Source organism: Nicotiana tabacum, chromosome 19, assembly GCF_000715075.1.
Source record: "Nicotiana tabacum cultivar K326 chromosome 19, ASM71507v2, whole genome shotgun sequence".
NCBI classification, from domain to species: Eukaryota; Viridiplantae; Streptophyta; class Magnoliopsida; order Solanales; family Solanaceae; genus Nicotiana; species Nicotiana tabacum.
The window spans coordinates 72,285,238-72,357,326 of NC_134098.1; the positions used below are offsets into that span (position 1 = coordinate 72,285,238).

The window sequence follows — 72,089 nt, forward strand, 5'->3', positions numbered from 1 at the left end:
TCTATTTTTTTTTTTTTTTATGTTTTTTGTCTTTGTGCTGAAATATATAAAATTATCTAGATTTGGATCTTACTAAAAAGAAATTGTTTTTCTTTTCTGAACATGGAGGAATAATTGAAATTTGGAAAAAATCATTAGAGTATGGGAGTTTCAGAATTAGGACAACTCTTGTTACATGAACAAGTTAGCATCAATCACATGGCCATATTATTCCGCATGGCCATATTTTTGTTCTTTGACAGCAATGACCAAGTTAGCATCACATGTAACAGGCTCCACAATATTAGTTTATCCAATAGCAATTTTGTCTATAAAATTTACATATATACAGTTTAGTAATTACATAATGTACGGATTGATATGAGATTCAAGGTACAAAATTCACTGCTTTTGTCTCAAGTTAGAAGTAAGATAATTTTGATCGTTAAAATATAATCTGACCATCAAACTTCTAAAATATCTGATTATAGTGATAATATTGTAGTTTTTTTTTTGGGGGGGAGCTCTGCTCCTATTATTTCGCACAAGTAAAGAACTTTTGGTAAGAATAATTTTGAAAGTTGGTTAATCAAAGCAAGGAAGTGGGAAAGGAAGAATAGCAGGCCAAACTACCATATTCAACGAGTAATTCGAATTAAGCAAAACAAATTTTAAAAGAACTATGAAGTTTGCTTGCTAAAGCTTACGAAGACAATGACATAACAACTCTTTTCTGTTACTTAGTCTATTAAAAAAGAGCTTACTACCAATTACAGTAAGCTCGGACAGAATGGTTGCTTCCTAAAGATATATTGCATGTGCAAGAAATTAAGTAAAAATAATTACAGATCGTACAGCTGTAAACTGCTTAGCTGCACTTTATATCTGTGTACTAATTAAAAAGATTGAATAAGTATTATGGTGCAAGCTAATCACAATAAGGTTAGGTAATAGTAATAAAATGTTGTAGTGTCAACATGATGTATATTCATATTTCATCCGATCCACAATAAGTGATTTTTTGGTTGTTTTCGCACGGATTAAGAAATTCACCTTTTAACATTAATTAGCAATGAAATTGACCATATTAACATTTACTATCTCTTCACATAAACACTCCTAACACATACTCCAATACTATTTACTCCAAGTGCAGTGTAGGAAAAAAATAATTGATTCATTTTTGAAATCTGAAAAAATTACTTATTTTGGATCAAAAAAAAGGAAAAAAATCACTTATTGTGGACAGGAGGGAGTAATTTTTTTTTCTCGAGTTCCACAACTATCAATTACTGCCTCATTAAATAACTCCTAACTAGAAAGTTTCTAATTATGTCATTTGGTTTAACTTGATTCTAATTATGTACTTATTATCCTCCACAGATTGGTAATGCAGTGATTAATGATGAGACAGATACAAGAGGAATGTATGAATATTTTGCAAGTCATGCACTGATTTCTGATGAACTTGAAGCTCAAATCCAGAAGCAATGCAAGTTCACAGAGAGTTCAGAATCAGACGAGTGCAAATTGGCACGAAGTAAAGCTGAATATAATACTGACCCCATTGATATCTACAACATATATGCTCCACTCTGCCATAATACCAATCTCACTGCCAAGCCCAAGAAGCCTTCTGTAAGTTATAGCATTATAATTTTGAGCTATTTGTGTTCTAGTTAAATTTAACTAGGAAAATTATAGCATGAAAATTGAATTAAATAATGGATTTAGGTTATATTACTCCACTGACAGTGTATGGGATTTTTACGGTGGTCAATGTAATTTGACTTGTTATAGTAGGTTATAATTTACCTTTAAAACGAAGTTACTCATAATGTACTTTCTTAAATGAACATAGCCTGATCACGTTACTGTCTTTTTTTTAAAAATAGTTCTTGGTTAAAAGAATAAATTTAGCATTAAAACTTTTAAGTCCAGTTGAACTTTTTGAGATGGATAGATATTTAAGTTAGTACAGAATTAAAGATATATTTTCTTAAAAGTCTACATATATAGAATATAAAGTTCGGTTCATATTCGTTTCCATTTTCGCATAACATTACAATATCGAAGCTATACAGGAGATCATGAAATAATTTTCGGTTGGAAAATATCTCTATTATAAGAGTTGGAAAATGATATGAGCTTAATTAATGTGTAAAATAAAATATCAAAATTGTAGATTAAACTTCATATCTAGTCTCTTCTCTACATATCATCAAAATTGTACACAAATGATTGACAATACTATTTACTGTGAAATGCAGTTAGTGATCGATCCATGTAGTGATTATTACACGATTGCCTATATGAATAGGCCTGATGTTCAGAAATGCTCTCCATGCCAATGTCACCAACATTAAATATTCAAATTGGCAGCCATGCAGGTATTTTCAAAGAATTTACCCATGTTTATCTACTCCTTTAGTTCTAGAAAATATTTCGTTTTAGTCAAAAAAAAATAATGCAAATTAGAAGCATTATTTATAAGATGCATTGGAAGTCTATTACACAAGATGTTTGAGTTTATCTTTTCATATTCCTTCTTCTTACTTTAAAAAGCTCTTAGTACTAGTGCCAAGGTAACCAGTGGAATAGTTGAAGTACGACACCATTAAAAAAAGAACTGAAATCCAAAGTTTTATAATTTTGAAAGGGGATCGTGTTAACGGCAAATAATATCGGGGCGGATCTAGAACATGAAGATCGGGTTCAACGGAACACAGTAGCGTTTGTTCATACCTTGTATATATACTAAGAAATTCATTAAATATCTATAAATATAATATTGTGAACCCATAAACTATTGTAAAATAACTTGAGATCGTTGTAGGAGCACGCTAACTTTAAATTCTAGATCCGCCTCTGGCAAACAGTGGCGGAGCCACATGCACCAAAGGGGTGCCTACACCCCTTCGCCGGAAAATTACACTGTATAATTCAGTAACTCCGCCTCTGCCGGCAAACATGACTCATTAACCATAGCGGCTTGTGCATTTTCTTGTTTGTTAAAAAAATGTAAATTTACCGCTGATCTAACTGTTCTTATTTATAGTTATTGATTCCTATTAATTTATATTCTTTAGGAATTAATATAAACTGAAACTATCTTAAATATGCAGTGATGTCCTAACAAATTGGACAGACAGCTCATCAACCATTATTCCTCTTCTCAGAGAGTTTATGACAAATGGACTTCGAGTGTGGATATTCAGGTGACCACCTTAATTATCCTCCAGTAACCATTTTCTTTAGTCTAGCTTTTTATTTTTTCTTATTCTTTTTATATCTTCTTATTTTATGTGTTGGTTATTTAGTAATTAGAACTTTTTTATGTTGAAAAAAAAAATGCAGCGGTGACACTGATGGAAGAGTGCCTGTTACTTCAACCAAGAATTCTATTAAGATAATGAAGCTTCCTATCAAAACTGCGTGGCACCCCTGGTACCTCAGTGCAGAGGTAATCATACTATTAGCCTCTAAATTTGTTTCCATTTTATAATATAGGAATATGAATATGCTATATATATCCCTGTTTGAGACAATATTTCATTGAATTTAGAAAAAACAAGACCATTTAATTTTATTTTATTTTTAATTGTTTCTGCCGTACGGTGACAGCGCTCTCTATAGATTAAAAAAAAGATCTAATACAACAAAAAGGAAACTGTACATACACATGCCTCCAAGTTAAAATGGACATATCCATTGAGATGACGTAATACCATATTAGCTCTTTCCAAAAATATACTCCTTTTCCTATTACTACAAACCTCTGTGTACTTCTGATGAAATTATCCAACTCCAATAGGTATTGAATAAGAGTTTTCACAACCCTGTGTCTAAAAGATGGCATCGATCTGCCATTTATCCATCCTTAAACATCCCAAAGTCTGTCTGGGTAAATCTCCAGGGTCAAAAATCACCATCCATTTGCTCCCAATTTTTCCATGACATCAGCAACTTGATTCTCTTCCCTAAAGCAATGACTGAATTTAATATTGGTGTTATCTTGTTCAACCATCTTCTTTACTTCTTTGATAAATGGTTGTAGATGCCATGGTATATTTGTTTTTCCTTGCAATATCTGAATGATTAGCATGGAATCACATTCAAGAATGATATTAAAATATCCATTACTTAATCACCAATGAACTCCAAACCAAGCTGCCTTTGCCTCGGAATAATTATTTCTTCCAATGTCTAGTTATTGTGAGAAAGCCATCACTAACTTAGCTTCGTGATCTCTGACTATGCCCGTGCATCATTAAAACTTCTCCCATCTGTGTTCACTTTTATCCAGTTTGCTGGATAATTACTTTTAAATTGATGCATCATTAAAACAGGACCATTTAATTACTTTTAAATTGATCTTATCTGTGTTGTTTAAAATGTAGGTTGGTGGATATACACAAGTATATAAAGGAGACATGACATTTGCAACAGTACGAGGGGCAGGACATCAAGTACCAAGTTATGAGGCAGCTAGATCCCTTTCACTTGTCATGCATTTTCTTGCTGGAACTGACCTCCCCGATAAACACAATTAACTAGTTTTCTAGTCAATATATGTTCACTTAAGATCCTTTATTCGTTTCATGCATTTATGGCTTCAGGTTTCAACATAATGTAGCCTTCTTCTTTTCTTTTCTCGAAATAATCTATAGTATTTGATTTTTAATACAGTCAAACTTCTCTATAACAATCAATTTTTATAATATTATTTTACTATAACATCCAAATTTTCTTTTGAGCCAATTTTCCACGTTATGCCAGCCAAAAAATGTCGGAAAAACGATTTCATAATAGAAAGATTTGATTGTAGTAACATCTGATTTTTCAGATTTTATAGAGAGTTTCGAAAACAATAGTGACACTACTTTTTTGTTTTGTAGGAGAAAATGAAAAATATATTCATCTTGTTTGACCAAAAATATAAATCTTAGTTTAACTGATTAAATTTATACAACTAGGGGTTAATCTGAGTTAATAATAATCTATACTATATTAAAAACACGAATGCCCTTATCGAAATGTCGTTCGCCTTTTTTACCGTTTAAAAATAGATTTCACATTGGATAAAATTATAATTTAAGTTACTTTCCTAATATTTAGGACTTTAAAAATCACTAAAATTTTAGTTATTAGATTATTTCTTATTTGAACTGTGTATGAAATCCTAATATGTAGGATTTAACAAGAATACTATAATAAGAAGTTACTTTCCTAATCTTTTTGCCCTTTTGTCTTCTTGTTTTTTTATTTTTTTTGAGCCGAGGGTCTTTCGGAAACAGCCTCTCTACTCCTTCGGGGTAGGGGTAAGGTCTGCGTACACACTACCCTCCCCAGACCCCATTAGTAAGATTTTACTGGGTTGTTGTTGTTGTTGTTGTTGTTGTTGTTAATATAATAAGAAAAAGAAAACATGTAAAAGGTTCTCCAACAAAATAAACAATCCGATTACGCAGCTTTATTTTCTTTCATGAAAATTTTAGTTCCCGACGACACGATGGTGTTTTGAAATCAAGTACAAATTATTTGACTTTTAATTTATAGATTTTTTTAGCATTGAATAATAGTATAAATAAAAATAGATAATAGACAATACACTTCCATATAATACTTGAACTCCCTTCATATTCAAATAATATTGTTTCTTCATTGATTTTTAGTGTAATATTTAAAAATGACACTCAAATATTAGAACAAATAATTAAGTATTTTTTCTTTATCAATTTTTGTGTAATATTTTGAAAATTACACCAATATCTAGATAAAAAACTAAGAAAATATTTAAAAATTTAAAAGAATGTTTACATTAAACAAAATTCAAGGATAATAATCCTGGGATAAAATATAGGATTATTTAATTTCGTGTTTGGATATTTATTTTTTTGGTATAAAAAGTTGTGAGAATAGTTATACCACAATCTTAATTAGCTGCTATGTTTATTCTACATTCAATGTGAGATAATAATTTGGGAATTTGATATCCCATGATAAAATAATCAAATATCAAATTATCCTTCTCCAAAGCGCTTATTTCAAAATAAGAAGACCAAGTTTAAAGTTAAAAATAAAATTTTATCCAAGTTTATATAAGAAAAAGCAAATACATTTTTTATATTATACTCCATACGTTCTATTTTTCATTCAATAAATCAAATATTTATCAATCGAAAGTATATCTAATAAATATTTTTGTTATTACTTGATTTCCGTAATTATAACTTTTGCATTATAATCCCACTACAACTTTTTGTGAATTAAAAGACCCCTTAGGCTACATAAAGGAGAAGATTGGCTTAAAAAAATAATTAGACAATAGAGAAAATTTAGCTACAGTATAACACCTAAAGTCAAATTGGTAAAAAATGCCAACTTGAAATAATAAGGATAACACAACAGAAGATAATATTTTGTATTATAAATGAATTTATTAATTTTTTATTTTTATTTATTCCAACAAATGACAACTCATGGGTATTTGTTTATATATTTGTTTGTAAAATATTAACTCAATATTAGTCGTTTTCAGATTTTACACTATAGTTATCAATTTTTCTTGAGCTATAGGGACAACCTCTTCATTCCAAATCTCTAAAGAAATAAAAAAAATAATTTTCAATAGGTTTTATTTGACAAATCTTTAAAGAATCTTGAAAATAATATTATGCATTACTTGCTTGTTTTTAATATTAGATCACATAAATAATAACAACTTTCATAAGATATTCCCAAAGAGGTCTTTAAAAAAAGAATAAAGCATTTACGGATTTTTATAAAGAAAGATTTCTTTCTTAATTGTGTTAGTTAAATGGGATCAACATTCATCATTCAAGATATTTACTTTTTGTTTTATAACCAAAGACATTATTTAAATATTATTTATGTGATTTTATAAAAATTATATATCTATTGATATGGGGTACACGTGCAAAGCGCGTACCCTAAAACTAGTATCCTAAAGATGAAATTCTCGGTATGGTGATAAATAATACGTATATCTATTCCAAAGGTTATGATGGTGCACAATAATGACAATATTCAGAGACCCAAAAGGAAGAAATGTAGCATTAAATAGTGATGAACAGCAATAAATGGTATTTATGTAAATAAAACTTATGGGTCACCCGAGAAAGTATGAAATCAGTAGATGTTCTTTCTGACAATGATGAATGATAGATCAGCCTTTGAATATTCGAGTTATTCTCGGATCCAGTGGAGAAGTGTGTATCAAAATCTTAGTCAAAAGGCTATTTTTGTATGCACGTAATAAGGGCAAATTCTCTCAATAAAATCAAAGTGTACTTTACAAATGAATATTTCATGTCCCATATCATTGTGTCTCTTTATATTTATAGGGAACGTGTTCCAGAAAATCTAGTGCCGAGAATATTCACTAGAATATTCTCTTTAATGTCCTATCTTGAGACTAACCGTTATAATTTTGTCAATGGTATTTGACCTCGGCCTCGATCCTTGACGACTCCTCGACCTCAGTCCTTGCTGACTCTTCGACCATGACCTTTATTGTTCCTTAAGCCACTTCGATACGTGGCGGCCTGGGAGTGTTTCGCTAATTCCATCCTCACTTAAGTATTCTAGAGATGGATTTTGACCCATACAGTTAGTCCCTCCGCTCATCGAGGTCCTCCTTGGGACGAGGTCGACGAGTGGACAGTGTCGTTTGTGATACAATTTTATCGAGCTGGCTATATAGGTTGTGGTCGTGGAGACATGGCAACATGGCCTTCTGAGGCCCACACATTTGAATTCTTTGAATTTTCCAGGAAGTCCGTTGGAGCCATCTGGTCCAAGAGAAAAAGTGACATCATGATGTCATGCATCATAATGACCTCGTTTTCCGATGTGTCGCATCGATTCAAGTACTAACCCTTGATTGGCTCTGCCATTTCGATCTTCGTGCTAATTATGACCTGCCGTTTTGATTCTGGTGTCCCCAAATCTTATAAATCGGGGATGGTTTATTGATTTTGAAACTTTTTCCAACTCCTTCTTCTTCTTAAGCAAGAGCTTCTCCTTCATCTTCTTCGCAAAATCCTTGCAACTCTCTATTGTTTTCAAAAGTCATTTCCTTTTGCTTCACCATCTTTTTTCTGCAACGATGTCCTTGCAATCATCAGATATTCATATGGAGGATCACTCCGTTCTTTTAGACGTGGGTTTTCCCGAAAAGGGGGAAGATAGCGGAATTGCCGCCGATGAGGAAAGTTTACCCATTGTAGAAGAGATTGTACCTCGATATCCAGATGCCAAACCAAACTTCCATAAGACATCGGAAGTGGTGACAGAGCGATTCAAATCTGCAATGATGGCAGAGCGATTAGCCGAGCTCTAGGTTAGACTCGGCCTACCTGGTCATGTAGACTTGATCCTAGCGGGCAATGACGAGGTTCGGGTTCACCGTCCCGGCTTCTGCGCCTATTACGCATACCCATTATTGATTGGGTACTCGTTTCCTTTACCGTAGCTGATAGAAGACTTATGCTGGTACTACAACATGTGCTCGGCGCAGCTCATCCCTTATATCTTTAAGGTGGATATGATGTTGACGAAATTCGCCAAATTGGCCGCCGTAAAAACATTACAGTGTGCCACCTAGGGACCTTGCTGAATCTTCACCATCGCAGAGGAAAATGCTTGGTGGTGAGGATGGATGACAAAGCTAGTCGGCATTTCTGGATCGACTACTTGTATGTCAGGACCGAAGATATAGTGTCCACCGTCGCAGACTTCCCCGAGGCTTGGAACCTTACTCGTGAGTTCTCTTATTAGATTACATACTTTATGTATCTAGTGTTCTCCTTGTTGTTAGTCGGCTAACCAACTTTCTCCTTTTTGCAGCTACTATTCGGCATTTTCAGATGATAACCCGCATCGCTTATTGGGTTAGACAGATCCTCCCTCATACACCGGGGGTGCGTGATTGGTCGAGCTTCTCACAGAGATTTCAGTCGTCTCCTCCCTCAGCAGGTAACTTTTCTCCTACCATTAACGCCTTGATTTCTTTGCCCGTTTTCCTTCGTCGATTTTCCTCCTTCCCGTTTTTCCTTAATTTCGGCCAGGAGGTCTATAAGGAGGTCGAGAGCTCCCATGCCCTCATTCTGGAAGAGGAAGGCCATTACGCCCTTAGTTTCTGCCCTTGTTTTGACCGCGGCTGATCCTATCTCTGTTCCAACTCCTCTTGCCGTCGCGCCCGACTTTGTTTCCACTTCGGTCGTGGAGATTTCAGCTCCTCCTCTATAATCTCTCATCTACGAGAACGATGAGCCTTTTCCTAGTGATGGAGATCTCCAACCTCGAAAGAGGAGGTCCGTGGATGGAGTCACCCTGGCCGTTGATGCGGCAAAAGGGGACTTTTCGCTATGTGAGACGGCGACAATTCTTGTGGGAGATGATGTCGAGCCGAGTCCCGAGGTCGGTGAGAGCCGATGTAGATGTATATCTTCATTCTGCGGTGATGGAGACTGAAGGGACGACTGCTGACATTCTTGACCATTCGCGGCGAAAGGAGGCATCAACTTCTCAAACAGCTGCAGATACCTCCTTGCATGCCAACGAGAGGGGCAAAAACATCGCTGGGAGGGCCATGAGTCAGGTTCTGTTGTCGATGCGGATGACCTAAGGATGATCGAAGAAGGTCTTACCCAGCTTGAGGTAAGGTTGGAGGGGTCTACGGGGACTATCGCGATCCCCATAGATTTTGATCTGTTGGTGAACACCGAGGAGGTAGTCCCCGCCCTCGGTCCTCTCTATTCTAAAATAGAGGGTAAGACCCTTAAAGAAATAAATGATGGTGCTTTGTCGAGGAGCATTGCTGGACTTGCTCTTAGGGTGAGTGTTTGTGCTTTGACCTTTTTTCCCATTTTTTAAGGCGTCCTTGGTTCTGGTTTCTTTCTTCTCTTTCCTTTTTATTAATGCAGATTGTGATTTTGGAGATTAAGAGCGCCTAGAGGAAGAATAGGCGTAAATAAATCTTTGTAAAATTAAAAGATAAATACTTTGAGAATCGCGACAAGTATTGAGATCTCCCCAGGCGATTTCACAAAGGCAGCGACATGCATACCCTTCGGTAAGAGTTGAAAGAGAAGGACAATGAGTTGGTGCAGGCCATCGAGAAGTGTAGCATCCTCGAGGAGGGGACGTTGAGGAGTAGGGAAGAGGATCTTGAGGTTAACAGGTGCATGGAGGTCCAATGCAGTGATCTTCAAGATCAAGTGGTCAAGTTGCGTGGGCAGTTAGAAGAGTGCCGAATTCAGCTGGAGGCCCTCAATAGTGAGATCGCTGAGAAGCAAAAGGAGCTTAAGAAGGCCGAGTCCTCTCGTTTGGATGCTCAGAGGAATACAAAGATACTTGAGTCGGAGAATAAGACTCTCCGAGCCGAGCGGGAAAACTATCAATCAACAGCGAGAGCTAAAGAAGATCGTCTCGAGGAGAGGATTGGCGAGCTGGAGAAAGATAACTCCGTTCTTCATGATCGAGTGACCTCTTGAGAGGACGAGAAGTCTCAATTAATTACACAACTGTCCTCTTCCCATGCTTCTAATATTCCCAATGTACCTCAGGAGTTCTATGAGTTTCGGATAGGCTTCGAAGTGAATTTGGACTTGGTGAAATTGCTGGTGTAACTGATCTTGTTGTAGGCCTCTGATCTCGTATTTTCGAGATCAGGCATCACATTTGCGACCTCTGAGGGGTTCACATTTTCAAAGTTTCTCATCGCAAATGTAAAGAGAAGCTGGGCCACACAGGTTTCGCATATGCGAAATAACCTTCGCATTTATGAAGTGGGTCTGGGGAAGGCATTCTTCGCATTTGCGACAATAGTGTCGCATTTGCGGTCATCCAAAGTTCGCATTTACGAACAATTCTTCGCAATTAGGAAGACAACAAGGTGTGAAGGACTTCGCATTTGCGATTATTTCTTCGTATTTGCAAAGCCGAGGTTGCAAATGTGACATCTGCAGTTCAGTATTTGCATGTGGCAGGGTCCGTTTCTGAGGCTGCCCTTGGAGATGCTTGGGTTAAGGCTTGTAAAGATTGATTCGCTTGGTCGAACACAACCTAGTATTAAATCATGGCCAAGGGCCAATAGGTGTTATTCAAGTGTGGTCGAACATAACCTTAACACAAAAAGGTGTCTTGGTAAACATAAGTTTCTTATTACTTCGACGTTGTTGCTTTGGTTACATATTTGGAGAGAGTTACAGATTTCGGGATGTTGGCTGGCATTCCAGTCCCAGTCTATCTAGTCCCTTCATTGTTTGACTTGGAGAGTATCTAGGAGTCGGGCAATGGAAAAGTAAAAAAAGAAGTCTCTCCTTCGCGTACTTCAACTCGAAGTGTTCCCTTCGCCGCCTTATTAAAAACCTCCTTGAGAAAACCCAAATGGGACAAAACTCCAGTGAGAAAAAAAGAGTAGGACTTGGGGGACACTTTTCCCTTAGAAGTTGAAGTATTTGAGGTGGCTGATGTTCCAATTGTTTGGTAGTTGCTTTCCTTCCATTGTCTCTAATTGGAATGAACCCGTGTTTGCTTTGGCTGAGATTTTGTGCGGACCGTCCTAGTTTGTTCCCAACTGGCCTTCACGTGGGTCTTTGCTTGCTTGAGTTTTGGCTTCTATCATATAGTCCCCGACTTTAAGCGGCCGGATCTTCGCTTTCTTGTTGGAATATCGTTTTGCTTGCTGTTTTTGGCCGACCATTCTTATGTACGCCATATCTCTTCTTTCATCGAGTTCCTGCCTTCTGCTCTTATCATTACTCGTGCCGCTTTTGTGGGAGTACCTTAGACTGGGTTCTCCGACTTCAATCAGTATTACTGATTCGGTCCCATAGACCAAAGAGTAGGGTGTCTCTTTTGTGCTCGTCTTGGGAGTTGTTCGGTACGCCCATAATACTTCTGGCAGAATTTTCGGCCACAGTCTCTTGGCGTCTTCGAGCTTTTTCTTCATGATGTTTAGTATGGAATTGTTGGAGGACGCTTCTTGCTCGTTACCCGCTGGGTGATATGGGATTGAGAGTATCCTCTTGATATGTCATTTCTCGAAGAATTCAGCGGTTTTCTTTCTCGTGAACTGGGGTCCGTTGTCACAACTGATCTTCTTGGGTAGGCCGAATCGGCAGATGATGTTTCTCCATACAAAGGTGATTACCTCTTGTTCCCGTAATTGGGGCGAACACTCCTACTTTCACCCATTTAGAGTAATAGTCAGTTAAAACCAAAAGAAATCGTATACTATCTCGCCCTGCTGGGAGGGGCCCCACGTTTTCCATTCCCCGTTTGATGAACGGCCACGGGGAGGTGACCGAGTGGAGGTGTTCCCCTGCTTGGTGAATCATTAGGGAATACTTTTGGCATTGTTCACATTTCTTCATGAAGTTTGAGGCATTCTTTTTCATGGGGGGCTAATAGTATCCCGCCCGTATGAGGCATCTGACTAGTGCTCGATTGCCGGAGTGGGCACTACAATGGCCTTCATAGACTTCTTCGAGGATACGTTGGGTATGGTTTGGGCCCAGACATTTCTCCAGAAGGCCACCGTAAGTCCTCTTGTACAGTTCGCTATGGAGGAGATTGTATCTGACTGCTTGCATTCTTAGTTTCTTGGCTTCTTTTTTGTCATCTGGGAGTGTGCCGTCCTGCAAATAGGCGATAATAGGATTGCACCAATCCTACGTTAAGTTTACGGTTCTTATCTCGATTAGGTCTAGTGACAAGTTGAGGAGGTGGACTACGCTTTTATCCCCGGTCGTGATGTTTTTGGTAGATGCGGCCAGTTTGGCGAGGCAGTGCGCTTCGGCACTCTGCGCACGTGGGATCTGGTCGAGCCTGCATTCGTCGAACTCATGCAGTGGATTACATATCTCAGTCTGATATTTTTGCAACCTTTGTTCCAATATTTGGAAAGTCCCTGTGACTTGGTTGACTACGAGCTAGGAATCATAGCAAAGTTTCAACTGCTTCGCCCCATACTTAAGTGCTAGCCTCAACACTGCAATTACGACCTCATACTCGACCTCGTTGTTAGTCATATCATGGCACCTTATGGACTGGCGAATTGCTTCCCCTGTAAGGACCTCGAGTACGAGTCCCAGTCCGGATCCTGATGCGTTGGATGCACCATCGGTGTATAGGACCCGGAGGTCTTGTGTTTGAAGGGAAGTTTGGACGGCTTCCTTTTTTACTTCAGGCATTAGCTTTGCATTGAAGTCTGCAACGATGTCGGTGAGCACCTACAACTTTATTGCCATTCGCAGCTGGTATGTGATATCGTGCTTGCTTAGCTCGATATCCCATTTGGCCAACCTTCCCAATAGCTCGGGTTTATGCAAAATGCTCCTCAGGGAAAAGGTTGTGACGACCGAGATGGGGTGGCACTGGAAATAGGGTCTAAGCTTTCATGAAGCTACAACCAATGCCAGAGCTAATTTTTCGAGGTGCGGGTACCTCGTCTCGGCATCGACGAGTTTTTTGCTAATGAAATAGATGGGAGATTGCGTACCTTTATTTTTGCGGATCAGGACTACACTTACTGCTACTTCGGAGATAGCTAGATAGACGAGGAGTTGCTCCCCAAGTTCGGGTTTTGAAAGCAGAGGTGGTGATGACAGGTATGCCTTCAGTTCTCGCAGAGCTTGGACACACTCGGGAGTCCATTCGAGGCCGTTGTCCTTTTTGAGTACGCCAAAAAGTTTTTGACATCTATTAGACAACCGCGAGATGAATCTCGATAAGGCAGCGATTCAACTAGTCAAACTTTGAACTTGCTTCTTGGTAGTCAAGAGTTCTGGTATCCCCTCGATAGCTTTGATTTGGTCTAGGTAAGCCTCGATCCCCCGTTGTAACACCAAAAAACCCAAGAAATTTCCTGAGGCTACGCCAAACGCGCATTTCTCCGGGTTCAGTTTCATTATGTACCGTCTTAATATGTCGAAAACTTCCTTCAAATGATCGATGTGATCCTCTGCCTTTACGGACTTGACCAACATGTCATCTATATATACTTCCATGGTCTTTCCAAGCTGGTCTTTGAACATCTTTGTGACCAATCTTTGATATGTAGCCCCCGTGTTCTTCAGCCTAAACAGCATGACCCTATACCAGTATGTTCCTTGGTGGGTGATGAACATAGTCTTCTCCTAGTCTTCTTCCTCCATAAGTATTTGGTTATAGCCTGAGTATGCATCCAAGAAACTCAATAGCTCATGCCCAGCCATTGCATTGATGAGTTGGTCGATGTGGGGTAACGAGAACGAATCCTCCGGACATGCTTTGTTCAAGTCTGTGAAATCCACGCACATCCTCCATTTCCTATTTTTCTTTTTGACCATCACTATGTTGGCGATCCACTTGGGGTACTTCGACTCCCTGATAGAGCTATTTTCTAATAGTTTCTCCACCTCCCCGCGGACTGCATCGTTGATGACAGAGTTGAATTTATGTTGGCCTGCCTTACTTGGGGGTAAAACGGGTCGACATTTAATTTGTGTTTGGCGATTTCCCTGGGGATGCCCAGCATATCTGCATGGCTGAAGGCAAACAAATCTGCATTAGTTATTAAGAATTGACTGAATTTACCTAGTTTCCAGAGTTTGCATCCGATGTAGGCCTTTTTGCTACGGTCATTGAGGTCCAATTGACCGGGGTCGAGGTCTTCTATGGTTGAATCTGCAGCCTCGACCATTTCGGGATCCATGATGACGTCCCTGGTCTCTTCTTGCATCGACCTCGACCCTGTTGATTGCTATCCCTCTTTTTCCTTGTCTTTTTTCTGTTGGGTTATCGTGATGTCTAAGATAATGCGGTAGCACTCCCGGGACATACGATGTTCTCCGCGTATACTGAATATTCGTGATGGTGTTGGGAATTTAATTACTTGGTATAGGCTGGCGGGGATGGCTCTCATAGGATGTATCCATGGTCGACCCACTATGGCATTGCACGTTGTTGCCTGGTCTATGATGTGGAATGTCATCTCCAGAGTCACGACGCCGGCCAAGACGGGGAGTGTAATTTCCCCCGATGTCCGCTCAACTACATTATTAAAACTGGTTATCATGATGCAGCGCGACACTATCTTGTCCTCGAGTCTCATTTGGGTGAGGACTCAGGGATGGATAATCCACCATGATACGTTTGACATCAGTATCTAAAATGCATAAAGTAATGACGAGGGCATCATTATGAGGGAAAGTCAAATCGTCGGCATCTGACTCATCGAAGATGATACTTTCTTCGAGTCTATTGTACCATTCACAAGTGATAGACCACTTAAGCTTGTGAGTGGTGGTGAACTTCACGCCGTTGATAGAGGTGTTGTGGCTGCCGCCGATGATCATGTGGATAGTTCGAGCTGGTGATGGTGGCTTCGGCAGGCCTTGGTGTTCACATCCTCTTGTGAAGCTATTTCTCCCCTTGTTGCTTAGCAGCACTTTGAGGTGTCCTTGCCGTAACATGGTTACGACTTCTTGCCTGAGGGCGATACAATCTTCTGTTTAGTGCCCACGTTCCTAGTGGAACTCACAGAGGGCGTCAGATTTTCTGGTGTTCGGATCGGATCTCATCTTTGATAGCCACTTGATCTTTGTTCCGAGTTTCTCAAGAGCATAGACTATTTATGTATGTGACACATAAAAATTGTGAGTAGATAATAAGGGGGCATACCTCTCTCGTTTCGTTAAGTCCCATTCCTAGGCCTGGATGGGCCTTCTTCATAGCGGAGAGAGGGTGTGACGGGCGCCCTTACATATGGCTGGTGTCGTTCCCTGTTGGGTCGCGAGACCGGGTGATCCCTCCCGATGTTGTATCTTCGTTCTTTTCTGGATTCGGTTTGTACCGAGATTAGCCGATGAGTTGGTCAGTTGAGGTCGTCCTCATTGATGACGTCCAAATCCACTACTAAAAAGTAAATGGCATAATTTTCCCAACTATGAGTCGGGATCGAATCCCACAGAGAACAATATGTAGGCGATTAGGAATGTAAGAGAATTATCACTTATTATGCAATGCCAAACACTTAGAATGGGTGTTGAGAAAATATTATAGCTAAATACGAAAATGTAAACTAACCTAGAAAGCAAGTAAATTTATCAATGGCTATAAGTATGGATACATTGGGAATTACACTCAAGTAGCGATCCAATATATTTCACAATTTTATAAATATGAACGAGTTTATATTAATTAGCCTCGGATAATAATTCTATAGTAGCTTCTCTCGAAAACTAACAAGACTTCCTAATTGAATTATCCCAAAAATAATTAAGAGAATAAGCACATCCGAATATGGCTACAAGTAGTTCATTCCTATTCCTAGGTAGAATCTATAAAGTGAGAGTTAACGCCTCAAGTTCTTGTTAATTAATCTTTTCCAACCCCGAATTATTTTTCTCAAAATTAATTCGAAGTAAATGGGCGAGTCCTAGGGTTAGCTAACCCCTTTGAAAACATTCAAGAACAAGAATAATTAAAGAAACAATAACTCACTTCATAATAAATAAAAATTGTTCAATACATAAGCACAACAAGGTATTTAATCCAAACTTTAAATATGAATATTCTCATAAACAAGATTCAAGTATTGGAAAAAATATTACATACTTAAATATTTAATACAAAGCAAGGAGATGAAGAAATGAGCATAAATGAGTAAGAAATTCTCAACCAAAAGCTCTAAATCTTCAAGACCCAAGTGTGTGTGCAAGAACTCTAGCTCCAAACCTTGTCTTCTCTAGTCTATGAGACTGAAAATTAAGCCATAGATCCTTCCAAAAAATGTGTTAGGCCGCGTACTAAATGGTTTGGGGTCAAAATAATGAAATTCTAGAACTGCCTAGGCTTTTCCGCTTGAGTCTCCAGCTTCGCGTTCGCGATGGTTTGAGTCTCCAGCTTTGCGTTCACGATTATCCCCACGCGTTCGCGATGGTTTGAGTTCTGCTGCTGCGCGTTCGTGATGTATGCTTCGCGCTCGCGAAGGTCTAACTTTCTGATGCTTCGCGTTCGCGAAGGGTAATTCACTGGGCAGACTTCCATTGTCCATTTTAGCTCCTTTTTGACTCGTTTTCACATGGTTTCTTCACCATCACCTCTAAATCACTTGACACCTGAAATATACCAATAAACCTCAATAAATGCCTTAGTTTCTCAACCAAATCATACAAAAGCCTAAGTATCAAGATGAAATAAGTTGGTAAAATACCAACTTATCACTCATCTGGTTGGACTTCGGCACAATACGCATTATGGATTTCGTCCCAAGTGGTTGGAGGATATTTCATCAATCGGCTCAACAGTTTTCTAGTCGCTCTTGAACCATCTCTACTCAACCCGTTCTGGAAAGCTACGACCGCCATCCCTTCGGACACATTTCACAGAGTCATCCTTACTCTGTTGAATCGGGCGAGGAAGTCCCTCAGTCCCTCTCCCAAGGACTGCTTGACAACGAATATGTTGTTTACTCTTGCTTCAGCCTTCTTGGCTCCAGCATGTGCAGTTACGAACTTATCAGCCATTTCCTTAAAAGTTTCTATGGAGCGGGATGGTAGCTGTGAGTACCATGTTAATGCCTCTCCCGTAAGGGTTTCGCCAAACTTCTTCAGTAAAATAGAGGGCACTTGTTCCTTGGCGAGGTCGTTGCCCTTCACGAAGGTGACGTAGTGGGTCACATAATCTTTGGGATCAATTGTTCTTTCGTATATTCTAAGGTAGAGAGGTATTTTGAAGGTCTTTGGTATGGCATGCGGGGTTGCCTCGTTGTTGTATGATTGCTCTACGAACCTGCCGGAGTCCCTTTTTGGTAACAGCTTAGGAGCGCCCGGTATCTTATCGACTCGTTCTTGGTATTCTTTTATCTGGTCTCGGGGTGCTCTATTTTCATTCTCCATTCCCTCCATCCTCCTTAGAACGGCAACGAGGGCACTGTCACATGCACTATTAGTAATATTGTGAGTTATACCTATTATCGGAGGATTTGGTCGGTTGCACTGTTCCTGTGCTCGTTGTATTATGCAAGCTCTTGCGTTTCTGTGATCGTACCTGGAGTGGGCTTATTGAGAACGCTCACTGGCATATCGGTCAGCCATGCTTCGAGGAGCTTTTTAATAGCTGGGGACGTCCCTTCTTCTGCGGGCGTGGAGGCCCCTTTTTCGCTGGTTTTTGTTATGCTACAATGGGGGGAGGCGACCTCTCGCACCTAGGGGAAGCGGCGGGCATCACGTCCTCGCCTACTGTTTCACAACTCTCGGTGATAACGTTCATGAGGTTGCTAGGGAAATCGCCTATTACTTTTGTTTTTTTTCCTTCGTTACCTGCCATGTAGGTTTTCGTACGTATAAAGAACGAAGAAATTCTTGGGGTTTGTGAGGTTAGTGACTTGCGTTAGCTGTAGATCTAAAGGAAACTAAAAAATTAAGTAAGAAATCCCCACAGATAACGCCAAATTGTTTGACCAAAAATATAAATTTTGGTTCAACTAATTAAATTTATACAACTAGGGGTTAATCTGAGTTAATAATAATATCCTAAAGATGAAATTCTTGGTATGGTAATAAATAACACGTATATCTATTTCAAAGGTTATGATGATGCACAATAATGACAATATTCAAAAATCCAAAAAGAATAAATGTAGCATTAAATAGTGATGAATATCAATGAATAACATTTATGTAAATAAAACGTATGGGTAAGCCGAGAAAGGATGAAATCAGTAGATGTTCTTTCTGACAATGATGAATAATAAATCAACCTTTGAATATTCGAGTTATTCTCGGATCCACTGGAGAAGTGTGGATCAGAATCTTAGTCAAATGGTTGTTTTTGTATGCATGTAATAAGGGCAGATTCTCTTAATAAAGTCAAAGTGTATTTTACAAATGAATATTTCATGTCCCCTATCATTGTATCTCTTTCTATTTATAGGGAACATGTTCCTAGAAAACCTAACAGTACAAGTGCCGAGAATATCCACTAGAATATTCTCTTTAATGTCGTATCTTGAGACTAGCCGTTTTAACTCTGTCAAGGGTATTCGACCTCGGCCTCGATTCTTGACGACTCCTCGACCTCAGTCCTTGCTGACTCTTCGACCACGACCTTCATTGTTCCTTAAACCACTTCGACACGTGGCGACTTGAAAGTGTTTCACTAATGTCATCCTGACTTATGTATTCTAGAGACAGATTTTGACTCATACACAACTTTCATGACCCCATAGTTTGTCATCAAACGTAACATTTGGTTTTCTTTTAATTAGATTCACTTCGTATTAACAAATCCAGGCCAAAAAACGGTGGTATATTTTTTTTGTGCCGTTTAAGAGAAATCTTCTTCTTATGTTTTTGGATGAATGAATCCAACTAAAGACACATGTAAGCCTGTTTCACTATGAAGGAAGAGGTGTTAGAGCAAAAAGGCTAATTCGAGATGGGATGTGGAATTTGCAGGGGATTTGAAATTAAGGGTAATGTAGGATGAATTTAGACAACTCTGGTATATATTTGGCACGATTGGACAGACGCTCTTTTTCAAGAAAATATTTTGTGTGAGAAAATCAATATTAAAAATGATTTTCAAGGAATACAATTCGAAAAAATATACACGGATCCAATGAAAAGTAAAGTCCAACAAACTTCTATATAAGATTCATAATAAACTTGGAAACTAGATCCCATCACATATAATTGGGAGTTTATTTCCCATATAAAACCTTTTTTTAAATTCAAGTTCACTTTGTTAACATACTTGTAGTGTAAAAATACTGAATAGGAAAGATCTTGCTTGATTATACGTATATATGGTTAACCATAAGCAAATCTTGCTTTTAAAGAAATTAAATCTCACATTATAGTCAAATGATCCACCCTAAAATGACTTAGTTTTCAAAGTCCATAACAGAACCATCAATCCATTCTGTTTTCATTCCTAAATTTAAAAGACATGGGAAAAATCACTGTCTTCCTCCTTCTAACCCTCATTCTTTCACAAATTGTTTCTTCAAGCCATGACTGGAGGCATAGTCATGGTCTTGGCAAACTTTACTTAACCAAGTTATTGAAAAAAGAATCAGCCATTGACAAAAATAGCCATTTTAGTTCAGCCCTTGATTATTTAGAATTGGATAAAGTTGTTCTTCCTCAGGAGGGGTTGAAAGACAAAGATCAAATCAAGAGATTGCCGGGTCAACCACCTGTCAAATTCAAACAATATGGTGGATATGTCACAGTCAACGAATCTGCTGGTCGTGCATTGTTTTATTATTTTGTTGAAGCTGAGAATTCCAAGTCATTGCCCCTCCTTCTTTGGCTTAATGGAGGTACACAAATTTGGTTGGTTGACATAATTAATCCTTTTCTCTTACTAGCGGATGATTGTTACATGCTCACAGTGTATCGTATTATATTGTACTGCATTGTATTGTATTATATTATTTGATGATTAATATAATGTTTGGATAAATTTTATCGTTTGTCGTTTCATAATGTGATGCACCAATAATATGAAAAACAAACTTGCAATATTACTAAGAAAAAATAGGATACAAAATAGAATTATAATATAAAAAAATAGGGTAAAAAATAAAATATAATTATTTAATAATAAGGAAGGGCAAGATGGGAGAAAAAAACAAAGTAACGACGCCACCACATCAAATCTGTCTTTACATAAAATGGCACGTTTCGTTGTTATGCAGCGATAGATTTAACGATACGATAAAATAAAATTTAAGTAACAATCAAAACAAATATTGTATTTAAAGTAATAATACGATACAACACAATATTTAACAACCAACCAAACAAGCGGTAAGATAGTTACTATTAATGTGCAGATAGAGACTGGTCTAGGATGGTTCGGCTCGAACTATTTATGCATATACAGAAAAACATTTAACATATACATATAAGATTACGCTCATTCTAAATCCGTAAACTCTTGATTTTGAATGCGTTGAATTTCATTTTTGATAGGTCCTGGTTGCTCTTCAATTGCCTATGGAGCTATGGAGGAACTTGGGCCCTTTAGAGTCCACAGTAATGGAAAGACATTGTATAGGAATCACTATGCATGGAATCATGGTAATTATTATTCCCTAAATTTTAATTTAAATGATACATTTTGCTTATCGAGAGATTAGTTTAATTTAGTATTTTAAAATTAAAATTTAGATATTTAAAAACTACACGAAAAGTATTATAAGTTGTAATTTTTCTCATGTCAATATGATAAAAAAAATATTTTAAAATATTGATAAACTTCACACAGTTTGACTCTCGATAAACGAAATATGCATCTAAATTGAAATGGTGGGAGTACTCATTATTTTTTTAGTGAGTTTTATAACTTTTTCCTGTTGCAATTGAGAAAATAATTAACTTCAACTTAATTTGAACATTTATTTCATATTTATAGAGGCAAACGTGCTATTCTTGGAATCTCCTGCTGGAGTAGGATTTTCATATTCAAATACAAGTTCTGACGTCAAATCAAATGGAGATAGAACTACTGCCGTTGACAATGTAATATTCTTATTGAATTGGATCCGTTCCCAGAGTACAAAAATAGAGATTTTTATATTGCTGGTGAGAGCTACGCTGGGCATTTTGTACCTCAATTGGCACAAGGAATTCTCCACCATAACAAGCTTCCTAAGAAGACTTTTATCAACCTAAAGGGAATAATGGTAAAGTTCCATAGTTATTTTACTCACCCTTAATCTCCCCTGTTTAAAGCTTTTCATAGTTGGATTGCTATGCTATTTCTTTTTATAACTGTGAATCATTCACGTTAGGTGCCTAGACTATTTCAATAATCGTCCACTAAAGTTTAGCCAAATGTAAAGAAGTTACTTTGACATTTTTTGTCTTGCTATAATTTGAATTCTGATTTCTCATAATTTTCACCCATTTTATTGCTAGAATAGAATTCCGTAAGGAAAGATTCTTGGGCTTGAATTTTAATGCTATTTTTTTATATACTAGCCTTACCTTTATGCTTGTCAACGAGGTAGCCATAAATGTTTGCGTGGAACAATGATTGCTTCCATGGAGAATTTCTGCTCTTCACTCAATACTAAAGAAAAAAGCAGAAATTTTTATTTTTCTTAAACATATGATGAGTCTTCAGATAAGAACTTGACTTTTTTTTAATAATGCAGATTGGTAATGCAGTGATAAATTATGAGACTGATAGAAAAGGGATGTATGAGTACCATGCAAGTCATGCCTTGATTCCAGATGAGATTTTAGAGCAAATTGAGAGATACTGCAATTTCTCAGACAAGGCCCTTCCTCAATCACAAGAGTGCGACAATGCCATTGATATTGCTATAGCTGATACTGAACCCATTGATGTTTACAACATTTATGCCCCCTTATGCTCTAATTCTGAGCTCACTCTTCAGCCCAAGAAAACTTCAGTAAGTTACTGTGCTTGAGTTTTTAACTTGTCATTGGCTTGAATTTAAACTAATCATTTGAATGACTAGTAAAAATGTAGAGAACTTACTGTGCTAGACAAACTAAGCTTTTTTAATATTGTACTGAGACGAGTTTAAATGACCGAGCAATATGGAAAGTGAGGATTAGAAAATGTTTGTACATATGGAGACTCTTGAGGTTTATGTAAAACTTATCCTTGTTACCTTGATGATAAAGTTAAAAAGATGGTCTATAGAGTCAGTGGCGAAACCAAGAATTTCTTCAAGGGTGTTCAAACTTGAAAGAAGTAAAAAAAATTCTCCGACAAAAAGTGTTCAATATATATTATATACCTCTAAAATCTACTATATTACTTATATACACAGTATATTTTTCCGACGAAGGATGGTCAATTGACCGCACCCTTTAAGACATGTAGCTTTGCCGTTGTATAGAGTGGACATATGGAAGACTCCTTTATGTAAATGAAACTTTATATATGTAGCACTTTGTTTATTAAATTCATTGTATTCTTTTAGCGTATTTGCACTAACAAGAAGATTTAATTTATGGAATATTGTAGCAAGTGATCGATCCATGCAGTGATGATTATGTAATTGCATACATGAATCGTCCTGATGTTCAAAAGCTTCTCCATGCCAATGTCACCAAAATTAAGTATAATTGGCAGCCATGCAGGTATTTTCACTACATAATTTAGACAGTCTTCATTTGCATTGTATACATCCCCACTACCTTTCTCCTCTGTTTTCTATTTTTGTCAAATCAAAACATAGAGAAAAATTAGATTTTAAGTTACATCGACAATGTAACGTAACTATTTTTAATGCTATCAGTTCAATTTAAACCTATCATAAGAGTAAAATTATAATTTTTACCAGGTTAACAATTATGATGCTTATCACATAAAGTTATAAATATAGCAGTGATGTCATAGAAAGTTGGACAGATAGCCCATTAACAATAATTCCTCTTCTCAAAGAACTTATGGAAAATGGAGTACGAGTGTGGATATTCAGGTGAACACTTTTAACTCCTCAAGCCACCATTTTCTTGTTTGTTTTTTTCCTTTTCTATTGTGTTAACTGTTACAGTACTATTTAATTTCTTAGTTGTTTTAATATATTTATACATGGGTTTGTAAATGCAGCGGGGACACTGATGGAATAGTACCAGTAACATCGACTAAGAAATCTATTAAGAAGATGAAGCTTCTTACTAAAACACCTTGGTATCCCTGGTTCCACAATGATGAGGTGTGTTTCGACTATTTTTAATTTAAGTGATTAGGTGAGCGACTATTTAAGTTAATTTTTTTATTTTTTTTATTTTTATATTTAGGTTGGTGGATATGCACAAGTATACATAGGAAACTTGACATTTGCTACAGTGAGAGGAGCAGGACATCAAGTGCCAAGTTATCAGCCTGCTAGAGCTCTTTCACTGGTTAAGCACTTCCTTGCAGGAACAGAGCTCCCCAATTCTCCACGACACAAAAATAATAACGTAGTTATATAATTCCGATATTGACAATTTTTCCTTTTTAATAATGTATACGTGGATTTTAGTCAACACGTCACAATGAAACAAAATAATATACCAATATCAATGACTTCCTTTCTTTTTTACTTTCTTATCGATGCAATATCAGGTATTGTTGGTTATTTTACCCATAAAGTTATATAATAAGGATATCAAGCCTTATAGCCTGTTTGGTTGTGGTTCTTTCTGGCCAAAAATGAATTTTTGCCAAAGTTAAAGTGTTTGGCCAAGGTTTTAGAAGAAGAAAAAATACTTTTGAATAGAATCAAAAGCAGTTTTTGAGAAGAAAAATATGTGTTTTTGAGTAGAATTATAAGCTGATTTTGAGAAGCAGAAAAAAATAGTTTTTTCCTAAAAGTATTTTTTTTGAAAAGTACTTATGAGAAAAATACACTTAAAAGCACATTTTAAAATTTTGATCAAACACTAATTACTATTCAAAAGTGCTTTTAAAATTAATCAGTCAAATATAAACTATTTTTCACTAAAAATAAATTTTAAAATCACTTTTAAAATAATACTTTACAAAATAAATTAATTTTAGAAGTTTAGCAAAATATGCTATTAGACTCTAACCTAATACTCCTCCCACTAGTGAAGCTATGGATGCGCCCGCGCAAGCTTGTCAGTAAGAAATTGGAAAAGCCTAGTAAAGAGACTCTTTGACATACCCGTTGATCATTTGATAAACACGGTAAAATTGTGGTGAATGTGAATCTTGTAATATTATTTGTTCTATGTTTTTATTGATCATACACCTTTTTGCATGGTTATAAGTTAAATAATGTCTAAAAACTTTAAGGTTTTTAGTTTGGGGTCCACCCCATAAATGAAAAAGGAAACAAAAACTAAAACTTTAAGGTTTTGATGACGATGACAACGTTGCAGATGCATTTTGCAACTGCAAATTGCAAGTAAACCAATTCTCATTGGTTAAACTTTCGGCTGCTTCACCTATCAATAGAAGTCTTCGGCTTTTCATTTCGACACATCAAACTCAGAGAGAAATATATTTGAGAGCATAAAGAGCTATGTGAGGTATTCATAAACGATGTAATCTGTGAGAAAAAATACATAATGTGAGCGATATTGTAGTGAAATGAGAATCTCAAAAGAAGGTTATTCTTTTGAGTGTGTAGTGGTCGCTGGAGTATTTTACTCGGGACTATAAAGTATAAAATTCCTCATTATAGTAGATTACTTTGCCCCTCGTGGGCTCGTGGTTTTTTTCCTTATTCAGAAGGATTTTTCACATTAAAATATGTTCTTGCTGTTCTTTTTGTTGATTATTGTATCACGGTACTACGTTATTATTTCGCTGTTATTACCGTTAATATTATTTCTGTGGGAGGTTTATTCCCAACAACTGGTATCAGAGCACAAGTTCTGCTCGTTCACATAAATATTGTTCACAGTCGGTAGTCCTATACTCGGTAAAAAAATAAAATATCCGACTAAAGCACGAGGTAGTAAAATTCAACGGAGATGGTGGTTTCTCAATATGGCAAAGAAGGATGAGATGATTACACAAGGTATTAGATAGTGATGCCAAGAAGCCTGATACCATGAATGCTGAGGATTGAGCTGACTTGGATGAAAAGGCTGCTAGTGCAATCAGGTTGCACTTATTAGATGATGTGGTAAATAACATCATTGATGAAGACATTGCATGTGGCATTTGGACAAGGTTGAAAAGTCTATACATGTCCAAAACATTGACAAATAAATTATACCTGAACAAGCAATTATACGCCCTACATATTGGTGAACGTACAATTTTTTTTATCACATTTAAATGTGTTTAATGGACTAATTACGCAGCTTGCCAACCTCGGAATAAAGATTGAAGAAGAGGATAAAGCCATCTTACTCCTGAACTCGTTGTCATCTTCGTACGATAATTTGGCAATAACCATCTTGCACGGTAAAACCACTATTGAGTTGAAGGGCGTCACATTGGCTCTTCTACTCAATAAGAAGATGAGAAAAAGCCTGACAATCAAGGACAGACTCTCATCACAGAAGGTAGCTGCAGAAGTTACCAAAGGAGTTCGAGCAACTATGGTAAATCCGGAGTTCATGGAAAGTCCAAAAACCGATCCAAATCAAAAGTCAGAAACTGCTATAATTACGATCAACCGGGTCACTTCAAAAGAGATTGCCCAAATTAAAAAAGGACAAAGGTGAAAGTAGTGGCCAGAAGAATGACGACAACACAACCGCCATGATGCAAAACAATAATAATGTTGTTCTCTTTATAAATGAGGAAGATGAATGCATGCACTTGGAAAGTCCAGAGTCGGAATGGGTAGTTGACACATCAGCATCTTACCATGCAACATCGGTAAGAGAAATTTTTTGCAGATATGTAAAAAGTGATTTCAGCACAGTGAGAATGGGTAACACGAGTTACTCAAAGATGGTGGGGATTTGTGATATTTGTATCAAGAAAAATGTTGGATACACATTGGTTCTAAAAGACGAGCAGCATGTACCTGATTCGCGGATGAACTCAATCTCGGGGATAGCTTTTGTCACGCCCCAAACTCGGGGAGCGCGACCGGCGCTCAACCGAGTGAACCCGGCCGAGCAAGCCTATTAGATTTCTTCTACCCAAACTCATCCATGAATAAAGAGGAGATGCACTCCATTAATCAAACACTGAAAATATTTTGTTAACGACTCTCATTCATTCCATTAGCAACTTCGTTCATAATTTCCAAGGTATTAGAAGTTTATAGGTATAATGAAAAACATGTTTGCCAAATAGCAACATTTCTAATTCAATACCCAACATCATACACCACCCACAACATGTCTAAGGATCCTCTAAATATGACAGAAGAATAGTATGGAAGTGCCGGCAACAAGGTTCCGGCTATACCTCAAGACACAAAGTGTAACATCAAGTGACATCAGGCCCGGAATAGAATAAGGCTTACCAAAACCTGCTGAATAGGGAGTAACTGCTAACGAGGACCAAAGTTGCACCGCTGATAAATCACCTGCATCCATTGAAGATGCAGCGCCCCCGGCAAAAGGGACGTTAGTACATATGGAATAGTACTAGTATGTAAAGCTAACTGTCCACTTTCAAAATAAAATACCAATGTAAGAAGGAGAAAATCCATAGAAATAACAGGTCACAATCAATGATATTCAAATGCCAAGTTAAAACATAATAATTTTCAAAATATGAAGATAACACTAGGAAGTGATAATCAAATTAGGATGATAATATTATTTTTGGTTGGGAGATCTTTAGCACTGATATACCACTGTTCACAATACCAATGTTCACAATACCAGTGTTCACAATACCGCTGGTCACAATACCAATGTTCACAATACCGATGTTTATAATACCAATGCCACCGTACTTTTAGCACGGAGTCCGATCACGACTCGATCGGCTAGGCTATCTCATTAAAGAATCAACCACAATTACTATCAATACCAATACCACCGTAATTTTAGTACGGAGTCCGATCACGACCCAATCGGCTAGGCTATCTCATTAGAGAATCAATCACAATTACTATCAATACCAATACCACCGTAATTTTAGCACGGAGTCCGATCACGACCCGATCGGCTAGGCCATCTTATTAGAGAATCAACCACAATTACTATCAATACCAATACTACCATAATTTTAGCACGGAGTCCGATCACGACCGATCGGTTAGGCTGTCTTATTTGAAGACATCAACCAAAATCTCAATTTCAATTATAATTTCCAGCACAATCACCACCATGTGTGCGATATGGTATCCGATCACGACCCGATCGGCTAGGTTGTCTTATTCGAGACATCAACCCTTTTATATCAATCAATCTTATCCCAATTAAGAGAAATAATTTTATCACATCAATGTCATCCCAAATAAGGGGAATAATTCACAAAAATAACATAGGTAAAAATGTATTTACCTCATCATCTTTCACATTGTATAAATCTCCACTAGTATTTTCTGCCAATAACAATAACAATATTTCCTTGGCTCTTTTGGCAATTCACAAGATTCTTTATTCAAGGCACGGTGGCCATATTTGTTATTCCACACTGTTATTTCTTCTCTCTCATGTATCATCATCATAAATATCAACATACATATAATATTCCGAAAATCACAACTTTAAGTTCATTAGAAATGAACAATTTAAGCACCATAGATTTTTTTCCGAGAAATGGAGTAAAATAATTGGCAATTGATGCGCAAGTTAAAATCATCAACAAATAACACACCATTTATTCTTGACACATTTTTCCCACAAAGGGCAATACACAATTTTCACTAACGAATATGCAAAGAACGCAAAACACATTGAAAATACTCACAAATCATAATGTCTGTTAAAACAGCCACATATGAGCATGACTTGAGTTTATAGGCTTTTAGGCAATTCTATTTTCGAAGTCAATTCAGAATAGTTGAATCAAGGCTCATTTCATAACTTTTCTCATATCATTTCATTTCATTGGCTACATTGGCCACAAGTATAACTTTCACTTATATCAATCATCGCATTTCATACTTTTTTCACATCTTTTAATTCCATTGGCACCATTGGCCACAAGTATAACTTTCACTTATATCAATCATCTCATTTCATACTTCTTTCACATCTTTATAGGTTTTCAACAGTAAAACATTTCCAATCAAGGCTTTAGGTATACATATAAGCAATTAAGAGTCTTAAGCATATTGAGTTTTCTCACACAATTTGGAATCATAACCTTCAATTGAAACACAATTCAAAGACATAGCATTTTAAAACACATATCATTCTTGAACACATTCCCAAAGGATAACATAATGTGTTAGGAACATTCGGAACACGTTTTGAATACTTAATTCTCGACACTTTTCTTATTCAGGACAATCGAATTTATTGGGAACAACTCGGAACATAGAATAAGGAACTTGAGACAACCATTCTTAATGCACTTCAACCTTAGCCTTAGGGCTCTTCTTAGATCATAAACCATTCTTAATGCACTTCATACATATATTATCATGATTAATTGATATCATTCATATAATAGTCCTTGTCTAGACATAAAATAATATAATTAGCGCACATCAACTTTCTTAATAGCACTTAAGTACTTCGAAATATTTTCGGGGTGTTGCAACTTTGGACCGAGATGGATACGAGAACTACTTTGAAAATAAAAAGTGGATACTCACCAAGGGATCATTGATAATTGCAAAGGGAGTTGCCCGTGGCACGTTGTATGGGACAAATGCAGAAATACGTCGAGGTGAATTAAACGCGACATTGATAAGTGGGGATTTTGATAGAAGAATAGTATGCAGAAATACCACCCACAACATGTCTACGGAGCCTCTAAATATGACAGAAGAATAGTATGGAAGTGTCGGCAACAAGGCCCCGGCTATACCTCAAGACACAAAGTGTAACATCAAGTGACATCGGGCCCGGAATAGAATAGGGCTCACCAAAACATGCTGAATAGGGAGTAACTGCTAACGAGGACCAAAGTTACACCGCTGATGAATCAGCTGCATCCATTGAAGATGCAGCGCCCCCGGCAAAAGGGACGTTAGTACATATGGAATAGTACTATTATGTAAAGCTAACTGTCCTCTTTCAAAATAGAATACCAATGTAAGAAGGGGAAAATCCATAGAAACAACAAGTCACAATCAATGATATTCAAATGCCAAGTTAAACATAATAATTTCCAAAATATGAAGATAACACTGGGAAGTGATAATCAAATTAGGATGATAATATTATTTTTGGTTAGGAGATCTTTAGCACTGATACACCACTGTTCACAATACCAATGTTCACAATACCAATATTCACAATACCACAATATCGATGGTCACAATACCAATGTTCACAATACCGATGTTCACAATACCAATGCCACTGTACTTTTAGCAAGGAGTCTGATCACGACCCGATCGGCTAGGTTATCTAATTAGAGAATCAACCACAATTACTATCAATACCAATACTACCGTAATTGTAGTACGGAGTCCGATCATGACCCGATCGGCTAGGTTATCTCATTAGAGAATCAACCACAATTACTATCAATACCAATACCACCGTAATTTTAGTACGGAGTCCGATCATGACCCAATCGGTTAGGTTATCTCATTAGAGAATCAACCACAATTACTATCAATACCAATACCACCATAATTTTAGTACGGAGTCCGATCACGACCCGATCGGCTAGGCTATCTCTTTAGAGAATCAACCACAATTACTATCAATACCAATACCACCGTAATTTTAGCACGGAGTCCGATCACGACCCGATCGGCTAGGCTGTCTTATTTGAAGACATCAACCAAAATCTCAATTTCAACTACAATTTCCAGCACAATCACCACTATGTGTGCGACATGGTGTTCGATCACGACCCGATCAGCTAGGCTGTCTTATTCGAGACATCAACCCTTTTATATCAATCAATCTTATTCCAATTTAGAGGAATAATTTTATCACATCAATATCATCCCAAATAAGGGGAATAATTCACAAAAATAACATAGGTGCAAATGTATTTACCTCATCATCTTCCACATTGTATAAATCTCCACTAGTATTTTCAACCAATAACAACAACAATATTTCCTTAGCTCTTTTGGCCATTTACAATATTCTTTATTCAAGGCACGGTGGCCATATTTATTATTCCACACTTTTATTTCTCCCCTCTCATGTATCATCATCATAAATATCAACATATATATAATATTCCAAAAATCACAACTTTAAGTTCGTTAGAAATGAACAATTTAAGTACCATAGATTTCTTTTCGAGAAATGGAGTAAAATAATTGGCAATTGATGCGCAAGTTAAAATCATCAGCAAATAACACACCATTTATTCTTGACACATTTTCCCCACAAAGGGCAATACACAATTTCCACTCACGAATATGCGAAGAACGTGAAGCACATTGAAAATACTCACAAATCATAACGTTTGTTAAAACAACTACATATCAGCATGACTTGAGTTTATAGGCTTTTAGGCAATTCTATTTTCGAAGTCAATTCGAAATAGTTGAATTAAGGCTCATTTCATAACCTTTCTCACATCATTTCATTTCATTGGCTCCATTGGCCACGAGTATAACTTTCACTTATATTAATCATCGCATTTCATACTTCTTTCACATCTTTTAATTCCATTGGCACCATTGGCCACAAGTATAACTTTCACTTATATCAATCATCGCATTTCATACTTCTTTCACATGTTTATAGGTTATCAACAGTAAGACATTTTCAATCAAGGCTTTAGGTACACATATGAGCCATTAAGAGTCTTAAGCATATTAAGTTTTCTCACACAATTTGGAATCATAACCTTCAATTGAAACACAATTCAAAGACATAGAATTTTAATACACATATCATTTTTGAACACATTCCCAAAGGATAACATAATGTGTTAGGAACATTCGGAACACGTTTTGAAAACTTAATTCTCGACATTTTGCTTATTCGGGACAATCGAATTTATTGGGAACAACTCGGAACATAGAATAAGGAACTTGAGACAACCATACTTGAAACTTATAAGAACATCATTGAATTCAATTCTAAGAGAGTAGTTTAGCCAACATACCTTGCTTTGAGCTTTTCTTAAATTACTACAACGTTCCGAAAATTCTAGCAATCCCAATCTATTTTGAGACATAACAAAATTGAACCATTATTAGGAAGATATTCATGATCTCGGCTCATTTGAGCATTTTATCAAACACTAGGTGTGTAAATTTAACTACAAGATTCTTCTACAAGGTTTCCTTCATTCCATAACCCAATTTTTACCTATTTGAGCTCAACAATCTTCCCACAAATCTTATTGGTACATATATGTATACATAATACTCTCACACCCAAGAATCATACTTCTCATGGCCTACTTTTAATCAAAATCCCGAAATTTAGGGCTAGGGAGTAGAATCTTACCTATTAGATGAAGATCTTGTGAAATCTTCAAGCCTTGAGCAAGAATTGATGAACAAAATAGCTAGGTCTTCTCTTTCTCTCTCTAATATAGCTCTCTCCTCTCTATACAAAATCACATTTTACCTTCTAAAATGACCCCCTAAGGCCTTATATCAAAATTGGATCGGATATGAAAATTTCCAAAAATGACCCCCGAAGTCAATTATGTGGTGCAATTGTGCTATAGCATAATCGTTTTGTGGGCAGCAGAATTGCAGCATAATCAATTGTGCGATAGCATAATTGCAGCATAATCAATTATGCGACAGCATAGTTGCAGCATAATAGTTTGTTCGTCTCTGCTCCACTTTGCGATGCTTATGCGGTCCGCGGAACTGTTTTACGGTCGTGAAATTAATCGCAGATTCAGCCTTTGGTAATTTGGTCATAACTTCTTGTAAGAGTGTCTAAATGACAAACGGTTTGAAGCGTGGAAAACTAGACACATAGTCCTTTCTTTTTATAGGTAATACACCATATAACTATTCATATCAAGATAGGTATGCTCGTTTGAAGTTAGGTCTTGTGCTAACTCACTTAAAACTTTATCCCATCATAAAATTTTCAACTTGCCTTAGCCTTAGGGATCTTCTTAGATCATAAACCATTCTTAATGCAACTCATACATATATTATCATGATCAATTGATATCATTCATATAATAGTCCTTGTCTACACACAAAATAATTTAATTAGCGCACATCAACTTTCTTAATAGCGCTTAAGTACTTTGAAATATTTTCGGGGTATTGCAGCTTTGGACCGAGATGGATACGAGAACTACTTTGCAAATAAAAAGTGGATACTCACCAAGGGATCATTGATAATTGCAAAGGGAGTTGCCCGTGGCACGTTGTATGGGACAAATGCAGAAATACGTCGAGGTGAATTAAACGCGACATTGATAAGTGGGGATTTTGACTACTTATTAACTCCTTTTAGCTTTTGTTTTAGTCCAAAAACATTGAATTCTGTCCCCAAAACTAATGAAATTTTGCAAAATTGCAGGTATGCTGGAAGTTTGGTCTCCCGAGATGAAATCCAACTCAAAAAGGAGTGTTCCTAAGCACAAGGCAATAAAGGACGCAGAAGCACAAATGTGCGATCCACAGAAGGAATTCTGCGGCCGCAGAAGAGATTGCGGACCGTAGAATTCCATCTGTGGCCATAAACCAAGGAGAAAGGCTTAGCAGAACTTTGTGCAAAGTGCATACCACACATGAATTGTGTGGCCGCAAAACTGGACTAAGAGTCGAAGATCAGAGAGTATGCAAAAAGACCAAGTCCAGAAGCCTCTGTGAATTGTGGACCACACAAGAATTGTGAGGCCGCAACCTAGAAATGTGCGTCCGCAAAAGATTGCCTCGCGGCCGCAGTTCAGAAATATGCGGCCATAGAAATCCACTTCTTGCCAGATGAATAAATCTACGGATCGCACATGTGCGGCCACAGAACCTCCTGAGGGGTATTTTTTTTTTGATATTTTCAGTATTGTATAAATAGACAAGTTTTACAAAATTAGGTCGAGTTTGAGCATCTGAAGTTGTTGTAGCCATTTTTCCTTACTACTTTAGAAAGTTTTACATTACTTTGGTGTATTTACATTAGGTTTCATCATTTTAATCTTCCATTATGGGTTTAATTAGCTTTTCTTCCTTATTTTCTTCAAACCCCATTATGAGAAGCTAGACTTTTACTAGGGTTATGACCCAACCCTAGTGTGAAAACCTTATGGGTATCTAATTTAGTGCTGGTTTATGATTGGGTGATAATTATTTAGCTTAGTTCATGCTCCAATTTTAGAATTAATGGTTGCAAACATTGATTCATGCCTATTTGACTTAGTCTCTACTTGAGAAAGAGGGACCTAGTCTAGGATAACTTAGCTAACAAGGAATTGGGTCAATTGAGAGATTGATTAACCCAATTAAAGGGTTCAACCTAGAGATAGTAATAACCCGACTTGAGCTCTTATCAACTGTTTTGGTTGATACCCATTTGGACTTGAGAAAGCCAAATTGGAAAAAATTACTCTCTGACTGAGAGGTATTGAGTGGGTAACGTAGAGTTGAGAGCTATAATACACCCCGATCAACAAAACAAGCATTAACGTCTTTATCCCATCAGGCAAACACCTAGGCTATGGTCACAGCCCTAGGCCTTTAAACTATTTGAAAAAAACACCAAAAATACTGATTCGTTTCTAGTTTCTTTTCTTAACTTATAATTGCTAGAGTAAATTTAGAAATAGAAGTCAAAACATGTTGTGGAAGTGCAATTTAGCTATTCATTTCGCTTTTGCCAAGTGCATCCTCCTAACACCCCTAGTAACTCCCTGTGGAAATCGACCCCGATTCTTGTTGGGTACTATTATTCTAACGACTATTTCCACTCACTATTGAGTGTGGATTGGATGTGGATCATTTTTTGTCGCCGTTGTTGGGGAGTTAAAAACGATGTTAGCTATATATTTGGGTGTGTTTTTGGAATATCTTATTTTCCTTACGTGTTACTAACTTGTTTGAGAAATCGTAGGTACAACCATGACTAACAATGAGCTCGAAAATTTGCCTTTGGGGGATGTGGGCATTGAGGATGACCAAGTTGATGAGGTTCCTCTTGTACCTCAAGCCAATAGAAGAGGTTGAGTGCCTCATGACAATGTCTCCGCTCCACCTCCACCTCCACCACGAGCGGCTCCACACCGGGTGTTACCCAATAAAGGACATGCTAGTGCAATAGTCCCTTCCCATATTAGGACGGGCAACTTTTAAATCACCAATATGATGCTCACTTTGCTAGAGCAATGAGGTTTCTTCATCAGTGCTCCAAGTCAAAATGCATACAAATATTTGAAGGGGTTTGTGGACACTTATTTGGGGAGAAAACAAACAAATGTATCCAAGGATGCATTGAGGCTAAGGCTTTTTCCCTTCTCTCTACAAGGGAAAGCTTTAGATTGGTTGGAACATTTGCCGAACCATTCCATTCACACTTGGGATGAGTTGGCGGAAAAGTTTATTTCTAAGTTCTTCTCTCCGGGGCACATGGCTACACTTCGGGATGAGATTTTGGCATTCAAGCAAGAGCCAAATGAACCACTACATGAGATATGGGAACATTATAGAACAATGGTTAAGGAATGTCCTAACAATGATATGATAGATAATATGATTCAACAAACTTTCTATCGTGGGATTAACACAACCAACCAATGTGTAGTGAATCAACTTTCCGGTGGGAACTTTATGACTACGCCTTACGCGGAGGCGTGTGAGATTTTAGATGAAATGGCGAAAACATCACCGGCGTGGCAATCCCGAACTAATGTTCCACAAGGTGATTCGAACGTGATCCACCTTCACAAAGAGTTGCATGACCATGGGCAAGCCATTGCCGAATTGACTACCACCATGAATCAATTAGCAAAGGCTCAACTTCAACAAGTGCAAAATCCTAAGAAAGTCAATGCCATAGAAGGAGTGAACATGATGGTGAACAAAAGAAGGACCAAGGGTCCACAAGTGCAACATCCTGTGGAGAATTATGTGCAAGAGGATACTGGTTTTGATCAAGATGATTCTTACAATGAACAAGAAGAGGAGGTGCAATATGTGAACAACTTCCAAGGGCAACGAAACAACTTCCAAGGCCCAAACCAACAATAATGGCGACCTCAAAACAATCAAGGGAATTGAAATTCTAACAACCAAGAAAATTGGAGTGGTGGAAATAATCAAGGGAATTGGTATAACAACAACAATCAAGGAAACTGGAGTGGCAATAATCAAGGAAATTGGGGGGGGGGAGGGGTTGTAACAATTACGATGGATGGAACAATAATCAAGGCAATCGGGGGTCGGGTTTTCAAAGGCCCTCAATGTATCAAAAACTGAGCAACCCGCCTCCTTATCCTTTTTATGGTCCAAGTTCTTCAAGCAATGAGATGGGGCATATTGAGAACATGTTCAAACAAATGATTGAAAATAATGCCGATTCGGATGCCCAACTTGCCTCACACAACGCATCGATCCGTAACTTAGAAGTTCAAATGGGGAAAATCTCTCAAGCTCTAAATTCTCGTCCTAAGGGGGCACTACTAAGTGACACGGTAGTAAACCCAAAGGGTGGAAACAACATGGGGCATGCCATGGCCGTTACTACAAGAAGTGGAAGAGGTGGGAATGTACCCACCTCAAGTCAAAAGCAACTTGTGGATGATGAGCAAGTGGTACAAGAAGAAGAGGTCCCCGAACAATGTGGTGCAATCAAATGATGAAGTTCGGATTGATATTGATGATAGTGTAGAAGAGACTCAAGAGGAGGTGAACCCGTCTAGGGATCACATTATTGACATACCAGAGCCGGTAGTGCAAAAGGCTAAGGCATCATTGCCTAAGCCTCCACCTCCATACCCTCAAAGACTTGCCAAGAAAAATGGCGAGAATCAATTCAAGAAGTTCATTTAAATGATGATGAATCTCTCAATCAATGTTCCATTAGTTGAAGCCTTGGTACAAATGCCCGGTTATGCAAAGTTTATAAAGGATCTCATGACAAAGAGGCGGTCAATGAATTTTGAAACTATCAAAGTCACTCATCAAGTGAGTGCAATTGTGAATTCAATGGCTCCTAAGTTAGAGGATCCCAGTACTTTCATGGTTCCTTGTATAATTGGAAGTGCCGAGTTTGTTAAGCTCTTTGTGATCTTGGGGGAAGTATCAATTTGATGCCCTATTCGGTTTTCAAGACCTTGGGAATTGGGCAACCTAGACCCACCTCTATGATATTGTAAATAGCCGATCGTACTATAAAGAGACCTTTGGGAGTGATTGAAGATGTCTTTGTTCGTGTTGATAAATTTATTCTTCCGATGGATTTTGTCATTCTAGATTGTGAAGTCGATTATGAGGTGCCGATTATTCTTGGAAAACCTTTCCTTGCAACGGGGAAGGCTCTTTGTGATGTTAAAGTCGGAGAACTCACCTTCCGGGTGGGTGATGAACAAGTGATTTTCCATGTGTGTAAGTCCATGCGGCAACCAAATAGCAACGAGGTGTGCTCTTTTGTGGACTTGGTGACCGATGTTATTGTTGATGACACAAGTGTTATGATCAACGTTGGTGATATGTTGGAGGCCATCTTGCTCAACTTTGATGATGACGAGATGGATGGCTTTATGGAATGTGTGAACTCTTTGTAAGGAATGGGGTCGTACAATTATGCACCCCGAAAATTATATTTGTATCTTGAAAATAGGACAACTCCTCCCACGAAACCTTCCATTGAAAATCCTCCTACCTTGGAGTTAAAGCCATTGCCTCTACATCTTCGATATGAATTTCTTGGCCCTTGTTCTACTTTACCGGTTATTCTTTCCTCTTGTTTGACTAACGTGCAGGTAGATTCTACATTGGCATTGCTACGAAATAGGAAGAAGGCTATTAGGTTAACATTGGAAGATATTCGGGGGATAAGCCCCACATTTTGCATGCATAAGATCAACTTGGAGGAAGGCTATTGAACATCAAAGGAGACTCAATGAGGCTATGCAAGAGTTTGTCAAAAAGGAGATTATCAAGTGGTTGGATGTCGGGGTTGTCTACCCCATCTCCGATAGTTCGTGGACTTCTCCGGTTCAATGTGTCCCGAAGAAGGGGGCATGACGGTGGTCACCAATGACAAGAATGAGTTGATTCCAACAAGAACGGTGACCGGATGGGGGGTGTGTATGGACTATTGCAAGCTCAACAAAGTCACAAGGAAGGATCATTTTCCACTTCTTTTCTTAGATCAAATGCTTGATAGATTGGCCAAACGTGCTTTATATTGCTTTCTTGATGGGTATTCAGGCTACAACCAAATTCTTATTACTCCGGAGGATCAAGAAAAAATAACCTTTATATGTCCCTATGGTACTTTCGCCTTCAAGAGGATGACATTTGCTTTGTTCAATGCATCGGCAATGTTTCAAAGGTGTATGATGGCTATCATCACAGACATGGTGGAGGACTACCTTGAAGTGTTCATGGATTACTTCTCGGTGGTAGGATATTCTTTTGATGATTGTCTTGAAAATTTGGATAAAGTGTTGGCAAGATGTGAAGAAACAAGTTTGGTGCTTAATTGGGAGAAGTGCCATTTCATGGTCGAGGAAGGCATTGTCCTTGGCCACAAAATCTCAAAGAATGGAATTGAAGTTGACAAGGCAAAGATTGAGGTGATTTCTAAACTTCCACCTCCATCTTCGATGAAGGGTGTGCGAAGTTTCTCAGGTCACGTGGGGTTTTACCGGCATTTCATCAAAGATTTCTCTAAGGTGGTGAACCCGTTGTGCAGGCTTCTTGAGAAGGATGCTAAGTTCAACTTCGATGATGATTGCATGAGAGCTTTTGAATTGTTAAAATTTAAGTTGACAACTACTCTCATCATCACCGCTCCAAATTGGAGTGTCCCTTTTGAACTTATGTGTGCTGCAAGTGATGTAGCGGCGGATTAACAAGATTTTTCACCCAGTCTACTATGCTAGTAAGACCATGAATAGTGCCCAAGTCAACTACACTGTTACAGAGAAATAACTCCTTGCCATTGTGTTTGCAATTGAGAAGTTCCGCCCGTACTTGATGGGTACAAAGGTCATTGTCCACACGGATCATGCGACACTTCATTATCTTATGAGGAAGAAAGATTTCAAAGCCCGGTTGATAAGATGGGTGATTTTGTTGCAAGAGTTTGATATTGACGTCCAAGATAGAAAAGGGAGTGAAAACCAAGTGGCGGACCACTTGTCTCGTTTGGAGGAGGAGGGGAGGCCGCATGATGGCCTTGAAATTAACGACTCCTTCCCCGATGAACAACTCTTGGCTATTTCAATGAAAGAGGTGCCATGGTTCGCGGATCTAGAAAATTTTCTTATGTGTGGAATCATCCCGATTGAGTTCTCTTCAAACCAAATGAAGAAGCTCAAACGGGATTGTCAAGAATATTATTGGAATGAACCATACCTTTTCCGGATTTATACTGATGGAGTGATTAGAAGATGTGTATCGGAAGAAGAGCAAGGTGAAATATTTGGGGCTTGTCATTTTTCGCCATATGGTGGTCATCATAATGGAGCAAAAACGGCGGTCAAAGTGCTAACTTGCGGTTTCTATTAGCCCACTCTTTACAGGGATGCTAGTGAGCTAGTAAAAAGATGTGATAAAAGTCAACGGGCTGGTGGAATCTCAAAGAAAAATGAAATGCCTCTCACTACCATTCTGGAGATTGATATTTTTGATGTGTGGGGTATTGACTTCATGGGTCCTTTTGTGAGTTCTTGTGGAAACACCTACATCTTGGTCGCGGTTGATTATGTTTCCAAATGGGTTGAAGCCGTTGCTCTACCCAACAATGAGGCGAGAAGTGTGGTGACGTTCTTGAAGAAGAATATTTTCATAAGGTTTGATACTCTGCGGGCTATTGTAAGCGATGTGGGATCACATTTTGCAACAAGGCTTTCGACACTTTACTTGACAAGTATGGTGGTACTCATAAGGTCACAACTCCCTATCATCACAAGCTAGCGGTCAAGTGGAAGTCTCCAACCGGGAGATAAAGAGTATTTTGTCCAAAACGATGAATGCTAATAGGACGGATTGGTCCAAGAAGCTTGATAATACACTATGGGCTTATCGTACGGCTTACAAAACACCTATCGGAATATTTCCATACCGGTTGGTATTCGGAAAAGCTTGTCATCTTCCTGTGGAACTAGAACACAAGGCCATGTGGGCTCTAAAGAAGTTGAATCTTTATTGGGATGTAACCGCTAACTTGAGGGTTGCACATTTAAATGAATTGGATGAGTTCCGGTACTATGCTTATGCAAGTTCGTCCCTGTACAAAGTCTGCAGAAGAGAATGCGGACCGCAGAATTCCATCTGCGGCCGCAAACCAAGGAGAAAATTTTAGAAGAACTTTGCGCAAAGTGCGGACCACGGATGAATTGTGTGGCCGCAGAAGAGTTGCCTTTGCGGCCGCAGCCCAGAAATATGCGGCCCCAGAAGATTGCCTCACAGCCGCAATTCAGAAATGTTCGGCCGCAGAACTTCACTTCCTGCCAGATGAAGAAATCTACGGACGGCACATGTGCGGCCGCAGAACCTCCCAAGGAGCATTTTTCCCCCGGATTTTCAGCTTTGTATAAATAGATGAGTTTTACAAAATTAGGTCAAGTTTGAACATCTGAAGTTGTTGTATCCATTTTTCTTTACTACTTTAGAAAGTTTTACATTACTTTGGTGTATTTACATTAGGTTTCATCACTTTTATCTTCCATTATGGGTTTAATTAGCTTTTCTTCCATATTTTCTTCAAAACCCATTATGAGAAGAAAGCATTTTATTAGGGTTGTGACCCAACCCTAGTGTGTAAACCTTATGGGTGATTAATTTTATGCTTGTTTATGATTGGGTGTTGATTATTTAGCTTAGTTCATGCTTCAATTTTAGAATTAATGGTTGCAAACATTGATTCATGCCTATTTGACTTAGTCTCTACTTGAGAAAGAGGGACCTAGTCTAGGATAACTTATCTAACAAGGAATTGGGTCAATTGAGAGATTGATTAACCCAATTAAAGGGTTCAACCTAGAGATAGTAATAACCTGACTTGAGCTCTTATCAACTATTTTGGTTGATACCCATTTGGACTTGAGAAATCCAAATTGGGAAAAATCACTCCCTGACCGAGAGGTATTGAGTGGGTAACATAGTGTTGAGAGCTATAATACACCCCAATCAACAAAACAAGCATTAATGTCTTTATCCCATCAGGCAAACACCTAGGTAATGGTCACAAACCTAGGCCTTTAAACTATTTGGAAAAAACACCAAAAACACTGATTCGCATCTAGTTTCTTTTCTTAGCTTATTATTACTAGAGTAAAATTAGAATTAGAAATCAAAACCTGTTGTGGAAGTGCAATTTAGCTATTTCTTTCGCTTTCGACAAGTGTATACTCCTAACACCCCTAGTAACTCCCTGTGGAAATCGACTCCGACTCTTGTTGGGTACTATTCTTCCAATGACTGTTTCCACTCACTATTGAGTGTGGATTAGACGTGGATCGGGCACAAAATGAGATTTCTGCATATTTATGGCATAAAAGAATGGGTTATATGAGCAAGAAGGGATTGCAGATTCTTGCCATAAGATCACTCATGTCTTTTACTAAAGGTACAATGGTAAAATCTTATGACTACCATTTATTTGGTATGCATCATAGAGTCTCATTTTAGACATCGTATGAAAGAAAATTCAGTATACTTGATTTGGTATATTCTGATATTTGTGGTCGAATGGAAATTAAATCGATGGGCGGTAACAAATATTTTGTTACTTTTATTAATGATGCTTCACAAAAATTGTGGGTTTATATCTTGAAAACCAAAGATCGGGTGTTTTAAGTTTTCTTGAAGTTTCATGCTTTGGTCGAAAGGGAGACAGGTCGAAAGTTAAAGCGTCTCCGAACTGACAATGGAGGTGAGTACACTTCAAGGGAATTTAAAGAGTATTGTTCGAGCCATGGGATCAGACATGAAAAGACAGTTCCTGAAACCCTATAACACAATGGTGTAGCTGAGAGTATGAACCACACCATTGTTGAGAAGGTGAGAAAGATGCACAAAATGGCTAAACTGCCTAAGTCATTCTAGGGTGAAGCAGTTCAGATAACTTGTTGCCTGATCAATAGGAGTCCACTACTTCCATTGGAGTTTGACATCCCATATAGAGTTTGGACCAACAAGGAGGTGTCCTACTCATATCTGAAGGTATTCGGTTGTAGAGCTTTTGCACGTGTACCGAAGGAGCAGAGAATAAAAATGGATGATAAATCTGTTTCCTGCATATTCATCGGATACGGAGATGAAGAATTCAGGTACAAATTATGGTTGAAGAAGAAGGTCATTAGAAGTAGAGATGTAATCATCCAAGAAAGTGAAGTTGGAACTGTAGATGATCAGTCAGAGAAGGCCAAGAATGGTATAATCCTTAACCTTGTTATCATTCCTTATACTTCTAACAATCCCGCAAGTGTAGAAAGCAGGACCAACAAGGTTGCCAAACAGGGGGAGAAACCTGATGAGGTTATTTAGCATGATGAGCAACTTGATGATGATGTCGAGCAAGTGGAGTACTCCACTCAGGGAGAAGAACTACCTCAACCTCTGAGAAGATCAGAAAGACCAAGGGTAGAGTCATGCAGGTACTATTCCAGAAAGTATGTCCTCATTAATGATGAGATGGAGCTAGAAAGTCTAGAGGAGGTGGTGTCACATCCAGAAAAGAACCAGTGGATGAGAGCCATGCAAGAAGAGATGGAATCTCTACAGAAAAATGGCATGTACAAGCTGGTTGAACTTCTAAAAGGTAAAATAACATTCAAATACAAATGGGTCTTTAAACTCAAGAAAGATAAAAATGGCAAGCTGGTCATATACAAAGCTCAATTGGTGGTAAAAGACTTCGAATAGAAGAAAGGTATTGATTTTGATGAAATATTCTCACTTGTTGTCAAAATAACTTTTATTCGAACAATTTTGAGCTTAGCATCTAGCCTAGATCTTGAAGTGGAGCAGTTGGACATGAAAACTGCGTTTCTTCATGGATATTTGGAAGAGGAGATTATATGGAGCAGCCAAAAGGATTTGAAGTAGCTGGAAAGAAACATATGGTATGCAAATTTAATAAAAGTCTACTTGTGCCAAGCAGACCTGGTACCAGTGACATAACTCCAAGATCACGGGGTCAAGTCCCCCGCTCAAAGAAACTGGGCCCAAAGTGAAGGGGTACGTATAGACATATGTAAAACCTTTCTGGGTTAAGGTAACCCACTCCACTAAGTCAGGAGCAATGATATTTAGGTCTGGACAGTTACAATCCTCCTTCACAGTGGGAATATTGGAAGGGCGAATAGAAGAAGGATACCTGCTAACAGCCCAAGTTCAAGGATTCGCAGAAGGGAACTTCTCTTTGAAGTCATTAATAGTGCTCAAGTGTTTAAGTATGATGGCGCTTACCGTAGGAGGATCAACATCGACATCAACCTCTTTATCTTTGCTTTTCTTCGGGCCTCCACCGAATACAAGACCATAGTTTTTAGAGGACTCAGTAAAAGAAGTCATGATAATAAAGAGTTTATCGGTTAAGAGCAAAGAAATTCGGAAAGAGATGAAAGTAGAAGGAGGTTAAGAGCAAAGAAGGTAATGAACTTATGAGGGTTTTGGAAGTGAAAGAGGTAAGATGATAAGTATAAGTAAAGATATAGACAGCAGAAATCATGGCCATGATTACCTCGAGACCCGGCGAAAATATTCCTAAATCGTGGGATAACACGTGTTCGGGGTATTAAATGCGAGGAGACGTGCGTCTTATCAAGCGTCAGAGACTGCTCAGAAAGTTTCAGAAAATTTCCCGCCAACTTCCCGATGACACAAAGATGTGCCACCGGAAATCATAGGGACTATCTCTATAGGGTAAAATTGGTTTATATTAAATGACCAAATTGTAGCGTGACACGTAGAACCGGATACATACGGAAGACAAATCGAGTAAGAACCAAGATCGGGGACGATAACTATAGTTGGTATCGAATAAACCCCGAAAGGAGCATAATCAATAGGAGTGGGTCAAATGTTTGTCACCAGATGACATTTAATAAAGAATATTTCCTAGTATTAAATAAGCAGCCATTGCAAAGAATTTCAGCATTCATGGCATGCCATTACACATTCATCAATGGCCCTCTTTATTGTCATTTAAGAGGGGTTTGATCCTAAGATCTTGTTTACTAGGTATAGTTGTAAATAGTAGTTTCAACAACCATTGTAAGGATACGAAATCTTTGGCAAAACATATGCTACATTCTATTCTCAAGCTAAATAATACAACTTTACTTTTTCTTGCATATTGTTCTTATTTTTGTTCTTGGAGACATTGCTCTCGTAGCCAAGCCTGCCATTTCCTTTGATTTTAACGCCAAGTCTTATCTTTAATATTATTTATTTAGCATTTTCGGATCAAATCATTTTACTTGTCTATAAACCATGTAACAAATTCAACTGTACTATTTTACGAGGAAACAGTTTGGCGCCCACCGTGGGGCTTAGACAGTTGTGTAATAGAGTTGATCCTTGCATCTATTACTAACTCGTTTGATTCTTTGTTTCATATCAAAGATCAAAAAATGGTAGCTAACAATATCAACATCGCACACAACGTTGAGGCACATGAAAATCTACCTCAACATGAGGATTCAATCAGTGACACAAGCAATGAGGGGGGCGTGGCAACTTCGGTCCATGGCGGATAATACCTATGACATGTGCGGGTACTAACTCCCGATGATGCTGAGGACGAACAGGTTACAGAAACGATAAGGATCTTGATAGAGCAATAGAAAGCCATCATGGGCCATATCTCGAGGCAGGACCAAGTCATGAAGGAATTGAAGCAGGCATTGTCAGGTGCTTCCAACAACGCGAACGCAAGAGACCCAGTTTTTCCCAGCGCTCCTGTAAATCAAATTGCTCAATGAGTTGATAACAACACCTCGAGGGGTGAGGTCAGTTTCGACACAGCCAGGGGAACCGGTAGTGGGTCCGGTAACGACAACGGTAATAATCCTTTCAAAACCAAACTCATGAGATTCATGAGGGAGATGAACAATCAGATGGATTAGAATACAAAGGAGATTCACGCCCGAATGGATTAGATTCCGGGCGCACAACCAGTTTTGAAGGGCCTACAATCGAAGAAGTACACCTAGTTATACAATGGCGGCGAAAGAAAATGACTTGGCTCAACATGAGATTTAGTTGGTTCTGCTGAAAAGGTTTGGGGAAACCCTCACGGAGGGGGCCTTGACATGATATTCGCTTTTACCTGAGCATTCAACTGATTCTTTTGAAATGCTCGCAGATTTGTTCATTAAGGCACAAGACGGGGCCAGGAAGGTCTATGCCAGGAAGGCGGACATATTCAGGATCACAGAGGGTGAGTCTGAATTACTGCGGGAGTTCTTTATTAGATTTCAAAAAGAGAGGATGTTGCTACCGACCATATCAGACGAATGGGCAGCGGAGGAATTCACTAAGGGTTTGAACCCGAGGAGCTCTGACGCCTCCCGAAAGTTGAAAGAAATCCTGCTCGAATTCCAAGCGACCACACGGGCGGATGTCCATAACCACTATGAGTTGAAGATAAGGACAGAGGATGATCAGCTTGGGTTTCCGACGTCAACCAAGGGGCAAGACCAAGACAAGAACCAGGACAAGTTCAAGGGTGACTTTGATGTAGACCGGTGATCTTCTAAAGGCTGCTTCTTGCCTTATGAGAGAGATGAGGGATGAGGAAGCAAAGGGTTCCGGTCCTCAGATAGGTTTGCTCAGGATAGAAGAACTAACCACGGCCGGAGCAACAGATCTCTCCAAGAAAAAGAGGTATCGGGGACCCGGGATTCCTCAATCCCAGGCTGTCAGATTATAATTTTACCATCTGCATAATGGAGCTGGTATCAGTAATAGGAAACATCAAAGAAGCATGATTTCTGAAACCAATCAGATCTGATCCCAACCAGAGGGATCCTAACTTATGGTGCGAGTATAATGGGACTCATGGCCATAGAATTGGAGACTGCCGGCATCTGCACGAGGAGGTCGCAATGCTTTTAAAAAATAATCATCTTAGGGAGTTTTTGAGTGACCGAGCCAAGAATAATTATGGCCGTAGCCGGGACAACGTCGAACCCTCGAAGATATGGGAAGACCCTCCTTGGCTAACTATCCATATGATTTTCAGAGGGAATGAAATCGACGGTGTAACTTTCTCGGTAGACAAGAAGACAAAAGTATCGGTGACCCACAGCAAGAGACTTCGGGAGGTCACCGAAGACGACATCACCTCCACGGAGGAAGACGCCGACGGACTTCTTCTGCCGTATAACGACTCCCTAGTAATTTCTCTTAATGTTCAGGATTTATAGATTAAACATGTTTGGGTTGACCTAGGAAGCTCAGCCAACATCATTCAATGAAGAGTGCTGGAATAAGCCAAATTAACCGAAAATATCACTCCGGCAACAAAGCTCCTCGTTGGGTTCAACTTGGCGAGTGTGACAACCCGAGGAGAGATCATGATGCCCACGAACACCGAAGGGGTTACGAATACCACCTTGTTTGAAGCGGTGGATTGTGACATGAGCTACAACATAATTTTTGGTATACCATTGTTGCATGAGATGAAGGTCGTGCCATCAACATATCACCAACTGCTGGAATTCTCGACCTTAGAGGGAATCAAGCAAATAAGATAAGATCAACCGGCAGCAAGAGAAATAAACACAATGTCAATTTCTAGCAGTAAAGGGAAGGAACCCAACAAATAGCAATTACAGGAACTGACGCCTGCTCTCGAGTCGAGCGAAGATGATAAAGGCGAGGAGTCGTCAGAATCCCACCAGGTACCGAGATACTTTTAGGTACCGGAAGAGACAGACGCGACCAAATTTATGGCAGAAGAACTCGAACAAGTGGCTTTGTTTGAGGAATTCTTGGAGAAAATATTTCACTTGGGAACAAGACTCAATCCCGAGCTCAGGCTAGGATTTATTAATTTCCTTAAAACTAATGTTGACTGTTTTACATGGTCGCACTCGGATATGACAGGTACCCACTAAAGGTAGTCGTGCAAAAGCTAATCCTGGACCCAAGCATCCCTCGGATAAGGTAAAAGAAACGCCCGATAGCCGAGGTCAAAAACAGGTTTGTGAAGGAAGAGGTAACTCGATTACTTGACATCGATTCAATCCGGGAGGTAAAATATCCCGCATGGATAGATAATGTAGTTGTAGTTCCGAAAAAGAATAACAAGTTTCGAATGTGCGCAGATTATAAAGACTTGAATAAGGCGTACCCTAAAGACTCGTTCCCACTGCCAAACATTGATCAAATGATTGATGCAATGGCCGGGCACGAGTTAATGAGTTTCCTATATGCCTATTCTGGGTACAATTAAATTAAGATGAACTCGGAGGATCAGGAAAAAACTTTGTTCATAACGAACTTTGGCACATATTGTTATAATGTGATGCCCTTCGGGCTTAAAAACAATGGAGCCACTTATCAGAGGCTCGTGAACAAGATATTCGAGAAACAAATAGGTAAAGATTTTTGAGAAACAAATAAGAAAAACAATAGAAGTATACATATATGACATGTATGTGAAGTCTTTGAATGCAAGTGATCATTTAAAGCACCTCCAGGAAACCTTTGATATCCTGAGGAAGCACAACATGAAGCTCAACCCGAAAAAATACACGTTCGTGGTTGGCTCCGATAAGTTCTTGGGTTTCTTGGTTTCACAAAGGGGGATCGAGGTAAATCCCCATAAGATCAAAGCCATCAAGGAAATCCCAGACCAGCTGACAAGCGTAAAAGAAGTTCAAAGGCTAACCGAAAGATTGGCCGCACTAAGCATGTTCATCTCACGATCCTCGAAAATATGTCACCACTTCTTCTCACTTTTGAAGAAGAACAACAATTTCGAATAGACTCCAGAATGTCAACAGGACTTAAAAGACCTAAAACATTATCTATCAATCCCCCCGCTACTATCAAAATCGGGGGAAGGTGAACAGTTGCTAATATACCTAGCGGTCTCGGAAGTAGCGGTAAGTGTCGTTCTAGTCCGGGAGGAAGAAGTATGCAATTTTCTGTCTATTATGTTAGTAAAATTTTGTCAGGAGCGGAGATTCATTAACCGCACCTCAAAAGATTGGCCTTAGCTCTCCTAGTCACCTCTCAAAAGCTTAGTGATAGCCGTTGTGATGACTTTTCCCTTGCGGAATGTTCTTCACAAACCTGAGTTGTCAGGTCGGTTGGCCAAATGGGCAGTTGAAATTAGCGAATTTGATATTGAGTACAAGCCTAGGACTACGATCAAATCATAAGTTTTGTCTGACTTTGTGATCGATTTCAGTCCCGAGTTACTCTCCTTGGCTACTAAAGAAGCGGTGATAGTGTCAGAAACAATATCAGGAGTTTGGACCTTGTTCACAGATTGAGTTTCCAATATAAAAGGGTCTGGGCTCGGGGTGGTCCTAATCACGCCTTCGGGGGAAACCTTGAGGCAGGCCATAAAAATTGTTCTGTTAACTAACAATAAAACCAAGTATGAGGCTTTGATTGCAGGACTCGAATTGGCCGGGGACTTGGCTTCGAGGTCATAGAAATCAAATGTGATTTCCAGCTGGTAGTAAACTCAGTATATAGGATTTTTGACACAAAGGAGGAACACATACAACAATATACGATTAAAGTTCAAACTTTGCTTGCACGATTCAGGGAGTGGTCAATCACACACATCCCAAGAGAAGAGAACGTAGAAACAGATGCATTGGCCAATTTGGGGTCGTCCATGGAGATGAAAGGATTCGACTCCGGTACTACCGTTCAACTTATGTATTCGATACTGGATGTGGGTGGCCATTGTGAAGTAAATACAACCAACCTAGTCTGGGACTTGAGGAATGAGTTCATCGATTATATTCGGCATCGCAAGTTGCCCGAATACCCGAAGGCATCCCTGGCACTACGTACCAAAGCAGCTCACTACAGCCTCTTGGGTGGACAATTATATAGAATATCTTTCCAAGGCCTGTTGGCCCGATGTTTAGGAGCCTCGAACGCAGACTATGTAATGAAATATTTCCATGAAGGAATTTGTTGGAACCATTCCGGCGCAGATTCGTTGATGCTAAAGCTGATTAGGGTAGGATATTACTAGCCTCAGATGGAACAAGACGCAAAGGCATTTGTTCAAAAGAGCGACAAGTGTTAGCGCAATGCACAATGAGTACACCAATCGGCGGAATTCTTACATTTGGTATTGTCCCTATGGCCATTCATGAAATGAGGGATGGATATAGTTGGGTCGTTGCCACCGGGTCCTATAAAGGTAAGATTCCTTTTAGTTTTAAGTGATTACTTCACTAAATGGGTTGAAGTAGGTCCTTACCAAAAGATCGATGAGCGCAAAATGGTCGACTTCCTGTGGGAAAACATAATTTTCCAGTTTAGAATACAGAAAGAGATTGCCTGTAATAACGGACCACAATTCATAGGCTCCAAAGTCACAAAATTTCTTGAAGACCTAAAAATAAAAAGGATTATATCCACACTATACAATCTGAGAGCTAATGGGAAGGTGGAATCAACAATTAAGGTGATTATTCAAAACCTCAAAAAGAGGTTAGAAAAAGCTAAAGGCAAGTGGCACGAAGAGTTACTGGGTGTGCTATGGGCATACCGGACGACGACAAAATTAAGCATGGGAGAGACACCTTTCTCTCTCGTATACGGTGCAGAAGCTCTGATCCCTGTGGAAGTAGAAGAACCAACTTTACGATTATTCCGAACAAATGAAGAAGCAAATAATGAGGCATTGCTGGTAAAGCTGGAATTGCTCGATGAACGCAGGGACTTGGCGCACGTGCGGATGGTGGCTCGGAAGCAAAGGATGGAAAGATACTATAATCGGAGGGCCAATCTCCGCTACTTTAAAGCTGGAGACTTGGTTTTGAGTAAAGTGACACAGAACACTCAAGAAATCAATGCTGGGAAGCTGGGTCCAACATGGAAAGGCCCCTACCGGGTTTCAGCTATTACCGAGAAAAGATCTTACAAGGTGGAGAATCAAGATAGAGTCAAATTGCCTAGCAACTAGAATGTGACTCACCTCAAAAGTTATTATTGCTGATGGATATTGTATATACTGAAAGTATGTGTTGCACTCTTTTTCCCTTCGACCAGTTTTTGTCCCAATCGGGTTTTTCTGGCAAGTTTTTTAATGAGACAACAACGGAAAGCATACTATGAAGGGAGCTCCATCGGCGAAATTAAGATCTTTAAATGACAAAGCATCGCTATGATAAGCCACTACGGGATGGTTAGATAATCTTTGGATCGATGGCAAAGTTTCTAATGGGAAACAAAGCTTGCCATCAAACCAAAGATTATTCAACCGTTCACAAGTTTCTTCTCAACGGAGCAAAACTTCCAGTGTTCCAATTCATAAACTTCGCATCTGATTACTGGGGGGATAGTATGAGAATACGTCAACATGATTACGAAAATCGGGACTGCGAGACCCGAGAACAATAATGTCTCATCGGGACTGGGGATTGCACGGCCAGCCCCGTAGGAATAAGTTGTACAAGTTAGCCATATGTATTGGCAATTTCTTTTTTCAGCAAACGAATGCTTATGTACTTTCTAAGATAGAAGGAATAAAATAAAATCCTTTTATTTTTATCTTGTTTCTTGTCTAAACGATGAATTGATATTATCATTTGAAAGTTAACAAAAACTTCAAATGCTTGTGCCGAAATGAATAGGAGACATCCTCTTCAAAAGCACCGTAAACATAAGATGTCCCTCTCTTATGAAACCCTCATAGTAAAGGATTGGTTTCGGAAGAGTTTATGCCCGGAATCCAAAAGCTATCGGAAGAAAATACACCCGAAGCCTTATCTAATTCGACGCAAAAAGAATGAACTTTGTGCAATACTTAAACAAAAAGTCTTCTTTATTTATCAACATGCCAAACGACATAAGTACAAAAGTACAAAGGGAAAACAGCAAAAGGAAAAAGGAAAAATTTAAACATTATCGCCACCGGAATTCGGGGAAAAAGAGGCATCTACGCCCCCCTCCCCTCCCTCCCAGGAGAAGTGGGCAGATCTACCGCTAGTGCGGGATCTGGGCCTTCATCTGCATTATATTCAAGTTCCTCCTCGGTTCCCGAATACTCAGAACCAGTACTCGAAGAGTCAGTTGCCTCAGACTGAGCCGGGAGATGTTATCGAGCAATTAAATCCAACGCTTGAGCCTTGGCGATTTCATCATTAATATCAATGACGCCCGCTTTGGCCTCCTCCAAGGTTTTTCTCCTCATATGATACATAGAGTATGTCTTTTCAAAGACGTGGGAATCCCCTTGGTGTTGGAGTTTTGACTTAAGCTTGTCAACCTCGGCCTGGAGATCATACTGCTCGAATCTTGTGGTATCAAGGCTAAGATCAAGATCACGGATTGTAGATATATGAACCCGGTTTTGCTCCATGATCTTCTTAAACCTATCTTCCATTCGGACTCGCTTCTCCTCGGCAGCAGTAGCCTCTTCGGTTTTGGAGTTAAGCATGCCTCTAAATTATTCACTCGTTCAATAGAATCGGGCTCGGCAGCAGCGAGCACAGCATCTTGGACCTCAGCCCATTTAGCCTTAGCCTCTTGAAACTGTACATTTAGATAAGTGCCTTCTTGGCTAAGGGCCATCACTTCCTGTTCACTTTGCTGCAACCGAGCCTCAAGCTGACTCATCTCAACAGCCTTTCTCTCTAGCACCGGGAGACGGGCAACAAGTTGGTCCCTCTCAGCCAACAGTTGATCCCGCTCGGACAAAAGTCCTTCTTTATCAAGGATCCATCTCTAAAGTCCCTCGGACGCAAGGAAGTTGTCCTGTAAAATGTATATCAAAGTCAAAAAAACAAAATATAATAGATAAATAAATAACAAACAGTAAGAGAACAAGTACGGTACAACTGTCGCATTGTGCATAGCATTGTTCAACATGCACTCCCCAGAAAGGGAGTGTATCTTCTTCTTATCTTTCTCTGAAGCCAGCGGCTTCAGGTAATTCACAAGCTACACCGGCCGGGACAACATATGGCACCCCTTCAAAACCGAAAGAGTGACACTCCTTCTTCTTTGGGGATCTGGAGAAAGGGGTAAATAATTGTGCCCCAAATTCTCGTGATCGGGAGACTAGGGAGGAGAAGAAGCCTCCTCTCATACATTTGTCACCGCTGGAGGAGATGTAGCAATTGTTGGTGATGAAGGCACAACTGGTGTGGATGGGGAAGAAGTTGATAGTGTTCTAGGTTGAGAAGCAGCTATGACAAAGGCAGTGCTAATTATTGGTTGCTCATAAACAAAAGGCAGAAGAGGGCCGATTTCGGACCTCACAGGTCCAGAAACAGCAACAGAGGCCAGAAAGCGAGAATCGGCATTCTCTACTATCTCTATTTCTCCCCAAAGAGCTCGGACCTCACCCTTGGTTGGGGTTCTAATCTCTCCAAATTGAGAATTATGTTGAGCTGATGAAGATTGTTGACGCCTCTGAAGGGAAGCCCCTTCATCACTAGCTTCCCTATCATCATCAATGAGCATAGTGGTTACGGCTGACTTGGGCATGGACTTTTTTATTTTCTTATTTTTATCCCTAGACGAGAAAGAACGCCGCCTTTTTGGTTGCTTGTTCTCTAGCTGGGGACTTTGAGAGGAAGCACTTTCACCTGAGGTAGGTTCGACGGCACCGCTCTGAGTGAGAGCATCTTGCAACAACCTTGCAGCCTCTGCAGGATCGGTCAAACCTCGACTATGGGGCAGGTAACAAAACCTTGTGAGAGTCTTGAAACAAACAAAAAGGTATGTTTAGCAAGTTTACTTATGTATATTTAGAGGTGGAAAGTAGAAAGAATCAATTTACCGTGGTTCTTGGACCTCCACCCATATTAGGGGGCCATCTTATTCCACCGACGGGTTTCTAGCGTAGTAATATCCAAAATCTTCTGAACCCATTGGTCCAGGCCTTCAACCCTTGGTGGTGTCCACCGAGTAACTGAAATAATGGAAACAAAAGGGTTAGCAATGACATGGAACAATCTTTTTACGGAGAAAGAGATGAGTAGATTACAAACTTACGTGAACGACTCCATGATTCGGGGAATGGAGTTGTGGCCGGGATGATATCCCTGGTATCAATGATGACAAACTGCTCCATTCATCCACTGTCATTATCATCATTCATGCTGGTAATTAAGGCATGGTGACCACGTTTACTGAAATTTATTGCTCCCCCGTCGAAGATTTTGGGGGAGTAGAGATTTATTATATGTGCCAGGGTTAGGGTTTTTACTGTCTCTGTGCACAGCCGGCGTAGACAAGCCACCATTTGCAACACAGAAGGTCCTACTTATGCTAAGCAAACCTGGTATCGGTGGCACAACTCCAAGATCACGGGGTCAAGTCCCCCGCTCAAAGAAAACGGGCCCAAAGTGAAGGGGTACGTATAGACATACGTAAAACCTTTCTTGGTGAAGGTGACTCTCTCCGCCAGGTCAGGAGCAATGATATTAAGGTCTGGTCAATTACAATCCTCCTTCACAGTAGGAATATTGGAAGGGCGAATAGAAGAAGGATATCTGCTAACAGCCCAAATTCGAGAATTCGTAGAAGGGAACTTCTCTTAGAAGTCATTAACAGTTCAAGTGTTTGGGTATGATGGTGCTTTATCTCGGTGATTTACTCTATGATTGTGGGTTGCAATTGAGCAAGATGACCATTGTTTTGTTGGAAAAAGTGTTCTTTCTTGATCTTCAAGATGCTTGGTTATACTTCAAGAGTGTTCACTTTGTTGCATGTGGTAGATATCTTTGGATTAAAATGGTGCATGATTCTTATTGTGAAGTGTCTTTAACATGCACAATTCTTTGTAAGAAGGAAGTGCTTGATGTTTTATTTTTTTGCACTAAGAAGTTCTTATGGAAACTTGAGCTTGATTATTTTGACTCTTGGCATGAAATGACTTTGAATAATAAGAGAGTTGGTAGATCTAAATATACTCTATACATGTGGTATGGTTCTATGTTTGGACTACCTAAATCATTTTCCTTGTTTGTTAAGTTCATAAGAGTCATAGTTTGTGCTTACTTGGGAGATTTTATGACTCCATGTGATGATGTTTTGTACATGATATTTAGAGGAGTCTTTGTGCCTATTAGGAAGAATTGGGTCAAAAGAATGTGTGGGTACTTTCTTGTTTTATCTTTACCATGCATATATTTGTCTCTTGGTGAGTTTATACTAGTCCTCATTCCTTTTCATGTTTTGCAAGGTTCGAATTCGACAAATTATTTTCAGGAAGGGGAGGATGATACGACCCAAGATAGCCAACATGCGCTTTGGATGTCAATTGATGGCTACTTTCGCACTTGGAGGCTATGTGTGTAATTTGCCATCAAATGAAGACTACATGTAATTGGAGGCTATACTTGTAATAAGTAACTATACTTAGTTCCTTAGAATTAGCTTAGGGGTATTTGAATCATTTGTTGTCAAGTACCCAATCTAGTATAAATAGCCCTTAAGTCTTTCATTTTAGTAAGACCAATTTGATGAATGATGAATACTCTTTTGAGAGGTGTAATGGTAGTTTGCCATTGTTGATGACAACTTATTCAAGGTGTGTTCTTCAAGTGGAATCACACTTCCACATGAAGGAATTCCTATAGTTTAGGTTCACTTTGTTATGTAATTGTTAGGTGATTGATCTTTATCAATTATTTTTCAATTACTACTTTATTGGGTCTATTCTCAAATTCTATTCTTTATCTTTAATTTCTTATCTTCTGCATTTTAGATTTGTATCATTTGGTATCAGAGCTTGGATTGACGTTTGTTTCTACATACACTAGCTAAGTATTTGATTTTATTTGAAATTCGCAAAAAACAAAATCAAAGAAAAGAAATTCTGTTGTTTTTAAATCAGTGGTTATGGTGATTTTAATTGTGTTTTGTGGTTAGAACCAGTTTATGAAGTTGAATCTAAGTTTACTTGTGCATTGGAATGGAGATTTGAGTTTTGAAGGTTGAAAAATTATTGAAGAACGTTGAGCTTGAACAAGGGTTTCAAAATTGGGTGTTCTTTGTTTTTTTGTTATTTGAACAAATTAACCATTGGAATTTGTTATCAGTTTTCTAAGTAGCTTGTCCTTCAATTTTGAGACGATTTGGATGAGAATTGAGTGAGTAATCTAAAAATTTGGAAGAAATCCATGTTCATCATGTTCATGTTGGGTTCATGATAAAAGTACAATTTGATCCATTTGAGTTTATATGATTCATGAATTTGATGTTAAAAAATTTTGGGTTTGATCCTAAGGTGATTCCCAAGTGAAATCTGAAGTTTGGGAACCTTTGGAAGCGATTTGATTGAGTTTGAGAAAAAAAATCGAGGTGGAAATTGCAGAAATTTCAGACTCGTTGACCACTTCATGGAGTCAGGCAGAAGCTGAACAAAGCTGTTGAAAGTGCAGTATCGTGGACCCATTCGTGGAGTCAATTATGTTCATGGAATCGGGCAGAAACTGAAAATTATTGAAGCTGAATATCACCAAGAAAATGTGGAGCCAGTCAAATCATCTCCACGAACTTCCCCTACTCAGCACCAATCGTGGCGATGGCTCCAGGCCAGCACCAATCATGGCCACGAAAGCAGATCGTGGAGCCGAATTTTTCACTTGCACAGTTTGAGTTTCTTTGTGTTCTTCTTATTCCTAGTTATTTTCTTTGATTATTCTTATCTAGTTAACATTAGTAATTAGTCCTACTTTGTTAATCTAGTTATTGTGTCCATGCCAATTATTTTGTGCTTTTCTCTTTGATTACGTTGTTAATTGTTTGACTCTTGTCCGTTTGCTTTTATTGTGCCTTTCTTTCGTGTCAACATAAATTCTACTCCGACCTCGAAGTGGAAGGGCTACTTATTGAATACTCTTGTTGAGATCGAAAGCAAATTTGGAAAATACCATAGAGCGGCAAAAGGCTTGAGTGGTGAGAACAATTGAGTGAAGGTCTTGAATGCATACGACCTTGAGTGTATATACGAGTGAACTTGAGTGATATCTACATTGAATGTAAACACTAAAGGAGTAAACTTGAGGTCCTTATTTTCACTAACTTGTTTTGTTTATTTTATTGGAATGATGGAAACTAGTGAAGGGTTTTATTATAAAATGGAAGCCATGATGGAATAATTATTGAAACAATTTGGAGTTTTGACCAATAATTTCAAGGAAATTAGGTTTTCATTGAAACTCCAAGAACATTGGATAGATGTATTAGGGGGTATCAATCCTTTGCCCATGGAAGATCCAAAGAATGAGCATGAGTTGAAAAATAAGAGTGGATTGTCACTAGGAGAAAAGGAAAAGAGTGAAAAGAAAAATGAGAAGAGTGAGAGAAAACAGGAAGAGATGAGAGAAAAACAAGAGTGTGAGTGAGAATGTATCTTATTCTAACTTTAACCTTTCTAACTCTTCTTCCTTTAGTTGTTTGGACTATTTTGTAGGTTCTTTTAAAGGTGAGCACAAAAATGACTCATGCGAAATTGAAACTCCTACTTCAAGTAAGCAAGTGAGCTTAAATTTGAAAGACCAAGGTAAAGAAGTTTCTATACTTGCTTCTCAAGGTAAAATGGCTAGTCCTAACTCTCTACTTACTTCAAATGATATTGTTAGTAACTTGATTGTGAGTGATAGTCTTACTAATTGTGATATTAATGATTTTTTACTTTGTATTGACATACAAAAGAAAATTTGTGATAATACACTAGTTGAATATGATTTGAGAGCTAAATTTGTTATTGATTGTGAAGTGGAAAAGCTTCAAACTAGTGTTGTGCGTTTAGTTGGGAATCAAGATTTTGCGGGTGTTTTCTTGAATGTTTGCGATGAAAACGAATTTATTTCTTCTTTAGCTACAAGAAACACTTTTGAGAGTGAAAATTTTGAGAGAGGATGAATGCCTCTTGGTTAGTGAAAGTGAATTGATGAGCTTTATTGATTCATCTTTGGATAATTGTTCTAGTTTTAAAGTAAGTCAAGAACTTTGTATGTTTGAGAGTGAACTTGGATTTTTCAAGTTTGATGTGAATGGTTCTTGCTTATATCTTCTTGGTACAATTGAGAAGGATGAATCTACTTGTTTGAACAATCTAAATCCTTCCTTCTTTATTGTTAAGGGTATCAATGGAGAGTTTTGTTGTTCTTTTGAAGAGAAAAATTCTAACGAGGAGTTAACTTGTTTCTTTGAGAAGGAAAGTCGTAATGCTATTCTCAAGGATGAAGAGGTTTTTGATACAAAGAGAAGTGAGTTAGTTGATGCTAGCTTTAGTATTAATTTCTCTACTTTCTCTACTTTATGCTTTGAGAATACATTTTGGTCAATCTTTGTAAATGCCTCTAGGATGAAATGCAAAAATGATCAATTTGAAGTATGTAATAACTTCTTTGATTTTAAATGTGATAAATCTTCTTATGGTGACATCACTAATGTATTGAACTTCTTTGTGAAGGATAATCAAATAGGGAACCATAAGAGAGACAGATGGTTGAAGCTACCATTTGGGCCAACTAAAGATTTTGAATCTTTAATGCTTATACAAGGCAATTATGGTATGTTTGATTGGTTAGTACTTATTTTTGGGCTTTCTAAAGCCATGGAGGTAATTGGCTATTCCTTTCACTTTAGTAGTAGGAATTTTATACTTATTGACCATGATTTATTGATGTTGCTATTATATTCATGTTATGAGTTGCCAAGTGGCCAACTTAGAGATAATTTGGGGGTAATATTTATGTTTGATCCCGGTGATTTTCTCTATGATTGTGGGTTGTAATTGAGCAAGATGCCCATTATTTTATTGGAAAAGTATTCTTTGTTGATCTTAAAGATGCTTGGTTATACTTCAAGAGTGTTCACTTTGATGCATGTGGTTGATATCTTTGGATTAAAATGGTGCTTGAGTCTTATTGTGAAGTGTCTTTAACATGCACAATTTTTTGTAAGCATGAAGTGCTTGATGTTTTGTTTCTTTGTGCTAAGAAGTTCTTATGGTAACTTGAGCTTGATTATTTTGACTCTTGGCATGAAGTGACTTTGAATAATAAGAGAGTTGGTAGATCTAAATATGCTTTATAAATATGGTATGGTTCTATGTTTGGACTACCTAATTCATTTTCCTTGTTTGTAAAGTTCATAAGAGTCATACTTTGTGCTTACTTAGTAGATTTTATGACTCCATGTGATGATGTTTTGTGCATGTTATTTATAGGAGTCTTTATGCCTATTAGATAAGATTAGGAATGATGATATTCGGGAGAAGGTGCATGTGGCTCCCATTGATGACAAGATACGGGAAGAGAGGCTTAGATGGTTCGGACATATTCGGAGGAGAAGCCCAGATGCTCCGGTACGGAGGTGTGAGCAGCTGGTTATGGAGGGCACGAGAAGAGGTAGAGGGCGGCCTAAGAAGTATTGGGGAGAGGTGATCAGGAAGGATATGGCGAGGCTCCAGATTTTCGAGGACATGACACTTGATAGGAAGATGTGCAGGTCGAGTATTAGGGTTGTAGGTTAGGAGGTAGTTGAGTCCTGCCTTACTTCGTAACATGGTGGGACTAGCCATATAGGGTTTTTATCTAAGATAACTAGTGGGAATGTTGTGGCTTACTATTTCGCTTTTCAGTGCAGGTCCTATTTACTAGCTATCGCTTTTGCTTTACATCTTTCTTCTAGATTTCATGAGGTTCCTATTTTTCTTATGACTGTTGTGGTGATACTAATATTGTCTCCCTTTACTTTTCATCTTTCTTCTGAATTTCATGGTGTTCCTATTTATCCTATGATTGTTGTTGTGATACTAATATTGTCTCCCTTTTTGCCCCTTTTGTCTTTTTATTTTTTTTGAGCCGAGGGTCTTTCGGAAACAGCCTCTCTACTCCTTCGGGGTAGGAGTAAGGTCTGCATACACACTACCTTTTCCAGACCCCATTAGTGGGATTTTACTGGGTTGTTGTTGTTGTTGTTGTTGTTGTTGTTTATGCCTATTAGGAAGAATTGGGTCAAAAGAATGCATGGGCACTTTCTTATTTTATCATTAGCATGCATATATTTGTCTCTTGATGAGTTTATACTAGTCCTTATTCCTTTCCATGTTTTGCAAGGTTTTGAATTCAAGGACGAATTTGTTTCAAGAAGGGGAGGATAATTCGACTCAAGATAGCCAACATGTGCTTTGGATGTCAATTGATGGCTACTTTTGCAATTGGAAGCTATGTGTGTAATTTGCCATCAAATGAAGACTACATGTAATTGGAGGCTATACTTATAATAAGTGACTACACTTAGTTCCTTAGAATTAGCTTAGGGGTATTTGGGCCATTTGTAGTCAAGTACCCAATCTAGTATAAATATCCCTTAAGACTTTCATTTTAGGGAGACCAATTTTGATGAATGATGAATACTCTTTTGAGAGGTGTTATGGTAGTTTGCCATTATTGATGACAACTTATTCAAGGTGTGTTCTTCAAGTGGAATCACACTTCCACTTAAAGGTATTCCTATAGTTTAGGTTCACTTTATTATGTAATTGTTGGGTGATTGACATTTATCAATTATTTTTCAATTACTACTTTATTGGTTCTATTCTCAAATTCTATCATTTATCTTTAATTTCTTGTCTTCTGCATTTTAGATTTGTATCAACGTGTTCGGAGTATTAAATTGTAACGACTCGGCCGGTCGTTTTGAGTATTACAATAATGTTCCCCTATTTACTGCTCTGTTTGTGCTTTATAGCTATTGTATAACTTATCGGGTTAGTTAGTTAGGGTCCGGAGAGAATTTAGAGTGAAATGAGACACTTAGTCTCTTAAATGGAAAGCTTAAGTTGGAAAAGTCGATCGGATGTTGATCTATGTAAAACGACCTCGGATTCGAATTGTGATGATTTCAATAGCTCTGTATGATAATTTTGGACATAGTAGCGTGTCCGAAAAATTATTTGGAAGCCCGTAGCTAAATTAGGCTTGAAATGGCTAAAATAAAAATTTAAGTTTGGAAGTTTGACCGGGGAGTTGAATTTTTGATATCGGGGCCGGAATCCGATTCTAAAAATTAGAATACCTCCATTATGTCATGTATGACGTGTGTGCAAAATTTGAGGTCAATCGGACTTGATTTGATAGGTTTCGGCATTGAAGGTAGAAGTTGAAAATTGTTAGTTTTTCATTAGGCTTGAATTGGAGTGCGATTTATGTTTTTGATGTTGTTTGATGTGATTTGAGGGCTCGACTAAGTTCGTATGATATTTTAGGATTTGTTGGTGTATTTGGTTGAGGTCTCGAGGGCCTCGGGTGAGTTTCGGATGGTTAACGGATCAATTTTTGGACTTGGAATCTTGCTGGAATTTTCTGAAATCTGCATCTAGTTTCCTTCTACGCGATCGCGTGAGAAGGTCTGCGATCACGTAGGGTTAATTGGGGGCTACTGAATTTTGTTGTATGCGATTGCGTGGGGACGACCGCGATCGCGTAGCTCGGAAGAAGGAATGCATCGCAAACGCATGGATCAAACCGCGTTCGCGAAGAGGAGGTGAGGCAGCTGGGGTTCGCGAGCATTGTTCTATGCGAACGCATGGGCTGTCCGCGATCGCGTAGGACTGGGAAGCTCGTGCTTCGCGTTCGCGTGTGTTATGGTGCGGTCGCGTAGAGAAGTTTTTGGGGGAGGTGTATTTTGGTCTTCGCGATCACATAACCTTGTACGCGATCGCATAGGGTTATTTTGGGCAGTAGAAATGTTGTGCTTCGCGATAGCGGGACTTGGTCCGCGATCGCATAGAAGAAATGACTGGGCAGAGAGTTATTTTTACCGATTTGGAGCTCGGGAAGAGGCGATATTTGGGAGATTTTCAAGAAAAATAATGGGGTAGGTATTCTTAACTCAATATTGGTCAAATTACCCGAATCCATGGTTGTTTTTAACATTTAATTGGTGAATTAAGTTGAAAAATTATGAAAACCTTCTTGGTTTAATTTGAAGATTTGAGGGTCGAGTTAATGTTGGATTTGAGTAATATTTGTATGGTTAGACTCGTGGTTAAAGGGGCGTTCATATTTTATAACTTTTGTCGGGTTCCGAGACATGGGCCCCACAGGCGATTTTTGAGTATAATTTCGGATTTTGTGGAAAAATTAGTATTTGATATGGAATAAATTCCTATAAATTGTGTGGACTGAATCAAATTTATTGTGGCTAGATTCGAGCCGTTCAGGAGTTGATATGCGTAGAATGGGATTTCTGGAGCATTGTTTAGCTTGCTCGACAATGGATCATCTTGTTCGAGGTAAGTAACTCTTCTAATCTTGGAGCTGAGGGTATAAACCCTGAATATAGGTATTATGTGAATTGTTGAAGATGACGCACATGCTAGGTGACGGGCGTGTGGGCGTGCACCATAGAAATTGTGTCGTAATTATTTCCGTGGAATTTTGTAGTGAAATAATCTTGGCATTTTCTATGCAGTTTTTAATGTTAGAGAAATTTAGCTGAGAATCATATTAAAAATCATGTTGAGGCTATGTGTCAGTATTATTGGGACCCACATAGGTCATATTACTGTGAATTATTTGTTTTAAATTAAAAATTCATACTCAGTCTTATTCATTTCATTGCATTGCATATCATATCTGAGTCTGTTATTTATTGATACATCATATCATCATTTTCGTGCTATTTTCATGACATTGTGAGCCCATGAGAGAGAGACTGGAGATATTGATGATTGAGGGAGGCCGAGAGACTGACTGTGAGGATATTATTATGTGGATCGGGGATGTCCGCCTGCAGCAGGCCTTATAGGCTTTACTATAGCACATAAGTTGTCCGTGCAGTTTATAGAGCTTGGGCTGAAGGAACCCCTCCGGAGTCTTTACACCCCCAGTGAGCGTGGATGATACTATTGAGGGATGGATTTCCCTGGACATGGATTTGTCCGAAGTACTTACTACCTGGAGATGGATTTCTCCACAGGGTTGGATTGCCCTTTTTCCTCGGTACTGGGTGACTTATAGTCAGTGTTGTATATGTTCCGGGATGGATTTCCCTGGGCATGGATCTTGTCCGAAGTATTATATAGCTGGAGATGGATCTTCTCCACGGGCTGGATTGGCCCTACTCGGTACTTAGTGACTGATGATCAGTTGATGTGTATATTCTGGGATAGATCTTCCCTGGGCCGGATTGGCCATATACAGTACCGCGTGATTGGGCATGATGAGTGGAATGTGTGAGAAAGTGAGATTGAGTACTCTGAGAGTGTGAGTACATGAGTTCATCTCTGAGATACATTGCATTGACATGCACACATGACATACAGGCATAGAGATATATTTTTCGCATGTTGTACGTTATCTCATCATTCATGATTTCTCACACATGTTGACAGATGGGCATAGTGATGCATTTGTTTTACACTGGTTATCTGGAAATAAAATGAGACATCTTAATTATCATTGAAAAGATTTTGGAAAAATTACTGTTTTCAAACTTACTCATATTTTTGGCAACTTCGGTAAACGATTTGGGTTTTCACTGATGTACTTGAAAGGCAGAACTATTTTCAGAAATCATGATTTTTCTGAGCATTTTTATTTCTGAGTTACTTCTTGTAATATTTGTTTTACGTTGTTATGGACTGTTATTGGCTATTGGTGTGGACCCGACCTTGGTACAAGCTCGTCACTTCTTTCAACCTAAGGTTACGTTTGTTACTTATTGAGTATATGGAGTCGGTTGTACTCATACTACACTTTTACACCCTGCATACAGATGTTGGCTGCTGATGTTGTTGTGTTCGTTGGGAGCTGGATCTGAAGATGTACCTGTGCTCCGGTTGTAGCTGCCTCTTTTTCATGGTAGCCTTAGATTCATAAAACTCTGTTTATGTACTTTTCAAACAGATGATGTATTTACTCCATACCAGCTTTGTATACTCTATTCTTAGAAGCTCATGATTTGTACTACTAGTTCTTGGGGAATGTATAAGATTAAGATTTTTCTTTACTTAAATTGCTTCAATAATTGTTATTGGAATTGGATAATTGATAATTGGCTTACCTAGTGGGTTGGGTTAGGTGCCATCACAACTAATTGAATTTTGGGTCGTGACATAAATGCGAGGAGATGTGCGTCTTATCAAGCGTCAAAGACTGCTGAGAAGGTTTCAGAAATTTTTTCACCAAGAAAGGAATCTTCACCAACTTTCCAATGACACAAAGATGTGCCACCGGAAAGCAGGGGGACTATCTGTATAGGGTAAAATCGGTTTATATTAAATGACCAAATGATAGCATGACACGTGGAACCGGAGAGAGACGAAAGACAAATCGAGTAAGAACCAAGCCTGGGGATAACAACTGCAGTTGGTATTGGATAGACCCTGAAGGGAGCATAATCAACATGAGCGAGTCGAATGTTTGTCACCAGATTGTATTTAATGAAGAATACTCCCTAGTATTAAGTAGGTAGCCGTTGCATAGAATTTTGGCATTCGTGGCCTGCCATTGCGCATTGATCAATGGCCCACTTTACTATCATTTAAGTGGAGTTTGATCCTAGGATCTTGTTTCCTAGGTATAGCTATAAATAGTAGTTTCAACAACCATTGTAACGACACAAAATCTTTGGCAAAACTTATGCTACATTCTACGCTCAAGCTAAATAATATAACTTTACTTTTTCTTGCATATTGTTCTTATTTTTGTCCTTGGAGACATTGCTCTCGGAGCCAAGCTTGCCATTTCCTTTGATTTTAACGCTAAGTCTTATCTTTAATCGTATTTATTTATTATTTTCGGATCAAATCAGTTTGCTTGTCTTTAAATCATGTAACAAATTCAACTGTACCATTTTACGGGTAAACATGTACTATGTTATTATTTCGCCGTTATTACCGTGAATATTATTTCTGTGGGGGGTTTATTTCTAACATTTAGCATTGAACTAATTATATTTGTTAAGTTATGGGTTCATATCTACTATTTTTGTAATTTTAATAAAATTTTACACATAAATTTATGCTCTGTATCGAAAGGTATGGGTTCAATTAAGCCGCTATATAATGATACATCCTCCCCGTATGATAGGATGTCTATAAATTTTCAATGGATGTCTTATGAGGGAATCCTTCTATTCTTTCTGTAAAATGACTGATGACTGAAAATTGCTTAACCTATTGTTGCTAAAAAGGGTACAATAACTCATCTTATTATTAACAAATTAATCCGTAATCACTTGTAGTTTCTGCACAAATTACGTACTAGTTAATTTTATTTTGGTTACAAGATTTTCATTCCTATTACGCCCTCTTTTGAATTAAAGTTCACTTTATTTTCATTTACATGTCAAAAGTGCGAAAATCAAGTAATAGAATCCTGTCTGTTAGAACTATATTTGGCATAAAATATTGCATATTAGAGTAAGTCATATACTATAGTCCCAGTGATTGCCAATTTATTGTAAACTGATTTGTCTTCAGAAATCAAAATATAGTAAAATTATCAAATGCAAGAAATCAACAACTATATTTGGTATAAAATCATGCGTAATTGGAGCAAGTCATATCATAATCCCAATAACATCGCCAATTTGTTAAAAAATGATTTGCCTTCAGTACCAAAATGGTATAATAATCAAATCAGGAATCACACAGAATTGCAATATATAAACCCCCTTATATCTCCACTTTTCGTAAGAGAAACAAAAAAGATCAGAAAATGGGAAAAATCACTTTCTTCTTCCTACTTTTTACCCTCTTTTTGTCACATTTTGTTGCTTCAAGCCTTGGAAAGAGGCAAAGTGATGTTCTTGGAAAATTTTACAAGGCTAAGCAAAAGAAAGATTCATCCATTGACAAGAGCCAGTTTAAGGCAGCCCTTAACCATGTAGATTTAGACAAAGTTATTCTACCTCAAGAGGGACAGAAAGAAAAAGATTGGATCAAGAAATTGCCAGGACAACCACCAGTAAAATTCCAACAATATGGTGGCTATGTGACTGTCAATGAATCTGCTGGTCGTGCCTTGTATTATTACTTTACTGAAGCTGAGAATTCCAAGTCATTGCCCCTTCTTCTTTGGCTTAATGGAGGTATATACATCATTTTTTTTTTGTGTTATACTATATACTTTTGACAAAAACCTTTTCATTTACATGTATAGTTTAAGCTATTTGAGAAAAAATATTTTCCACTAGTAATATTTTTCATTAAAAGGGTAAATTAAAAACCAAATTTTCTTTTTATTACTATTATCTTAATATTTTAAATTTCATAATCACTTTCTTCAATAAACACTTAAAGTTTTTTATCAATAGATTATTGGATTTGCTCATAATATTGTTATTAATCTTAAATATATACAATTTTATGAAAATATACTTAAAATGCCATGAACTATATCTGCAGGTCCTGGCTGTTCGTCTATTGCATTTGGAGCCATGGAGGAACTCGGACCTTTTAGAGTTCACAGTGATGGAAAAACATTATACAGGAATCATTATGCATGGAATCTTGGTAAATTCTTTACTTTAATTTCTCTACTATTAATATTTGGAAACAATTGAGAAATTATCAACTGGAGTGTATATTAATCCTAACTTTCTCCGATTGAATTATATAGCTGCAAATGTATTGTTCTTGGAGTCTCCTGCTGGAGTAGGATTTTCTTATACAAATACAAGCAGTGACTTCAACTCAACTGGAGATAAGAGAACAGCTAATGATAATGTTGTATTTTTACTGAATTGGCTCGAGCGATTTCCCGAGTACAAGAACAGAGATTTTTACATTTCTGGTGAAAGCTATGCTGGGCATTATGTACCTCAATTGGCACATGCAATTCTTCACCTTAACAAGCGCTCCAACAAGACTCTTATCAATCTAAAAGGAATTATCGTAAGTTCTCTAATTATTTACGTTGTTAGTGTATATAAGTTAAATTCTTATGAATTTCATGCCACAGACTGATTATTTTTGCAACAAATTGCAGATTGGGAATGCAGTGATCAATGAAGATACAGATAACGTAGGAATGTATGAATACTTTGCTTCTCATGCCCTAATTTCAGATCAAACTTTCCTTGATATCCAGAAATATTGTTACTCCGATTTCTACAACGAGGAAAAGTGCAACAAGGCAGGTGCAGTTTCAGACAACAATACCGATAACCTTGACATCTACAACATTTTTTTTCCCCTGTGCCACGACGGCAATCTCACCAAACACCCTAAATTACCTTTTGTAAGTGGGATATCTTGCATTAGTCGTTTTGTTTTATGCGGATATTATAATGTAGAAATTGTTTAGGCGATGAATAATAATGCAAGAATTGCTATACGTCTTATTTGATGCAGACATTGCAGTTTGATCCCTGCTCCGACAATTACATTTATGCTTACTTGAATAGGCGGGATGTTCAAGAGGCACTCCACGCTAATGTCACCAATATCAGCTATGATTGGGAAGCTTGCAGGTAATTGTAAATGAACAAATTTCAACAGATACTGTCAATTATATTCATTTATATAAAAAAAAAATTAGCTTTTTCTTGTCTGCGTTCTCTTCTCAATCCAACACTTATTTTCCCTTTTGTAGTGATCCTCTTTTTTACAATTGGAAAGATAGTCCGTTGACTATAATTCCTCTCCTAGAAGAGTCTTTGGCAAATGGTGTTCGAGTATGGATTTTTAGGTAATTTTATAAGGAATTTTGCCTTCAGTATTCATTCGAAAGTATTTAATGACATACTATGTTTCAATTTAATATATATTTGTACTTGTAAAATGCAGTGGTGATACAGATGGAAGAGTACCTGTAACTTCATCAAAGAGATCAATAAAGGCAATGGACCTTACAGTAGACAAACCTTGGCGCTCTTGGTTGTATGGAGGAGAGGTAATTAAAAAAATCATTAATTACTTGCTCATTAAATTAAAACAGCTTATAAATTCTATTTTGAAAAAACAATTAATAATTTCAATTGGATATTGTAGGTTGGAGGATACATAGAAACATACAAAGGAGGACTAACATTAGCAACAGTAAGAGGGGCAGGACATGAAGTTCCGAGTTACCAACCTGCTAGAGCCCTTTCTCTTATTTCTCACTTCCTTTCTGGTACACCACCTCCAGGAAATGCTTAAACAAGCAGCTAATCCTTTTGTGTAATTAATTATGATATTATTAATCATTTCATGAGCTTGTTTAGCCAAAGTTGAATAGAACGGAACGAGATTACTTGAACTAGTTTATGAGATCTCTCTTTTTTCTCCTCTCTCTTTCTCTCTTTGTTTATTTTTTATTTTTTGAGAATCAAACGTGCGCCGTTAAGTGTTAGTCAACTGCAAATATTATTCCACAATAACAAGCTAAGCTTGCACTCTATAAACTAATATCAAATGAGTATGGAGCCTCTTAAGCAACATGCATGCTTTGGAACAAGTGAAAGTCAACACCAAGAAACTTGATATGAATAATTAAAAAAACAAGCTTGGAATCCATAAAGTGAAGATGACCAAGAATATCTCGAGCACACTTAATTTATTGTGGAATAGTGTATGATGTCGTCGCCACTTTTGAGAGATAAACAATAGAAGAAATAGATTTCTTACTTAAAAGGTCTATGGCATGAGACAAGAATGAGAGAAGTAGACTTCCAACATGAATCTGCAGTCTCTCGTTTATAAGTTGTTGGTTTCCCACATTGGACAGAGATTGGGCACTTTGATTCTTTATATGGTGTTGAGCAATTTTTATAACTAACTTCAATGGTTGAGTTAGCCGAAGGTTGTTTTGGTATAATTGAGGCATGCTCATGAAATAGCTCGTCTGAGGTACTTTTGTTTTTAGTCTGTTTCAAAATAAATGACATATTTTTAAATTTGGAAATAATTCAACTATAAACTCTTTATTTCACGCATTTTACCTTTAATGAAAAGCTTTTATAACCACAAAAATACCACGGTCTCATGAAACTTTTACCCCTTAAACTTTTAAACCACAAGTTTCAAAAGTCTTTTTTTCTTCTTCTTAAACTCCGTACCGAGTCAAACTATCTCATCTAAATTGAAATGGAGGAAGTATTATTTTAGCACGAAAGTTCCACCATAATATGTGAATTTTTCTGAATTTTAAAGGGTATTTTTATTTAAATTTTATCTTTACATGAAAAAAAAGTTAAATTTCAATCTTTTGAAATTATGGCTATTTTTCAATTATCAGCTGTAAATCTGACTATTCTGATTTTTCCCCCCTCGTGGGCCTAACTAATGAGCCTCAACTTAAAAGGCTTCTGTTGGCCCAAAAAGAAAAAAGTGAAAATACCAGTTATGTCAATTTATAAGTAGCCTATTATAAAAATTGATTAATTTATAGAATATTACTAATATTAGCCAATTAACTATTTGTAGCCAAAATAAGTCAACTTTTGCTTTCTTTTTGAGTGACTGTTATTAGAATAGGTTAAGGAGCTTGAATCTCAGTTTTGTGATGATTTGGTGGAGTTTTGAGGTGGTTTGAATTGAAAGTTCGAATTAGAAGATGAACATGAAAAAAATGATATGCGTATCACTTGTGTATCAGATATGTATCATATTTGTATCAAATGTCTATCACATGTATACCTGCGTGTGAGATACATACGTGATATATGTGTCGCAAAAGAAATTTTTGAACTCGATTTTAACTTTTGATACCAAATCAGTCCAAATCACCTCCAATTTTACTCAAATTTTGTATATTGACTCATTTATATGTTTTCAATGAATTTCAACCATACCCATTGAAAAAAAATTTTGATTTTTAAAATTTTATAATTTTTTTTTTTTGTATTTTATTACCTTATTTGCTACCTTATCCATAAAAATTCCTTTTCGTTTTGCATCGTAGTTTAAAAATATGAAAGTAGATTTTGTGTGTGATTCATGAAAAAAAATAACCTTATTTCTTTTGGTTTTTAATTTTTATACTTATTTGACTAGTTTTGTTAAGTGTACGGTGTAGAGTTTGATAAATTGGAACTTTTTTTGTGACGTTTGTGTAAGATTCTTAAAAAGGCTTCTTGTTCCTGTTCTTCCTTCCCTGGAAAAAAATGGACCCAAGTGCAACGACGTCAAGTCCCCGGCAGCCGTTCACGGCGGGCACGGCAACCGCGAAGAAGAAAAAGAAGAAAACAACAGCAGAATCCCTCAGCCATGACGTCCTGTGCATCATCTTCTCCTTTCTCGACTTATTCCAGCTTATTCGCTGCTCCGCCGTTTCCACTTCTTGGTACCACCTCAAATTTCCACACCTTTGACCTACTAACAGCCAATTGAATATAATTTCTTCAGCTATGTAGCATTGCTTCAGCCAATTACTGACTGTCTTCTTTGTATTGCCCTTGCTTTATCCTGTGAAGGAGAAAAGCCATAAATAAATTAAAATTAAATCAAACAGAATACTGCAAGCAACGGTATAATGATCCTAATGGCCTCCAGGACGCTTCTTCCTCTCAGAGATCATTGAGTGAACAAGCAGAGCAACTAGCTATGGAACGACACGCATTGGCTTTACAAAGAGCTCCAGCTAGTGTTAATCAATGGAAAGGTCATTCAGTTGGGTAAGCATTACAATACCCATTATTCATGATCGTAAGCTGTAACTATGATCAGACTATTTAAATATTCCATGGATTTAGTGCTTTTTTTAAGAAACATAGTTCTCTCTCTCATACACACACTGGCACAGAGACATTATGTAGAAACAGAAGAAGACACTTATTAAGTTCGAAAAATAGCTCTCTTAATTAAACAAAACGAATAATACCTCAAAAAATATAAGCAGCTTCTGCATCTTTACATATAGAGATTGTAATATTCCTTAACATGAAAATCTTGCATTAAAAATGTACACTTTCTAGGGTCGTTGCTTTTGTTATTGTAGAATCATCAGTTTATCATTCACATGATTCAGTATCATATGGCATAAACATTGGGCTGTCAATGGTATTTGTCAGCGACTTAGAATTCAATTTCTATCACTGACAATCTCATCACACGCATTAAATCCTCTCCGTTTTGATCGAGTCCACTGTCCTGACTCCTATTGCCATATTACATTGACTTCCTAGATATAAGCAGAATCCCCAAATGGAAGAATAGGTCCCCTTATAGTCACCCTTATAGAGTTTTAGTAATATAAGCAGTTCAACCCTCCTAGTGCACTAGCCTCTCCTCTTCCAGTATTAATATGATATTCATATTCAAATCCCTGGATATACAAAATAAAATTAGCTCCTAATGTACAAGATAAAAGTATTGAATATGGAAAGACGAGGAAAAGCTAAGAACAGTCTCTCTCTCTCTCTCAAATCATTTTCTTTCACATTTCCCAGAAATACCAAATGAACTTCAACTTCCTCCTGATGTTAACGAAGATTTTCCACCATAATAATACCTGTTTCTAATTATGCATTAAGCCTACATATTGTGAAATTTGATCTTTTCTCTAACTTCAATTCCTACTAGGGTTAATCAGTGCAGAATGAAGATGGGAAAAGTCCTTACCGGTGTGGGTGACAAGGTAGGGTCGCTTTTTTCTGTTAAGAATTTTAGGAGTTAATAAGAATTTCATACTGGCTTCTTTCCTTTGGCTGGAAAGCGCAAAGTCATACTACTACATTATCTACTAGGAAAATCATGTATACTATCCATTTCCTCCCAGTAAGCTCTTGGAGGTAGCTTGTGAACCTTGCTTAGTGATCAGAAGTTGTTGATGTGGAAGCATGGTGAAGATGGCATGCTTCTGGTTAGATTGATTAAAGTGCTTAATCATGGAAAGTTCTGCACTCATAGTTATTACATGAGATTTATTGTAATAATACATGTGAATCCTTATGATTTCATTGGAACTGCCTCTCTTCGTTTCATCAAATCCTTAATCCTCCTCCTTTTGTGGACCTTATGCAGCACTTAAATATCCTCCATGATTTCTCTTTTTCTTTCTAAGATACTTAAATTTTGAAGTTGAAATTAATTTGAAATTCTGGTAAAAGAAACCTGTATCATACAAAATGCTTGTTTTATCTGCACTTGATAGATTCCCATATTGGTTTATGTTTGGTTGGCAGTGTCCCATAGCTTGTCTTTGCTCTTCTGTTGTCTATCAATCGTCGTGGCAAGAAGACTTTACTATAAAATAAAGCCAGTGTACAATGCATAGGCTGAGCAGCCGTGGAGCTCCATGGGTGCTAGGTGGAGAGACATTATTAGGCCTAAGATGCGAAGATGATTGTTGGTTGTTGTGGAATATATTTGGATGAAGTGTAACAGTAGAACATCCCTGATCATGTTTTCTTGTTTAATTTCTCAGAAATGAGTAGGTAGTTCTGTTTCTTTAGTTGTTATCAATTGGATATTTTTGACAAGTGTCATTGTTTCTCTTAAGTACTGCCAATATAATTGCTATCGTGTATCATGTTATTCATTACTTGTATTTTTCTCCCAGAAAAATATGGTATTCATGACTTGTCTTTTGCCATTGGCCACACGTCTCTGCATGCCTTGTTCACATCAAAATAGGACATGGTTTTAAGTTTACATTCTACATTCCTCGTAATCCAGGTCATGCGTCTCTGGTCAGCAGAAAGCTGCAAATGTTTGGATGAATATTTCCTTGTCGATAAAGCCCCTTTAATTGATTTTGATTTTGACGAGGGCAAGGTGAGTTCAAGGTATTATACATTTTTATTGTATATTGGATGGTAAGATTAGTTATATTATAAAACTAAATTTATATATCTTATTTAATTTTTCGTAATTGTGCACTTCTTCACCTCAGTGAATCGTGCGTTTCACTTCAAGCCCTATGGATCTTGTTACTTTTTCTTTTGCGCTTTTCGCTTTTAAACACAGTTACAATAAGAGGAGAAAGAGTGCAAAGGAGTCAAACAAGATTTCCTCATTAGACAGCAGCGTGCGATATAATAGTAAGAAGTGCGAGTTAATCCTTTGAGGTCAATTAACACTATCACAGAATCATTTTACTCTGCAATACCGAGGAAGTGAGGAACTATTTTTTACAAGCTAAAATTGTGTGCATTTGTCTTGGAATCCTCCAGCATTGGTCTCAATCAAAATACACTGTGCAACCACAGGCACTGCACATTTTCATGAAGCTTTACCTTAATTGGCCCCAAAGACATAAATTTCATAAGAAAGAGCTCATTTATTCTCTAGGAGTGATACAGGTTTGTCCTGGTTGTAGTTTCTGTTGCAAAAGACAAGGACATAAACAAGTGCACATTAGGCTCATTTCTACATTTGCTCATT

At 38.0% G+C, this 72,089-nt stretch overlaps 3 protein-coding genes and 1 pseudogene across 4 annotated transcripts in view; all 4 read left to right on the forward strand.

The window, feature by feature from the left end:
* Positions 1-4,713, forward strand: part of LOC107797071 (serine carboxypeptidase-like 40) — a 6,256-nt gene extending 1,543 nt beyond the window's left edge. The window contains 6 exon segments of the mRNA XM_016619925.2: positions 1,363-1,617; positions 2,250-2,315; positions 2,317-2,369; positions 3,105-3,197; positions 3,337-3,442; positions 4,380-4,713. Coding sequence (XP_016475411.2) covers positions 1,363-1,617; positions 2,250-2,315; positions 2,317-2,369; positions 3,105-3,197; positions 3,337-3,442; positions 4,380-4,532 — 726 coding nt within the window. The 3' untranslated portion in view covers positions 4,533-4,713.
* Positions 4,714-19,944: 15,231 nt separating this feature from the next.
* LOC107797069 (serine carboxypeptidase-like 40) lies at positions 19,945-42,139 on the forward strand (annotated as a pseudogene).
* A 22,352-nt stretch (positions 42,140-64,491) lies between these two features.
* On the forward strand, positions 64,492-67,004 carry LOC107797070 (serine carboxypeptidase-like 40). The gene is made up of 8 exons (XM_016619924.2): positions 64,492-64,870; positions 65,187-65,294; positions 65,401-65,675; positions 65,770-66,021; positions 66,135-66,253; positions 66,376-66,471; positions 66,570-66,675; positions 66,774-67,004. Exons 1-8 carry the CDS (start codon positions 64,498-64,500, stop codon positions 66,921-66,923), a joined length of 1,479 nt encoding a protein of 492 aa, XP_016475410.1. The 5' UTR covers positions 64,492-64,497; the 3' UTR covers positions 66,924-67,004.
* Positions 67,005-68,789: 1,785 nt separating this feature from the next.
* LOC107797073 (F-box/WD-40 repeat-containing protein At3g52030-like) overlaps positions 68,790-72,089 on the forward strand; it is a 7,683-nt gene continuing 4,383 nt past the window's right edge. The window contains exons 1-4 of one of the 2 annotated variants that reach the window (XM_075237983.1): positions 68,791-69,048; positions 69,179-69,379; positions 70,287-70,341; positions 71,382-71,480. In XM_075237983.1, coding sequence (XP_075094084.1) covers positions 68,870-69,048; positions 69,179-69,379; positions 70,287-70,341; positions 71,382-71,480 — 534 coding nt within the window. In that variant the 5' untranslated portion in view covers positions 68,791-68,869. Of the gene's footprint in view, positions 69,049-69,178; positions 69,380-70,286; positions 70,342-71,381; positions 71,481-72,089 lie in introns of both variants that reach the window. The other variant, XM_075237984.1, reaches the window with a different exon arrangement.

Bases quoted from the DNA above. Each gene is read 5' to 3' on its own strand.
- LOC107797070 (XM_016619924.2), top strand. From the start codon at position 64,498: ATGGGAAAAATCACTTTCTTCTTCCTACTTTTTACCCTCTTTTTGTCA. The intron at 66,254-66,375 runs GTAATTGTAAAT...TCCCTTTTGTAG, and splicing joins TATGATTGGGAAGCTTGCAG to TGATCCTCTTTTTTACAATT. The intron at 66,676-66,773 runs GTAATTAAAAAA...TGGATATTGTAG, and splicing joins CTTGGTTGTATGGAGGAGAG to GTTGGAGGATACATAGAAAC.